The sequence below is a fragment of the Ursus americanus genome, chromosome 4 (genome assembly GCF_024610735.1).
Source record: "Ursus americanus isolate L20-20 chromosome 4, mUrsAme1.1.p, whole genome shotgun sequence".
NCBI lineage: Eukaryota > Metazoa > Chordata > Mammalia > Carnivora > Ursidae > Ursus > Ursus americanus.
Window position 1 is genome coordinate 85,866,037 of NC_142130.1, and position 72,089 is coordinate 85,938,125.

At 37.5% G+C, this 72,089-nt stretch overlaps 1 protein-coding gene across 1 annotated transcript; it reads left to right on the top strand.

Moving 5' to 3' along the window:
- The first annotated feature begins 28,836 nt into the window (after nt 1-28,836).
- Nucleotides 28,837-28,983, top strand: LOC148110291 (keratin-associated protein 20-2-like). The gene has a single exon (XM_087861317.1). The coding sequence runs from the start codon at nt 28,837-28,839 to the stop codon at nt 28,981-28,983; it is 147 nt and encodes a 48-aa protein (XP_087717443.1).
- The last annotated feature ends 43,106 nt before the right edge of the window (nt 28,984-72,089 follow it).

A 72,089-nucleotide genomic window follows, 5' to 3' on the forward strand; every position in this document is an offset into this window, starting at 1 on the left:
ACAAAAACAGAGAGCTCTGACTCTTTCCTCAAATGAACTAGTTTATTTAGAATAGTGTGTGGGAAATTCAAGCTTAAGGGTATGCTTGAAAACAACATGGATTTTGAGGATGAGCAATTAAGAGGAACTTTGTTGCTCTGTGACAGCAACAAGCTAAGCCATAGGCCAGCAGGTTTATCAGAGAGAACCAGGGGGAAAGACAGCTAAGAGCAGCCCTCCTGGGTGCAGGGAAAACCTTAAAGACTGGCCTCAAAATATATACATACTTTCATTGAAAATATATATATTCTCATTGCTGGGTGAAGAATTCTATATATGAAAAACTCTTTTCTCTGATTGTGTTGCTCAGATCATCTGTCCCCAGGTGATTTTCTGCATACTAGTTCTATCAGTTTCTCAGAAGGTGAGCTGAAAATACCCAAGTATAATTGTAAATTTCTCTATTTCTTTTTTCAATTCTATCACTTCGTATTCATATATTTTGAAACTCTATTGTTTGGTGTACACTTAGAATTATTATTTCTTCCTGGTGGATTAATCCTTATACCATATGTAATATGTCTCTTTGTCTTTAGCAATTTTCTTTGGTCTGAGGTCTATTTTATCTGGTGTTAAAATAGCCACCTCCTGCTTTAGTTTATTAACGATTGCATGACGTAACTTTTTCATCCTTTTACTTGTAGCCTGCCTATGTCAATGAATTTGAAGTAAGTTTCTTCTAAAAAGAATATAGAAAGGTCATGTTGGATTTTTTAATCCACTTTTCCAATCTTTGTCTTTTGGCTGATGTATTTAGATCATGCCTATTCAATGTAATTATTAATATGCTAGCATTTAAGTCTGTCATTTTATTATTTGTTTTCTATTTGTTTCTAATTCTTGTTACTCTGTTTCTTTTTCTTGCCTTTCTATGTTTTTTGAACATTTCATAGTATTGCATCTTAATTTATTTATGGCATTTTGAGTGCATATATTTGCATAGTTTTTATAATGCTTCCTCTGGGTATTACAATATGCACATGCAACTTATAACAGTGTATTGGTATCAATATTTATGGCCACAAGTGAAGTGTTGGGCATTTACTTGGATTTAGATCCCCTTATCATGTCTTGTTTTACTATTATTGCCTTGATTATAGCGTTATAATTTTTATTTCAACCACCAAACATGATTTCTAAAACTCATGAGGAAGAGATTAGTCTATTGTAGGTACTCATATTCTTGTTTTTTCCATTGTGCTTTCTTGATGTTTCAAGACCCCTTCCTTTAGCATTTCTTTTCTGTTCAGAGAAATTTTCAAGTCAATCTTTAAATGTAGGTTTGCTAATGACAAATTATTTTTTTTCCTTCTGAGGATGTTTTTATTTCCCCTTCATTCTTTTTTTTAAATTTTTTTTATTATATTATGTTAGTCACCATACAGTACATCCCTGGTTTTTGATGTAAAGTTCGATGATTCATTAGTTGCGTATAACACCCAGTGCACCAAGCAATACGTGCCCTCCTTACTACCCATCACCAGCCTATTCCATTCCCCCACCCCCTCCCCTCTGAAGCCCTCAGTTTGTTTCTCAGAGTTTATAGTCTCTCATGCTTCATTCCGCCTTCTGATTACCCCCCTTTCTTTATCCCTTTCTTCTCCTACCAATCTTCCTAGTTCTTATGTTCCATAGCTGAGAGAAACCATAGGATAATTGTCTTTCTCTGCTTGACTTATTTCACTTAGCATTATCTCCTCCAGTGCCGTCCATGTTGCAGCAAATGTTGAGAAATCATTCTTTTTGATAGCTGAATAATATTCCATTGTATATATGGACCACAACTTCTTAATCCAGTCATCTGTTGAAGGGCATCTCAGCTCCTTCCACAATTTAGCTATTGTGGACAGAGCTGCTATGAATATTGGGGTGCATATGGCCCTTCTCTTCACTACGTCTGTATCTTTGGGGTAAATACCCAGTAGTGCAATGGCTGGATCATAGGACAGCTCAATTTTTAGCTTTTTAAGGGACCTCCACACTGTTTTCCAGAGTGGCTGTACCAGCTTGCGTTCCCACCAACAATGTAGGAGGGATCCCCTTTTTCCACATCCTCTCCAACAATTGTTGTTTCTTGCCTTGTCAATTTTTGCCATTCTAACTGGAGTAAGGTGGTATCTTAGTGTGGTTTTGATTTGAAGTTCCCTGATGGCTAATGATTTTGAATATTTTTTCATGTCTCTGTTAGCCATTTGTATGTCTTCATTGGAAAAGTGTCTGTTCATATCTTCTGCCCATTTTATGATTTGTTTATTTGTTTCTCATGTATTGAGTTTGAGAAGTTCTTTGTAGATCTTGGATACCAGTCTTTTATCTGTAGTATCATTTGCAAATATATTCTCCCATTCTGTGGGCTGCCTCCTAGTTTTTTTGACTGTTTCCCCTTCATTTTTGAAAGATAGTTTTGCAAGATGTAAAATACATGGATGACATTTCTTCTCTTTCACCATTTGATAACTACTATGCCATTTTTCATTACTCCATTCAGATGACAAAGCAACTGTCATTCAAATTGCTGTTATTCTTTAGATAATGTGTTGTGTCTCTCTGGATACTTTCAAGACTTTTTTCTTTGCCATTACTTGTCAAGTATTTAATTATGATGCATTTTTGGTGTTTATTTTGTTTGATCTAAAAATACTCATTGACAGGTCCTAATGGTAACAGAATATTAATTCAAAATTATTAATCATAAGATACATGCTATTGAAATATTATATTTCAATGACAAAGAAGGCTTACTCAAGGCTTTTAGACAATCAAATAATTTACAAAGGATAAAGAATTAAGCTATTAATCAGAATTTTCAAAAGTTATACTCAAAGAAGAGAGAGCATTTAAAGACTAATAAAAGCAAGCATTAACTAAAGACTTATATCTAATGAAGCTGTCTTTCATGTAACAATGTATTAGAGTAACACCAGTGTAGAAGAAATGCAGCAAAATGTTGGAGACACATAGATATAGATATGTGTATATTTACATGTCTGTGTATAAACATATACGTATATGTGACTACATATGTGTGTGTGTGCAGTGGTATATATTTAGTGTAATATATAACCAAATCAAACACATGGATTAAATTTGAGGATTAATAATATACAAATATGTTGTGATGACAAAGTAGTAGTAATAAACCAACTAAAAGACAAGGGAATAGCAGGAGAGGGAGAGAGAAGAACAAATTAATCTGCTATTGTATACACAACAGTGGAAGTTAAGAATATGAATATAACTAGTATATCACATAATAAAATGTTGAACAAGAAAAGGAAGAACTTGGGGCACCTGGGTGGCACAGCGGTTAAGCGCCTGCCTTCGGCTCAGGGCATGATCCCGGCGTTATGGGATCGAGCCCCACATCAGGCTCTTCCGCTATGAGCCTGCTTCTTCCTCTCCCACTCCCCCTGCTTGTGTTCCCTCTCTCGCTGGCTGTCTCTATCTCTGTCGAATAAATAAATAAAAAAAAAAAAAAGAAAAAAAGAAAAGGAAGAACTTAGCACATTAAAATTGTTAACCCAAGTAACAACTAGAAAACTACAAACCATTCAAATGCCATTTTTTAAATTTATTAAAGTGTATTGAGTTTTGAAACATATCAGTCTTATCAATACATATGAATTGGCTTCATTTATTTATTAAAGAAAACATTTTAAATTTGGCTTATGAAGCAAAACATCACTATATGCTGTATATATACCTAAACAAAATGATTCAGAATAACGAAAAATGGAGGCATATACGAAGGTGTCTGGGCAAAATGTCACAAGAAAACATAGAAACCCTGATATCAACCAAATAGAATTCAGGCCCAAAATCATTAACTATGACAAAGAAGAGAGCTTTGTCATGCAAATTCTAAACAAATCACAAGAAATATTTTATTCATATGTGTCACATCTTCTTTATCCATTCATTAATCGATAGGTATTTGAGCTTTTCCATAATTTGGCTAGTGTAGATAATTCTGCTGTAAACATCTGTGTGTGTGTGTGTGTGTCCCTTCGAATCAGTATTTTTGTATCCTTTGGGCAAATACCTAGTAGTGCAATTGCTGGATCATAGGGTAGTTCTATTTTTAACTTTTTGAGGAACCTCCATACTGTTCTCTACAGTGGCTGCACCAGTTTGCATTCCCATCAACAGAGCAAGAGGGTTCCCCTTTCTCCACAGCCTCACCAACACCTGTTGTTTCCTGTGTTGTTAATTTTAGCAATCCTGATGGGTGTACGGTGGCATCTCATGGTAGTTTTCATTTGTACTTCCCTGATGATGAGTGATGTTGAGCATGTTTTCACGTGTCTGTTGGCCATCTGTATGTCGTCTTTGGAAAAATGCCTATTCATGTCTTCTGCCCATTTTTAACTGGATTATTTGTTTTCGGGGTATTGAGTTTCATAAGTTCTTTATAGATTTTGGATACTAGCCCTTTATCAAAGATGTCATTTGAAAATATTTCTCCCATTTCATAGGTAGCCTTTTAGTTTTATTGGTTGTCCTTTGCTGTACAGAAGCTTTTTTTCCTTGATGAAGTCTTAACAGTTCATTTTTGCTTTGGTTTCCCTTGTCTTTGGCAACATATCTAGTAAGAAGTTGTTACAGTCAATGTCAAAGAAGTTACTACCTGTGTTCTTCTCCAGGATTTTGATGGTTTCCTGTCTCACATTTAGGTCTTTCATCCATTTTGAATTTATTTTTGTGTGTGGTGTATGATAGTGGTCCAGTTTCATTCTTCTGCATGTTGCTGTTCAGTTTTCCCAATATCTTACGTAGAAGAGACTGTCTTTCCCATTGGATATTCTTTCCTGGTTTGTTGAAGATTAGTTGACCATATAGCTCTGGATTCATTTCTGGGTTTTCTGTTCTGTTCCCTATTACTCAGCCATAAAAAAGAATGAAATCTTGCTCTTTGCAATGACATGGATGGAACTAGAAAGTATAATGCTAAGCAAAATAAGTCAGAGAAATGCAAGTTCTCTCGTATGTGGAATTTAAGAAATAAAACAAATGAACACGGGGGAAAAAAGAGAGGCAAACCATAAAACAGACTCTTAACTATAGAGAAAAAACTGAGGGTTGCTGGAGGGGAGGTTCGGTGGAGGGATGGGTTAAGCAGGTGATGGGGATTAAGGAGGGCACTTTGTAGTGATGAGCACTGGGTGGGTGTTGTACGTAAGTGAGAAATCACTAAATTCTACACCTGAAACTAATATTGCACTATTGTGAACTAACTGGAATTTAAATAAAAACTTGGAGGGAAAAAAAAAGAAATATCTCACACTTACCAACATATATACACCAAATAATATGCACACCCTCTTTGTGAAGATATGGTTATATGAAACCAAGACATAGATAGAAGCACACTAGTAATGGGAGACTCTAAAACAGCACTTTCAGAACAAGACAAATGGAGTGGAAAAAGTAACATTATCAATATTATCAATATAACAATGTTATCAATAAAGATAGCTTTTATGGCTCTATGTTGACTTTATACCCTAAAATAATATACTCTAATAATAGAGAATAAACCTTCTTCTCAGCTCCCACAGAACATCCACGAAAACTGACCACGTATTTTGTCACACAGAAAGCATTACTAAGTTTTGTAAAGTAGAAATACTAGTAAAGAAATACTCTCTGATGTCAGACAACAAAACTAATAGTTGCTAACAAAAACAAAGAACAGAAAGCCCTTTAAAAATAAAATCAGTGAAAAAAAACAAAAACAAAAACACCCATTAACATGGAAAATAAAAAGCCTTCCATTAAAAAATTCTCAGGTGAGAAAGGGAGGTCATATGAATGAAATGACACATTTTTAAATAATTAATAATAATGAAAATGGCCCATAACAGGGTCTATAAGAAATATTTAAGGCAGTTTTTAGAGAAAAATTCATAGCATGAACACTTTCATCAGTAAAAAATGAAAGGAAATAAATTAATATTTCATAATATTATATTTTATAACACAAAGAAAATGTTAAAAAAGAAGGCACAAAGTTAGAAATAATAAATAGTAAAGCAGAAATTAATGAGGCAGATGTTCAGAAAAAAAGGTGACTTAAATAATGAACCAAATGAAAGAATTAACAGAACTTGATAACTTGAAGAAAAAAAAGAGACAGAAACCATATAAAAAATAAATAGCAAGAGGGAACATTAAAATAGAAGAAATTTTAAACATCATATGATACAACTTTTCAGAGCTCTATGTATATAAATTTGAAAACCTAGATGAAATAGATAATTTCCTGGGAAAATATGTATTACTAAAATGGGTACCATTCGATTTAGAAATCAAAAACAGTCCACTTTCCTTGGAAGTAATAAAGAAAATTATTAACAAATAATTCACCTAAAATCCAAGACGCAGAGATCTCTCAGAATTCTACCAAATTAGAGGACGAGATGGTGCTAATATTACCTACGTTGTTGAAGAGCATTGAAAATGAAGGACAACTTGATAATGCCTATGATGAAGGATGAATAATATTGAGTCTGTGGTAGGCAGATTCACTGCATGCCCCCTTGATTCCTGCCTCTTGATGCAAATGCCCTTATAGGACCCCTCCCTGTGAATATGAGGGAGACCCGTGACTTGCTTCGTAACCAATAAAATATGGCAAATGTAAATGGTTGTGTGTGATTATGTCACATAAGATCGTAGCATTCATCTTACTAGAGTCATTCTTCTTCCTTGCTGGTTCTGAGAAAACAAGCAGCCATGTTGGAAATTTACTTAGCCAGGAACTATGGGCAACATTTTGTAGCTGAGGGTGACTTCCAGCAGAGAGCCTGCAAGAGCCTCTGGCCAAAAACCAGCAAGAAAATGGGCCTTTCTTTCCTACAAGTACAATGACCTGAGATCAGCCAACAGCAGCATGAGTCTGGAAAGGAATCCACCCCCAGCTAAGCCTCGGGCATGACCACAGCCCCCATCCAACATCTTGAACTGAAATCTCATGAGACCCTGAAACTTTTCAGCCTACATCTGAAATAGAGTTATCCAAATATGATGGCTCACCATGCATGGCAAACAGCGATACCTTTAAAATGGTAGATTAAAAGAAGAGAAGGATAGGGTGCCTGGGTGGCTCAGTCAGTTAAGTGTCTGCCTTAGGCTCAGGTCATGATCCCAGGGTCTTGGGATCAAGTCCCGCATCAAGCTCTCTCTTCAGTGGGAGCCTCCTTCTCCCTCTCCCTCTACCCCCCCCCCCCACCCCGCACTCATGCGCGCTCTCTCGCGGTCTCTTTCTCTCAAATAAATAAATAAAATGTAAAAAAAAAAAAAAAAGGAAGAAGAAGAGGAAGAAGAAGAGACGGATATAGGAACAATGTTCATTTATTTTAAGGAACGTGAATATGAAAGTTGGGGAAATTAATTTTTTTCTTTATTATGTACTATATGCCAGGCAATGCTTAAGCTAACATAAGTAATACTTGATTTAGTGTTAGTCTTGAAACTGAAGTTTACAAGAAAAAAATTACTTTTCCAAGACAACTGACCTAAAAATAATAAGAGAAAAATACCTCCTAAATAAAGTAAGTGTTAGCTTTCTTGAAAACAGAAATGAACAAAAATGTTAATCCTAGGCATCGAATGACTGACATAAAACCAGGGTTGCTGTTTGGATTGGACAAGTTTATTAGGTCAACACAGAAATGAGCTCCAGCCTGAATATCATCGAGGCGGTTGCTCTGACACCATCATCCTGATGAAAACAGAACTGTGGGGGTCACAGGTGAATTTCACCATCTCCCACTTCCTGTGTAAATTCGGGGAATCTGTAGGTTAGGCTGTAGGCAACAACAGACCGTGCTAGACTTTCAGCATGCAGGCTATCATCACCCAAGGGAAAGGCTCAGAACGTGTGGGGCTCCGAACTGGTGACTCCCACGTCCAGGTGTGGAGGGTGACAGTCTCCCATGGCGACCTCAGTTAGTAGCAGCCAAAGCCAGAGCCGTAGCCGGAGCTGCATCCATAGCCACAGACGGAGCGGGAGCCATAGCCGTAGCCACAGCCAGAGCCACAGCCGTAGCCACAGCCCAGTCTGCGGAAGCCACAGCCATAGCTGGAGCCATAGCCACAGCCCAGGCCTCCGTAGCCGCAGCCTCCGTAGCCGCAGCCTCCATAGCCGCAGCCTCCATAGCCGCAGCCTCCATAGCCGCAGCCTCCATAACCATAGCCTCCATAGCCGCAGCCTCCATAACCGCAGCCTCCATAGCCGCAGCGTCCGTAGCCGCAGCGTCCGTAGCCACAGCCCCCGCAGGAGTTTCCGTAGTAGCTGCCACACATGGTATTGGTTGTTGAGGTTGGGTAGAGAAAGAGAGGAGAAGTGTCACTTCAGTGTGGACAACTGCCCCCTGCAGAGACCTTTTATATACCCTCGATGTGGGTGGGATCCACCACACAAGTCTTCTCATTGGTTACTTCGCAAGACCTCTGTGAGTAACTTGTTGACTCCTGGTTTTAGGGTAGGGCTTTGGGGGCAATGACATTTGCTATTATTTAGCCACATTGAATCATTTGTGAGTCATTAATAAGAATCAGTTGTCCCGAGGCGCCTGGGTAGCGCAGTCGTTAAAGCGTCTGCCTTCGGCTCAGGGCGTGATCCCGGCGTAGCGGGATCGAGTCCCACATCGGGCTCCTCCGCTATGAGCCTGCTTCTTCCTCTCCCACTCCCCCTGCTGTGTTCCCTCTCTCGCTGGCTGTCTCTCTGTCACATAAATAAATAAAATCTTAAAAAAAAAAAAAAAAAAGAATCAGTTGTCCCCGCTTCAAAACCCTCCTTATACGAGACCTTCAAGTTAGCAATTTGTAACTAGTGTTTATGACAAGAAATAGCATTTGTAGTAGACATCCTGACCTCCAAACAACCCGCCTTCTTTTGGCTGGCATTCAACAGGTCATTATAATCTGCCTTAAGTTGAGATTCTCCATCTCTTCTTTTCTGTTCCAAACTCATTTTTTTTTCCTTTAGGGATTTTCCTTATTTTCACATGAGAAGTGACTTACTAAGAAAAGGCAAAAAGTATCACTCAACTTCATGAGACTACTGACAAAAAGCCAGTAGTTTGAAATTCTGGAACACCAGGCCTGAGAAAACTGGGCTTTTCTTTCTCATTTACATTAATATTTCCTTTTATGACTCTACATCAATTTTCAAATTTACGTCCTGAATCTATAGCCAGAAAGTAGAAATGAGATTTTATTTCCTTTATAAAATTGCATTTTCATGAAAGAGTTCTCTTTAAAATTCAACGTATTTGTAATATTTGTGTTTTGACTCAAAGATGAATATAGGCATTTCTTTAATAATACTGGCAAAGATATCTTTCATGGCACTAATAGATTTTCCCCAACAAACAATGAAGTCTTGGTAAAATATCTTGCACTATGAGAAACATATTACTAATGGCCAGCTTTTTGTTAATGCAATAAAGCTCAGAGCTTAACTCAATGATTATGTGAACTAGCCCTCTAATCTTATGTTCTTGGTAAGATGACTTCATAGGAGTCAGTAGAACATAATAGATATGAATAAAATTTCTGAAATCAGCTCTCTGGTTTCAAATCTTATTTCTACCATTTGTAGCTTTGTGACCACTATAATGGTGTGCCTCAGTTGCTCTATCTGCAAATGGGATAGTAATAATAACGCCTACCCCACAAGACAATGTCGAAGGTCAAATTAGCTAGTGTGTGTCAAGCACGAACAACAGTGTCTGGCACCTAGTAGCAGTAGAATAATCTTTGCTATTATTATTTATTTCATCCCCTGTTTCCCTGGATATAAGCTTTAGTGGAGAGTGGATGAGTTGAACAGAACTGAGACACAGTTAAATCCTCATTTAGGGGTCCTGGGTCATTGCAGCTGAAGGAAAAAGAAACCCTACCTTATGGCTGTGCTTCTAGAAGTAGAGAAAAGCACATTCTAATTTTCCCGAGAAGGAGCAAGTCCCATGAGTGACCCAACAAACAACACATGCAGGTAGAGAATATAACAATTAGTGCCTATCCCCATGGATTTGAGTTCAGACTCATTATTTTCCCAAATGCAGTGAAAAACTCTTCTGACTGTAGAGCCACAAAGAAGTAGCACTGAATGGCAGGTAATGCACTGAGCAGAGGAGTTTTTTGGTTAATGGCCATGGGAAAAGGCAATCTGCGCTATGCAGCCCCACGAGTCAGCGCAGGACAGATGAAGGAACTCCCTTCCGATCAGGAACATCTGTCTGCACATGAGAGTCCTTCTCAGGAAAAGGAGGAGTGGTGAGACCCTTAATTCAATTCATTCTGCAGACTAGAATGTCACTGAACTCTGTTTTTACCTGGAAGGGACAGGAATAAATGTTTTGCCATGTAGTGGAAATGGTGACTCAAGATAGAATTTGGTAAAATATGAAAACAAAGCATATTTGTATACTTGTAAAGTTTTTTCTTAAAAAATGTTACCTGGGGGGCACCTGGGTGGCTCAGTTGGTTAAACGTCTGCCTTCAGCTCAGGTCACGATCTTGGGGTCCCGGGATCAAGCCCTGCGTTGGGCTCAGCGCTCAGCGGGGAGTCTGCTTCACCCTCTCCCTTTGTACCTCCCCTTGCTCATACTCTCTTTCTCTTCTCTCTCTCTGCTCTCTCTCTCAAATAAATGAAATAAGATAAAATGTTACCTGAATTATGTATTTAAAATAAAATGAATTATTTTATCTTTAAAAGAAGTATTGGGCAATATTATATATCTCATACTTTAAATAAAACTCACTCCTTAGCACTTCTATTTTTCCAAAGCTAAACAAGAGTAACTTTTTCAACTGCAATGGGCAGATGAATTTGAGGTTATTAATACACCCAAAACAATTGGAATTAATTACAGTTTGCGTAGTTTTTGTGATTTCATAGCATTTCATTATGGAATTTAAATTTGGGCACCCAGTGAGAAAAACAAGTCAAAGATTCATCATTCAACAGGCATGATCTGACTGTGAACATGTTGACACAGCAGCAGAGTAGTTGTGGCCATGAAGGCCTCACTCTGCTTAATGAAATGAGAAATCCAGGAGAGTTTCGCTGTTGGTGTTGTTCGTAGTTAATGAAAAATAATTTGTTATAAGGGCCACATTGCCTGTGACTTCCCACACCTACTACTAATGATATATAAAAGACCTTATGAAGATAGTGATATTCAAACTCAGGGAAGCATCTTCCTCTTCTGCACCATCCTCCCTCACACTATGACCTAGTACAGCAACTGCTCTGGGGGCTAAGGCTACGGTGGGCTTGCCCATGTCTACAGCTGTGGCTATGACTGTGGCTATCATGGGTATGGTAGCTACGGATATGGCTCCTGCTGCCCATCTTGCTATGGAAGATATTGGTCATATGGATTCTACTGGAAAATTCTAGAACAACAGAATCCTTGAACCATGGATCTGCTGCTGGTCTTGTTTACCCCATCCCATCTCTTCAAAAGAGCAAAAATCTCAATCTAGCCTATCGTGAAAGAAGCACAGATGTCAGCTTTCTCTGGTTCCATTGTGCAAGATCATAAAGAATCTTTTTAAAAATGCAGCAGAAATTTCTCCTTGATCTCTAAGTACTTCTTTCAATAAATTTAATCTTTTTGCAGAGATGATATGCTTTCACATTTATTTAGTTTCATTGTCATTTTTGCGTATGGATGATTGTAAGATAAAAATGTGTGTGTGGTTCCTCTCCCAAGGGAGTGACGCTACTTTCCTCCATTTGTTTTTTTGTTTGTTTGTTTTTGTTTTTGGGGTTTTTTTCTCCCTCTACATATTTCCCATACTATTTGAAGCTGAGCTTGCGTGTGACACAGCTGATTGTTTCCTCCTCAATAAATTTGGCTTCTCTTTAATTCACAGACCAAATTCAAAACACACCTGAATTCTGATAGCTGCACAGAGCTGGCTGTCTGCCCTGGTTTCGCCAGAACACAGAGGAACACACCCACATTTTAAGTGGTGCTTCTATGAGTTTTCCGGGCGTCTGCTTTCTGGTAGCTTTACAAGAAAGCTTCTCGGATGCCTGATGTCATACACATAGAATTCATCTCTGCCTGGAACTGGACGTAGGTAGTGCTGTACGAGTCCTGAGAACCTGGCTGTCTTTAGCAAATCTCTTTATGTGAGATCATTTTGGTTATGAAGTCCATTTCATATGTTTTTTCTGTTTTCCATTCATTCAATACTCACTGTGTAAAGAATGCCAAGCACACTGCTGTGTTGGGAAGAGAGCATTTTGTAAATGATTATTTTAGATTGTTTCCATTGTCATGTTACTGAGTTGCTGTTGTTTTTTTTTTAAGATTTAATTTTTTATTTGAGTGAGAGAGCACAAGCAGGGGGAGGGGCAGAAGGAGAGGGAGAAGCAGATTCCCCACTAAGCAGAGAGCCAGATGCAGGGCTTGATCCCAGGACTCCAAGACAAAGGCAGACATTTAACCGACTGAGCCACCCAGGTGCCCCACATTACTGAGTTTTATATAGATGTACCATCTGTAAGTCCCTGATATCTATGTAATATTAAAATGTGAAAATAGAACATTCTAATGTTTTTACATTTTTCTAAATGAAGAGTTGAAGAGGGTTTTGAGCCTATTTATATAAAAACAAAGCCTCTCAAAATAATTTGTAAAATCAAACTGTTCAAATTACGGAGGATATATATTTATTAGTCAAATTCCAAAAATAAATTATATAGCTAGATAATGGGATTCAGATTGATTCAAAAAATTTTAAAATATGATTTGGTGAGTATCGTAAATAATATATTTTTTCTAATAATTATAATAAACTGAATTGAGAACCAAAACTTCAAATTTCTTTCTTTTTTTTTTTTTTAAGATTTTATTTATTTATTCGACAGAGATAGAGACAGCCAGTGAGAGAGGGAACACAAGCAGGGGGAGTGGGAGAAGAAGAAGCAGGCTCATAGCGGAGGAGCCTGATGTGGGGCTCGATCCCAGAACGCCGGGATCACGCCCTGAGCCGAAGGCAGACGCTTAACCTTTGTGCCACCCCGGTGCCCCAAAACTTCAAATTTCTATATGACAAAATCTTAAAAATGTTCTAACATGTTAAAGCATAACCTACCATAATGTGAGTTCTTATTGGTATAGATAGTTTTATATGTTTTATATTCAATGATTGTTTATCAGTAATTAATGCATGAAACAAATTATAAGTAAATAGTTATATTCAAATTTTGGATGTAGGCTCCAAATATTTACTGGTCTAGCTTTCTTTCTTAAAAGTTTGAAGAACACTGCTCTAGACCAGGGCTTATCAAATTGTGGTCTGTTGACACCTGTGGGATCCAAAGACCCTTTCAAGGAGTTCATAAGCCCCAAACTATTTTCATTATATATATATTTGCCTATTCCAATCTAATGAGCCCATGAATATACACTAGAGTTTTCCAGCTAAGTGCTATGTATGACATGTGACCACAACAGACTGAATGCATAGGCAGGTATGAGAAATCCATGTTCCATGTTTCTTCTGCCACTATTTCAAGTAAACCTGCCTGGAGAAATCCAATGATGACTTTAAAGCCAATTTGAGTATATGAGAACCCAAAAGGTAAAGGAGGGAGGACACCTAGCATGAATATTTGAATTTCTAAGTAAATGCTTAATTGCATAATATAATGGTGTATCCTATAGAAAGTCATGGTTCACAAATAGATAAAAGTTTCAGGATGGAAAAAATGCAGATTTACATCACTTTAATGTAAATATAGTCAGTTCATCATCAGTAAGTAGTAGAAAATATTTGGTGTGAAGAGTCACTTGCCTGACAGAAAGGAATTATATACTTTAAAAGATATTTTATTTCAGATAATGCCTCACTTTTATCACTTCCTCACTCAAATAGATACACTCTCAGTTCCTTAACTGTATATCTAAATATGCCATAGAAATTACTATTTTAAGAAAAAAAACAAGGAAAATTGGGTCTAAGGGCTTGAATATCAACATTTCAAGGAACCTGAGTATAGACTTTAATAACAAAACCAGAGTGAGAAGATCCCTAAAATACAAGAAGAATCTAGTTAAGGACATGTGACATGATTATTAGATTCCAAGAAAAATGGTTAATAATATTTGCTATAAGGACATCTCCTTGTTTATTGACACAAGTGTTTCATGAAGCTTTATTATTAAACTTTGCCTGAAATATGAGGTCATACTGCCTCATATACCACAGAAGGTGTGTAAAATTCCATATGCAGATGTTGACATTCAAATTGAGGAAAACAGTTCCCTGCTCTACAATGGAAACCTTTCCTCCTGACACCATGCACGATCACAGCAACTACTACGGCCGCCTGCCCTGTGGCTCTGGCTCTGGCTGTGGGTAGGGTGGATGTGGGCATGGCTGAGGCTGCCATCTTGCTGGGCAGATAGTGGACTTATGGATTCAACTGAGGAACATCCAGAGCAGCTCAGTCTACTGGACTCCTTCACCTGTGATTTCCTGACTCTGCTTCTGTGGTTTTTCCCAAGAGTAATTCAATTCTATGCCCTGTACAAACTGTGACAAGCTCATCCGTGGTAACCTGGAAAACACAAGGTTCAGATCTGATGTACTTCTCAATTGATGAAAATAGCCAGGAAAGTGTCAAAAAATTACAGAGAACTTTTACCTTTGATACTATGTTACCAACATATCTTTTCTATTTTTAAAAATATTTTATTTATTTATTTGAGGGAGAGAGAGCATGAGCATGAGCGGGAGGAGGGTCAGAGACAGAGGGAGAAGTTGACTCCCCCATTGAGCAGGGACCCTGATGTGGGGCTCCATCCCAGGACCCCAGGATCATGACCTGAGCCGAAAGCAGATGCTAAACTGACTGAGCCACCCAGGTGCCCCTCTCTTTTCTATTTTTTTTTAAAGATTTTATTTGTATATTTGACAGAGAGAGAGAGAGCCAGCAAGAGAGGGAACACAAGCAGGGGGAGTGGGAGAGAAGAAGCAGGCTCATAGCGGAGGAGCCTGATGTGGGGCTTGATCCCAGAATGCCGGGATCATGCCCTGAGCCGAAGGCAGACGCTTAACCGCTGTGCCACCCAGGCGCCCCCCCCTTTTCTATTTTTGACCAATATATTTCATGCTATAAAATTTTACGTTAATTTTTTAATGAACTCGCTTTTTCATACTCAGTATTAGTGCCCTCCATGTAGATCGATTTGTAGGACTATGTGGGGAACGGCCTTTGGACCTTGACTTTGTCTTTATTCTGAGATGATCATTTTCCAAAAACTAAGGATATGGCCATCATTCCTTTATAACAACATCCTATAAAAACTTTGCTTTCATATATACCTTTAGGCACCAGTATTGTTCGTACATAAACAAGTTAAATGCCATCTCATACAGTAAAAGCACTGCTTTCTATTAACGTGTACTAGAGGTATCTGGCTTTGGCTGTTCTTCTAAAACCCCAGTTAGGTCGTATCATTCAGCTTTGTGCCTTTGGATGTGTATAAGGGCTTTATTCTGCCTCTCCGACTTCTTCCTATTCCTCTGAATTCAATAGCAAGAGTACAATACATGCCTGCGTACTTGGTGGGTCTGTTCCCATTTTAGAGATCTAGGAGTAAAAGCCATCTGGCTCCCTTCTTGGTAAACAGTGTTCTAGCAAGCTGGATCATCACCTTTCATTTGCATTAGGGATATTAACCTTGTTCTTCCAACTTCCAATTTGAAGAAAACAAAACTGCTCTTCCCAATTATTCTTGTTTTCTTCCCCAAGCAAATGAAGAAAAGGAACCTCCATAAGACATCCATGAGGAGCAATGTCTCTGAACACCCAGACAGTATTCTCAGATATCGACACATGTGGCTGAAAGCACACTAGATATTTCAAAAATGTATTATCATTTGAAGGACTTTCAGGAAATGTGCATACTTTATATTATATTACATTATATTTGAAGTTCTATTTTCTCAGCAACTGAGACAACTCAAGGAATTCTCCCCTAATTTTCCCTCTGGGATGGTGGATGTTTCTCAAAGGCCCTGTATAACTGACACATACTCAAGTAATGAATAATAAAAAAGATATTTCACACAATATCATTGATAAAGGATCGTAGCCCTGTGGTGAGAAAAGTTGCTAGCCCAAGGTATGTGCCTAATAAATATTTTTAACAAATGAATTAACGACCAAGAATGAAGTTGAAAAATGTCTTCCCGGAATTTTATATTCTACTTTAGCAGAAAATGAGAAAGTAGGGATGTAAACTATCTCCAGGGTCTTAATGTACTAATAATGTTATTTTTCCCAGAAAGTATCAATAGTCTCTTTATGTGCTCTCAGTGGAGTACTCAGAATGGAACACAGTTTTATCATAAGAAGAAAACAGACATTCTCCGTCCCTCACTCAACTATATTTTGACTAAGAGACTGGAGACAATGAGTATTACAGATCACTCGCAGTACTTAGGAAGGGTGGATCCAAACCACGTCTTAAAAATAGATTAAGATAACTGTTTAATATGTACTGAATTAAATTTATTAATTCAGCCGCATTTATCTAAACTACCTTTTGGAGAGAGATTCTATTTGACTATCATTGTATATAGCTAGATTTCAGTCAACACCACTGTGCCTTCTGCCTTTAGCTTCTTTCAAACCAACTTCTTTCGTTTCTTTCTTCTGGCCAATGTCAGTAAGAAGCACCTCAAACACTGAATTTAAATGTTCATCTTAAAGCCGAACCTGGCTCATAGCCTCTCCTAAGAGAGAATCTATCTCTTTCATGGGTAAGAAATGTGCTTTGTCTGCATCATACACACCCTTCCAGTTGCCTTCAGAATAGAGTCCAAAACTCATGCAAGTCATCATGTGTCCCCTATGTAGATACTCGGTGGCTTTGTGAGGATACTACACTCCAGACCCACCCTCCCAGCCCCCACCCAGGGCAACTATTAAGATGGATGGACCTCAGAAGGTGAATGGGTAGAGAAGTCTCCAGGTCTCTACGTGGACGGACTAAAGGAGCACTATACTGGAACAAATTTGACACACTGTAACAGAGAAAAGCAAAAAGTTCCACCATGTGTCCAGTCTCTGTAACAGTTTGACTGAGGTAGAATTGATACACACACAAAAACTGCACAGAGTATACAATGTAATGAGTTCCAGCATACTATTACAGCCATGAAACCATCACCACAGTCAAGGTAATAGACATATCGATCACCTCCAAAAGTTTTGTCCTGCTTCTTGGGGGTTTTTTGTTATTGAGGTAAGAACACTTAACATACGATCTACACTCTTGCCAAAATTTTAAGTGCACAATACAGAATGACTAGCCACAATGCTGTACAGAAATCTCTAGAACTTATTTATCTTGCATAATTGAAACTTGATACACTTTGAACAGCAACTCCCCATTTTCCCTTCCCCATAATCCTTGCCTACCACCATTCTGTTCTCTCTTTCTATGAGTTTGACTATTTTAGATGTCTCTCATAAGAAGACTCATACACTATATCCTTCTGTGACTGACTTATTTTACTTACCAAAATGTCTTCCAGCTTCATCTATGTTGTCACAAATGACAGAATTACCTTCTTTTTTAAGACTGAATAATATTCCGTTATATGTATTACCACATTTTTAATCCATTCTCCATCAATGGAACATTTATGTCGTTTCCGTGTCTTGACCATTGTGAACAATGTTCCAATGGAAGTAAGTGCAGATACCTTGTTAATATCCTGATTTCAATCATTTTGTACATATACCTGGATGTACGCCCAGAAGTGGAACTGCTGGATCATATAATAGTTCTGTTTTTAAATTTCTGAAGAATTACCACTTTTTTTCCATAGTGGCCTTACCACTTTACATTCCCACCAAGAGTTTACAAAGATTCCAATTGCCCCGCATCCTTTTAATACCAGATAGGCAAAACAAATATGTAAGTCAATGTTTCACTTTTTTTTTTCAATGCTTCATTTTATAACAAAATTATAAAATTTTCCAGAAATAATAAAAAGTAACATAATTACATATTAAAATACTGGTGCCTTTACAATGGCATTTGAATACACATTTTGTCCATCTATCCAGTACAAAGAATTGAAGAAATATTCTCCTTGGGGAGAGGAATCATAAAAAAAATACAAGCATTTTGATAGAATTTTTACTTTAGTTAGAATATCTGCCCGTGAAATTATAAACTCAAGTGAGGAATCAGCATTCTTTAGAAATCTCATAAAACCGGTCAAAGAAATGTCACTAACTAGCATCGTTTGATGCAGATTTGAAAATATAGCAATTATTTATTATTAGACTCATATGGGTTCAATTGTGAGAATTCTGACCTGAAAGAAAAAAAAAAAGTCTAGCCTATGAGAGTTTCTTTGCCTAAAAGAAAAACCATGAGCTTAAGGAATTTTTCTGTCATAAATTAGTGTGAATTATGAGTTCCACACTTTCTCTGGTTTGCCCTACCCACCACTGAAGATAAATTAAAGTGCTGGGAAGATGGTAGGCATTCCGACTGAGGATGCTGGTCTGATTATTAGCTGAACCGTTCATTCCTGCCCCCCGGTGTTACTATGGCAGCTACTCTGGTGGCCTGGGCTGTGGCTCCGGTGGGTATGGATATGGCTGCCCATCTTTCTGTAGCAGAAACTGGTCCTGCGGATTTTACTGAAAAACCTCGAGAGGTAGTACTCCAGTCCTCCTCTGTGTTTCCTGAATCCACTTTCTGCATTCTTCTCTTTATGAAATAGTGCTTCTAGCATACTTGGGAAGGAGAGAAGAGTTGCAATTCTACAACCATCAGCTTATTTGAATAAAATCATCTGGAATGTCTTGCTTTATAAAAAACTTCTTCTCTTGTTACTGCATTACAATTCATGCTCTGCATACGTTTTAGTTCAACATTCTTCCTGTGAAACCAAATTTATTTCAATTTTCAAAAAAATCTCCTGTATTGAAAATATTGCTTTTTTTAACATTATTTTTGTTACATCTGTTGCATGCACATGTGCGGGTATTTTTATGATAGAAACGTCGCCTTTCTTAATATGCTAAAAAATTAAAGCCTAAGAATAAATTATTTCTAAATGAAATTTGTTTTTGATAACACTGTCATCACGGCAACCACCTGATTATATTTAAACATTAGCCCATATGCTGAGTTTTTAATCAACAGATAAAAATCCCACAATGACACTCCTATTTCCAATCACCATACTCTACACACCAATGTCTTTGGCTATTTCCTTACACCCCACATTTGTGTTTGAACCATGCTTCCTGGTGGTTGTACTTGGATTTTCCACTTCACATCCTCTAAATGACCCTGCATACCCCACATCTAATGGTAACCCACAGAGTAGATGTGTACATCATCTTTGTCTTTAAGAATTTCTAGAAAGTGCCACCCCATTACCACATCAGCACATCAGGCCTAAGAAATTAAATAAGTGCTTTCATGGAACACTGATTTTGAATTTCATATTTCCAATTTCTGTTTTGAAGATAATCAAAATTTATTTCTATATTAAATACAACTTTTCACCAGACCCTATCGGAAGAAAAATCAGAAGAATGGAATTTCAACATCAGTGTATTGAAGGCTTATTTCAACTTAACATTTTGTGTCATTTTGACCTTCGTTTGAAACTATAAACTTTTCCCCAAAGGATTGAAAAATGCATAGCTATTTTATCAATATGAAATATCAACATGCTGTGTGTGGCAGATATTATTTCTTAAGAATAATAGAGATGGCCAAGCAACTCTTTAGGGCTTTCTAATTTATATTAATTAATTTTTAAAGCTGGATCATAAGATTAAATGACATTTATGGTTTGCTATATAGTATTAGAAGTCATTTCTCATTTTTCTCAGTAGGTAACATATTTTAATCTATGTATCCATCTCATATAATGGAATTTTCTGGGCTTTCTAAAAATACCACAGCCTATGTTTTGAGAGAAAAATCAAATAACACTAAGAAAACAATGCCACTGGTAGAAGTCACATGGTTCCAGCACCTTAGACAGTGCCTGAAAGTATTACAGATTTGAGTTTTGTTTTTGTTCCTGGGTTTTTTTTTAATGAATAAATGGAAAATAAATTAATGAATGAATAAGGCTGACAATCTTTTGTCAATGTTTTATGTGACTTTTAAAATGCTTTCAAATTAAGAGCTTACTTTAAAAATTAATAACATGTGAAAATGCATGGCTATTCAGATGTGTAAGCATTTATTCCCTCCAGAGCCTCAATGATTCTATTTTGTCCAATTGATGTTGTTCAAACTCTTCTCATGTTGAGCTCAGAGGGGAGATGAATTTCAGAGCCATGCAAATTAGAGGGTTGGTACTTCCCCATCCTTTACTATGTCCAGGAGTACCAGGAAGACAAGTGCACAATGTCAAATCCTCTGGTGATTCTGATGAAAGAGTTAGACACCTGTGTGCTTAAAATTGTCTACTAAAATGGGGCAAAATTACTTTTTTATACCTAGCTGGGAAAACATCATTAATTCTCTTATATGTTCATGTATTATACCTTTCTTGAGTGATACCGTGTGCATACATTGCTTCAGTAGTTTTCAGCCAGTTGGATACAAACCAGTTCCCTTTATGGTTCACACTTGGATCCAGCCAATGTTGGTTAAAAAAAAAAACCAAAAAACAAAAACAAAAGCAGCTCAGCTATGAAAATTAAATGTTCACTTAAAAATGAAAACCTAGGGGCGCCTGAGTAGCGCAGTCCTTAAGCGTCTGCCTTTGGCTCAGGGCGTGATCCTGGCATTCCGGGATCGAGTCCCACATCGGGCTCCTCCGCTGGGAGCCTGCTTCTTCCTATCCCACTCCCCTGCTGTGTTCCCTCTCTCGCTGGCTGTCTCTCTGTCACATAAATAAATAAAATCTTAAAAAAAAAAAAAAGAAAACCTAGAGCATGGTCTCCTACAGACAAGGGATTTTTCTCTATATGCACCATGAACTATACCGAGTTGATTCCCAAGCAAAACCGCATCTGTGCTATAATACATATGACCCCTGCCACTCTTCAGCTAACCTGTGTGTGCAGCTCTCTGAAGCTTCCCACCAAAATATAATAAACAAAAGAAACCCTGAGGATCTAGCAGGGGTAAAGAAGAAACACAAAATAGAACACAGCTCCACCAGAAGCAGTGAACTAAGCCTCTTCATGTCTCATATCTTCATCAGTGGTACGTGACCACACCATGACAGATGAATGCATAAAATGCCATCAGTTTCCAATAATAGATAACAGACTCTCTGACTGTGGAGCCATCACGCATTAATGGAAAGGAATATAAGACAAATGCTAAGCTGTGTAGGTAAATGGTCAACTTCACAAGTATACTCAAACACAAATATTAAAAATTAATGTAAGTATCAATGAAAGAAGAGGTGTCTTTATAATAGGATAGAAATGTACTTGAGTTAGTCAATTACTCATTGTCATTAATCAGTGAGAAACACTATCGAGGGATGAAAAATCTTTTGCTATAGTAAAAATAATTCATAAAATTTATAGACATGTGTCTCCAAGTAACTTTCTTCTTCTAATCACCCACCTCGTATATGATTATGCAGTGGACATTAATATTCTTCAAATGAAAATAGGAAAAAAAATCGTAAGGTCTTATATGCTCATGGAATTACATGGAGTCTGAACCAAGATATTAAATATATTTTTATATAGTTCTCAGAGTGGACAAACCTGTTACAATAGACTAGAACCCTACTATTCAAGGCAAAGGAATAGATTGTGAGAAACCAGACATTATAACAAAGTAGTCATGGCTTAAGGAATGCACTTCACATAAATGAAAGAAATAGAGATTCATGAGGACCTTTACTGCAAATTAGTCTGAAATATGAGGTCAACACTGCCTGTGGTTTGCCATATCTATTACTTTATATAAAAGGTCCTTTGCAGATAGTGACATTCAAACTCAGGAAACTTATTTCATGCTCCTCAATTGAACCTTGCACTACTAACACATATGTTACTGTTGTGGTGGCCACGACTACAGTTATCGTGGTCTGAGATGCAATGATAGAATTTTTAAAATCAGCATCATAGAACTTCTAGCGGTAATGGGTCTATGTAACCATCATCAAGTGCAAAAATTAATAGATAAAAATTGCTGGGGAAGATTATAACATGAACTCAACTAACAATCCCAACATTACTAAATGTGAAGCAATGGGACAACCAGACACCATATGCCTCCTAATATTATAGAAAACAAAGAATACAGAACATCTATACAGTATTTTTCTTGTCAAAAAATAAGAAGAATCACTTCAACCCTCTACATCTACCTACCAGGATAGAGACAGTATAAAGGATAGAGGCACATAGAAAAGAAAAATCAAGGAAGACATCAGCCACACCCAAAATTTAAGAATTCTACAGGACAATAATATGGTTTTGTTAAAGAATAAAATGCATGAAGAAAAGCATTGGAAAAGAACTATTATATCTTAAAAAATAGTTAAAGGACATTATGCCTAAATGTGAGGCCCAACATAAAAAAATTAACTATAAAAATATATTTGTGAATGAATTGAGAAAATCTGAGCATGGGAATGTTAAAGAACTTAAAAACAAATTCGTGTGTGTGGTAATGGTATAGTTATATATGTCTTTTCAAAGCTCCTTTTGGGGTGCCTGGGTGGCTCAGTCGTTAAACATCTACCTTTGGCTCATGACTTGATCCCAGGGTCCTGGGATCAAGCCCCACATCGGGCACCCTGCTCCACTGGGAGCCTGCTTCTTCCTCTCCAACTCCCCCTGCTTGTGTTCCCTCTCTCGCTGGCTGTCTCTCTCTCTATCAAATAAATAAACAAAATCTTTAAAAAAATAAAATAAAATCAATAAAAGCTCATTTTGTGATAGACATACACACTGAAGTACTTATAAGAAAAATGCTACTTGTCTTAGATTTGTTTTAAAATATTCAGCAAAAATAACAATAACTACAAAAAGTATACAAGGAGAGAAGGAACTGATAGTGGAATACTGACAGATATTAAATCCTGAGGGTGTGTTTATAAAGCTTCAAAATACAACTCTATATACTTTTATGCCCACATGAAATTTACTTATGAAAGTAAATAATAAACATGGAAAGCTTCCCTGACTCTACTGAATAAGCTCGATTGTTAAGAAAGTTATTTTTCACTTTATGGAAGACCCTCACATACTATATTAGAAGAAATGATAAACTTTAAAAATCAACATTTTAGAACCCTGTCAATGATTAAACTAGATAAAAATTGGTTCAAATATTTTAAGCAAAATAAGTAAAAGCTGGGTAAGGGTTTGAAAAAGAGAATAAGAAAAACACATGAAAGGCACGTGATTTGATTGTAGGGAAGCTAACTCAAAAGCCCAGTCATCCTGCTCAGCATGGCCTCACCTTGCCTAATGAAACAAAGACTCAGGAAGTGTACTGATGTAAATTAGTAGGAAATATGTGGTCAACAATTCCCGTGATGTGTCCCACCCACTGAGGGTACATATAAAAGGACCTGCACAGATGGCGATGTTCAAACTGACAGAAACTGATTCCCTGCTCCTCAGCAAAATCCTCTACTCCTGAAACCATGTCTTTCTACGGCAACTACTATGGTGGCCTAGGCTGTGGCTATGGCGGCTGTGGCTATGGCGGCTGGGGCTATGGCGGCTATGGATGTGGCTACGGTGGCCTGCGCTGTGGCTATGGTGGCTGGGGCTATGGCGGCTATGGATGTGGCCACAATGGTGTGGGCTATGTCTGTAGCGGCTATGGATATGGCTCCAACCGCCCATCTTGCTGCAGAAGATGCTGCTCCTACGGGATCTACTGAGAAGCTTCCAGAGAAATTCAACTTACTGTTCTCCTCTAGCTGCCTGAATCTGCCTCCATGATTCTTCTTCTGAATAATTTCATTTTCTATTCCAAAATGTCAACATCATTTAAGATACCTAAAATGATAAAATAAAATAGGTCAGCTTCTGCAAACCTTACTAGAGTCACTGGAATCATACGGAATGTTTCACAATTTTTTAGAAGCTTTTCCTTTGATATTGTATTGCCTTTCAAATTTCTTACCTTTTTGATCAACAATCTTATGTGGGAAAAGTTTAGAGTAATTTTAATAAACACTTATCTCATTGAAAGCACTTGTTGCATTTATATTGGTTTTTCTTCATCATTTGTGTATGTGTGGGTGTGTTAAAATAATTCAATTTAATATTGCTTTTGGGGGATTAATATTTTCAAATGGCTTTGCAACATTGCCACATCTTAATGCTGTACATGATGGGGGAAGATCATAGGAGAAGTCATAATCACAATAATAGAAGTAATATAATCCATTGCCTTAAAAGTGTCTGACACATAGAGGGCCCTCAATAAAATATTGCCTGAATGATGGAATATTGCTGGCCTAAATGATGGGACATAGCAAACCATGTAATAGTTTTCTAAATATTGATTTATTTGAGAGAGACAGAGAGAGAGAGAGAGAGAGAGAGAGCATCAGTGGGAGGAGGGGCAGAGGGAGAGAGCAAATCTCAAGTAGACTCTCCTCTGAGCATGGAGTCCAACTTGGGGCTGGATCTCACGACCCTAAGATCATGACCTGAGCTGAAACAAAGAGTTGGACATTCAATCGACGGAGCCACCCAGGTGCCCCAACCATATAATAATTTTTAATGAGTTCTATGAAGTTTTGATCGGGAAGGTGAGAGAAATTGGAGCTATGCCCATATATACACATACCCATCTCCAGGCTCTTATTGTCCAAGTAATGACATTGTGTATCATGGTACAGCCTTAGGGAAGCTGCACACAGTAGCTGAGGAGCACTGAGGCTCAACAACCCTTCTCTTTTGCCCAATCCTCTTATTGTTATGATAGACATGGTGTACATATTGATAATTTTATTTAGCCAACATACCGCCAAGCTAAACTATCTTTAAATAAAACAGATTGCAGTGTGCCTGGGTGGCTCAGCTGGTTATGCACCTGCCTTCGGATCAGGTCATGATCCCAGGGTCCTGGGATTGAGCCCCGCATTGGGCTCCTTGCTCAGCAGGGATCCTGCTTCTCCCTCTCCCTCTGCCTGCTGCTCCCCCTGCTTGTGCACTCTTTCTCTCGCTAGCTCTCTCTGTCAAATAAATAAATAAAGTATTTAAAAATAATCATAAATACATACATACATAAAATATATTGCAATTCCACCTATTGGACTCCTCCTCTCAGATCCTAACCGAACCTTCATACTCATGTCAGAAATGCCAACTTCATTCCTGACTATTGGGGAAAAAAAGTAATTTTGATTCAGCATGCCCATTTTGATCGGCCAAAACCAATGGGATGGCTTATAATTTACATAAATTTATTTACAATTTATGCTGTTTAAGCATTATTCTTGTATCGTTCGTGTGAGAGATAAAGTTCATATTTAACAACAACCTGTCTCTTTAAATATTGTTGCCTTGCGTTTACCTTAATAGTTCCATCGTCTTTGCTTTATCTGTGTATGGGTGTGTGTATGCATGTGAGAGAAAAGAATAGAGGGAAAGAGAGAGGAAAAAAAATGGGAGAGAAACAGAGAAAATGAGGCAGACACAGCGATGAGAGAACACACTATCTAGGCTGTCTCTGAAGTTTTGCTGTCTCTACAAATTCAAGGATCTGAACATGTGCTCTTTGTGTCTCAGAACCAATGTCACCCAGGCTGCCATGTAATCCAGCAGCTACTACTGCATCTGCTCAGACTATCAAATTGCTGTTCTAGGCCACATTCTTAAATGGCATGTTGCCCACCAAAATAGCCCTTTTCCCTATCACTGCATTTAACAACCCCTGCCTTTGTCCATCTTTTGATGCCCTAAGTTTTAGCAGAATTGCTTAAAACTCTGCCTCAAAAAAGAGATCCTTTGCTCCTCACACCTCACAGGCTTCTACCTACGTGTGCATTCATCCACAAAATAGTTCATGAAACATTCCTTGCCTGGTGGCTGCTGGCTGCCTGGTGTTTGACGCTCAGATCCTCCAGAAGGACCTGCTCACTGCTCACCACCTCACCACAATGGTCTTCAAAGCACTGAGTTGCCACCTCCCCTTCCCACTTCATTTAGGCCCGTATTTAAAATCTCCAAAATGAACGTGCCCACTTATCCTTTTTTTTTTTTCTTTTTTTTTAAAGCAGGGTGAGGGGCAGAGGGAGAAGCAGGCTGCCCATTAAGCAGGGAGCCTGATGTGGGGCTCGATCCCAGGAGTCTGGGATCATGACCCAAGCCAAAGGCAGATGCTTAACTGACTGAGCCACCCAGGCACCCTCCTTTTTTTTTTTTTTCTTAAGAAATCTCATGACATTGCGAAATGGTAAAGAGACAACAGAGGTTAATGGAATCCATTATCAGTCAGGCAAAGATCATTTTAATTATGTGCACTTTCTACTTTATTTTCAAGAAATTGCTACATTTTGCTCAGAAAAAAAAAATGTTTGGCCATCATCCCATTTGAAAAGTGAACCCTACCAATGAAATTCAGCTTGATAACATAGGTGCCAAGTGTCATTTTGATACCTGAAAATCGACCTTCATGACGTGAAGAGATTGTGTAGTAAGTCTTCACCCAACGAAGAAAAGTAATGATTTGTTTTCCAATTTCAGAAGAAAGCAAATTTATTTTATTTATTTTTCTTTACACTACTGGAAGTTTCTCTTATGTCCTTTTGCTGCTTCCAGCATCTCATGCTGTGAATGAGAAGGTCAGTGACATGAGAAACAGAGGGACAATAACAGCTGTCACGTAACACAGTATCTTAAGAATGGCTGGCCCTCGGTCAGCAACAGATAAATAATAATTGAATGGTTGAAAGAGGCTGAAAAACCTACTTGAATTTTTCTGTGAAGTGTCATATAATCTAAATTAGAAGCCCGAGGGAAAGCAGGGTTCTTTATCCCATCTGTATACCTATCACTGCTCTCAATGTTCGAAGCAGTGCTGTGGGGTCAGAGAAAATTTCAGTTTGGCAGCCATAAGTCAGGAAACTTCTTCCCCCCCACCCCTTACAAAATCTCCCAATAGCTATATGTAGAGTGAAAATACATAATTTTTGTTCATCTATTTGTCAAAACTCATTTAGCTACACACGTAGCTTTTCAAAAGTTTACACTATGACACTTGGCTTTTACAAAAAAAAAAAAAAAAAACAACCTATATTTGCACCTGTTTTCTCTAACCAAAAAAAATCTGAAAGGGGTTTTTGCTTTTGCAAAAAAGGGCACAAAGTAAAAATAGCATTCAGAGTTGCTTTTGCAGTGAATCATTACAAATACAGCCAGCCTCCGAGCTGTGAGAATGGCTCCCCTGCCCCCAGCTCCTTTCCCCAGACCTCTGCTCAGCATCGCAGCCTCACCCCCAGAGCTCGGAACTCTGTGAGCATCCATGCCTCATCCTGATTTATTTCATGCACCTGTTAGCAAAATGTGTCCTAAAGTATCAGAAAAGCCTAAAAAAGGTTATTATTTTTTTGAGTCTGAGAATGCTCAAGAATTTTTTCATATAAATTAATGGTAATTGCTTCTTTGCTTCATGCTATTTCAATTTAGGAAAGGTTTCCTAGGAACACTGTACTTTTGGACAGTGGAAGAAACCCGTCCTCTTAACTAGACCTAGATTTGTTTCATGTAAAGTATATTTTAATTAAATTCGATTATATTTTAATTTTCATTAAAATTTTGAAATTAAAAAAAAAAGGAAAGGAAAAGCCTAGAGCATCGTCTCTGCTGTGTGCTCAATTAGTCCTTCCATGATTGGGGATTTCTATCTCCACCGACACTTCACCTATCGGCTGAAAACTGAGGGAATGAGGAAGGAATGCAGGGCTCTTTTCACCTCTCTGATAATGTCCACACATTGTTGAGGGCACATATCACTACTGCAGATCTGGGGCATCTGTAAGAACAGAAATAAGCCCTGGTAAAAGAGACGTGAGTTGAGGACAAAGCATCAGGCTTACCCTCCATATGGTTTGCAGATTCCTCTACGACAGCTTCCTATGTGATGACACAAGGATACATAAAGCACAGACAATTTCTGCCCATAAAATGGTCACATGTTTTCTGGAAAGATCAAAGTCACACATACTAAAGGAAAAGCTGATAAATAAATGCTAAGTATGTCCATATATGAAAGTACTTGCCCATATTACCAGTTACATAACCAATAACTCGTCGTATTGAGTTGGAAGGAAGTGTTTTTTTTGCAAGAGCATATGAATATATCTTATATCCATCCTTTATGTGCAAGATTTAAGAAACATGTTCTTCCAGACAAGGCTCATTTTAAAATTCTTCTTAAAGAAAAATGGAAACAAAACCAAACAACAGGATACCTATTATCATGTTTTGCATCGTGCTATGTAATCAAGTCATTTTTTTTCAACTAAATAAATATAGAGTGAGACATAGCCTTGAAAATAGAGTAAGAGTTTCATTTTAAAGGCCCATAAATAGTGGAGTCCTGACATAGGAGTAAAATCATTTCAGTTATGAGGGCCTTGTCTTGCCAATAAATCAAAATATTCATGATGTTGTCTGAAGCAAATTAGCGAGATATAGGACGCTACGCTGCCTGTGGTTTCCCCACCCACCACTGAGGGTGTATAAAAGGCCCTTGGGGGATGGTGGCATTCATATTAAAGATAACTACCTCCTGCTCCTCAACTGAACCTTCCACTCCTGAGACCATGTGTTACTATGGCAACTATTATGGTGGCCTAGGCTATGGCTATGGTGGCCTGGGCTATGGCTATGGCTGTGGTTATGGTGGCTATGGTTATGGCTGCTGCCGCCCATTATGCTATGGAAGATACTGGTCTTATGGCTTCTACTGAGGAATTTTTAGTCTATTGGCTACATCACCCTATTTTACGTGCATTTTCTCCAACTTTTCTTCACGTGAAAAATTTTTAAATGTCTTCAAAAATACTGACTTTGTATCAAACTATCTGAGATAAATAAAGGAAATTCAGCATGCCCATTTTGATTCATTATTATCGATTAGATTGTATCGCAGTTTATAGGAAAGGTTTTCCTTTGATATGGTATTATCTTTATAATGTGACATAAAATTTAGTTAAGTTGGATTATCAATTTTACTTTAAAACATATGTATTAAGGATGCCTGGTTGGCACGGTTGGTTAAGCATTGGACTCTTGGTTTCAGCTCAGGTCATGATCTCAGGGTTGTGAGACAGAGCCCCACGATGGGCTCCACGCTCAGCAGGGAGTCTGCTTGAGACCTTCTCTCCCTCTCCCTCTGACCCTCCCCCCTGCATGGCGCATTCTCTCTCTCTCAAATAAATAAATATTTAAAAAGCATTTGCATTATTAAATAAACTTTCATTGCAAATATTGCTTTGCTACATTTATACTAAATTACCTCCATCAGATTAGCTTGTACATTTGTCTATTTGGGTGTGATTATTCACATGTGTATGCAGTTGGAGGTGAGAGAATGGTGAAAGAGAGCAGGAGAGAGCCAGAGTGCTTTTTTTTTTTTTAAGATTTATTTATTTGAGAGAGAGAGCACAAGAGCAAGATGAGGGGCAGAGGGAGAAGCAGACTCCCCACTGAGCAGGGAGCCCAATGCGGGACTCAATTCCTGGACTCTGGGATCATGACCCAAGCTGAAGGCAGATGCTTAGCCAACTGAGCCACCCAGACACCCCCAGAGTGCTCTTTTGTGGTCCTTATGTGGCTGAAATTGAGGGGTAAAAATACCAATTCTTTCCAACAGTGTTCATAAGAAATCTGCTTATATATATATATATCTCTATAATGTCTTCTATCATCTCTGTTGGTTTGTCTCTTAATCTAAGCTTTAAAAATGGCCAGTTTTGGGGTGCCTGGGTGGCACAGCGGTTAAGCTTCTGCCTTCGGCTCAGGGCGTGATCCCGGCGTTGTGGGATTGAGCCCCACATCAGGCTCCTACGTTATGAGCCTGCTTCTTCCTCTCCCACTCCCCCTGCTTGTGTTCCCTCTCTCGCTGGCTGTCTCTATCTCTGTCAAATAAATAAATAAAATCTTAAAAAAAAAATGGCCAGTTTTTACAATAGTTGTATTTCACATCAGAACATTAAAACTTGTAAAAATATGAATATTAAAACTTGTGTGTATTTGTATGTTTTGTGTTTTTGCAACATCAATGGTTGGATTATATCAGCTAAAGCTCTGCTTCTGCTAAATGTTTCTCAATTTTTTTTTAATATTTTTCCCAGAGATTGAATATGGTCATTATCAAATTTACAATATCAGGTTAACAATGAGGTCCTACCTCACCAACATGATGTCTGAAAAATATTTCAAAGTATATCAATTTATTCTAAGTATTTGGAAAAGATAGATATATATAGTTTATGATTCAAAATAGATTTATGAAAACCATGAGATATTTTCTCAGTATCAAATTAATATTAGCTTATTTCATTTTTTACCTAGGGGTCTAGTCTTTATCAAATGTATATGTTATACATATTAAATTTCCCCAGAATTAAATTTATTTTCCATCCTTGAAGCAGTTGTTTTACTTGGGAAATTCAAACTAAAAACATTAAGTAAAATGAAGAGCTAATTTAAATAAATAAATAAATAAATAAATAAATAAATAAATAAATAAAGGGACCAAGATTCTAAAGATAAGACAATTGTAGAAAACCAAGTGAAATTCTGCAGTTCTTGATTCTAGGAGCAGAACAAACAAGAGATTGCTGGGGAAAAGACTAACAACCAGAGTTTGGGGTGGTTTTTTTTTTTCTTTTTTTTCAGGGCTGGAAAAACAGAGTTGGAGACACAAGATCCTGATAAAAATGAACTGGCAGAACACTGAGCTTAACAGACAGCCAGGTTTCTCCTTTAAGACATTTTCCAAATTCTGAAGTTGTAACAGTCAATTTCCTAAAATATCAAGCAGATGCATTTGAAAATCAGATTTGTTTTTCATATCAAGGTGTTGAGAAAATAATCATTAAAGTTCAGGAATTGCCAGGAAGTACCCTGAATTGGAAGATCCAAAAGAGTAAACCTATCACCTGAAAGAAAACAGGTAGACAGGGCCTTACCAAAATTACAAAATTCTAGAACCTCATTGTATGTTAGCCTTTGTTGAGATTAAAGCAATCAGAACTTTTCTAATAACCTAGGACCAAACAAAAACAAAAACAAAATCTCTGTGATGAAATACAATATCATTTTGGATCCTCTACAATGTCTATACAAAATATAGAGCTTGTGGAACCATCTGAAAGAATACAAAAGAAATAGTTGACAATATATGGAGACCAAAAGGTGAGTCATATATTGGATTTGGGAACTAGAAATTTAAACATAGTCATGATTAATTCCTACAAGAAACTTAACGAAAAAATGCAAAATAGGTGTTATAACTGGGAAAATTCACCAAAGAATCTATTTTAAATTCTAGATCTTAAAAACAAAGCAAATGAACAATGTAGTTAAGAACTCAATAGACTAGCTACAGGAAATCTGAGCTAGTAAACTTAAAGATAAATTGATAAAAGCTATTCTACTGAAGCAAAATAGAACACTTGCAATGTAAAATACTGAAGAGCACACACAGGATACATCAGACCTCATGAATTAGTAAAAAATGTAACTGGAGTTCAGCAGGAAAGGAAAGAATAAAGCAGAAGCCATTTTTGAAAAGAAAATAGCCCGTACTTTTCCAAAACTGATGAATGGTACCAAACCACATATTCAAAAACTCTGCACTGCCAAGAAAAAGAATTACAATTAAAATTACATGTAAGCCTGGTTGGCTCAGTCATTAAGCATCTGCCTTCAGCTCGGGTCATGATCCCAGGGTCCTGGAATGGAGCCCTGCATTAGGCTCCTTGCTCAGCAGGAACCCTGCTTCTCCCTCTCCCACTCCCCCTGTTTGTGTTCTGTCTCTCACTGTCTCTTTCTCTGTCAAATAAATAAATAAAATCTCTAAAATTACATATAAGCCATGGCAGCATTTTTATAGACATATCTCCTAAAGCAAAGGAAAAGAAAGCAAAAATGAACTATTGGGACTTTATCAAGATAAAAAGCTTCTGCACAGTGAAGGAAACCATCAACAAAACTAAAAGGCAACTTACAGAATGGAAGAATATATTTGCAAATGACATCTCTGATAAAGGGTTAGTATCCAAAATACATAAAAGTTATCAAACTCAACACCCAAAAAATGAACAATCCAATTAAAAAATGGGCAGATGACATGAATAGACATTTGTCCAAAGAAAACATACAGATGGCTACAGGCACATGAAAAGATGCTCAATATTACTCATCATCAGGAAAATATAAATCAAAACTACAATGAGATATCACCTTGCACCAGTCAGAATGACTAAAATTAACAACACAGGAAACAACAGATGTTGGCGAGGATGTGGAGGAAGGGGAACCCTCTTACACTGTTGGTGGGAATGCAAACTAATGCAACCATTCTGGAAAACAGTATGGAGGTTCCTCAAAAAGTTAAAAATAGAGCTACCTATGACCCAGCAATTGCACTACTAGGCATTTACCCAAAGAAAACAAAAATACTAATTCAAAGGAATTATAGCAGCATTATCCACAATAGCCAAATTACGGAAACAGCCCAAGTGTCCACTGACTGATGAGTGGATAAAGAAGATGTGGTATATACATACAATGGGATATTACTCAGCCATAAAAAAGAATGAAATCTCGCCATTTCCAACAGCACGGATGGAGATAGAGAGTATAATGCTAAGCGAAATAAGTCTCTGGAAATACAAATACCCCATGATTTCACTCATATGTGGAATTTAAGACACAAAACAAATGAACAAAGGGGAAAAAGAGAGAGAGAGGCAAACCAAGAAGCAGACTCTTAACTACAGAGAACAAACTGGTGGTTACTAGAGGGGAGGTGGGTGGGGGGTGAGGGAAATAGATGATGGGGATTAAGGAGTGCACCTGTGATGAGCACTGGCTGTTGTATGGAAGTGTAGAATCACTAAATTGTATGCCTGAAACTAATATTAAACTGTATGGTAACTAACTGGAATTTAAACATAAACAAAAGAATAAATAAAATAAAATAATTTTAAAAATAACATTAAGGGTTGAAAATTAACTGCAAAGTCAAAATCAGAGCAGTTAGAGAAAACAGACATATTACCTGCAAAGAGTAACCATAAGTAGATTCCTCAACAGAAGCAAAGGAAGCCAAAGGAAAATGTGATGACAGTTAAAGAAGAATTTAAGGGAGAATGGATTACCGATAACTATCAACCTAGAGTCTCAGACAACCAAATGTTTCTTCCAAAGATAAGAATAAAAGTTTCCAAACAAGTAAATAGTGAGACACTTTATTTTTAACAAGTATTAACTGTAAGAAACAATAGAGTTGCTTAGGCAGAAAGAAAGAGATCCTGACAGAAACACAGACATTCACAAAAGCATGAAATGAATAGAAAAATATATATGAATATTAATCATGCACAAATAGTGATAATTTCTTTGGAAGTTTATATAGAAAATGAGATATATTACACAGTATCCCATAGAAGATTGGATTATAAAAATAGCTAGCTCTAAGGTTCTAGACTTATCAAGAAAAAAGTAACATACTGCAAGAGATTGTAATAAGTCGTTGATGCTACAACAAGATGAAAATGCAGTGTCATAATAATAGAAAAACTGCAGGTAGAAGGGTAGGACTTCGGAAAACTATTTGATAGCGTCTTCTATAACTCAGCCATTCTGGTTCTAAGTATATACCTAATTGGTATGCCTATTCTGATAGACTGATCACAAGTAGGCAGACTTTTCCTGCAAATAGTAAAATATTTTAGCTTTTATAGGCCATATGGTCTGTGTCTCCACTACTCTATTCTGTCACTGTAGCATGAAAACAGCCACAGACCATACATAAATGAATGGCTGTTTTCCAGTAAAACAAATGGTGGGCAAGAGTTTATGGATCCCTCAGTTAAATTATTATTCAGCAGAGTATGTTCTTTTCCCTCTCACTTTTAGGGCAGGAGTATGCATTCCTTACCCTTTGAGTATGGCAGCCTATGTCACTTGGTCTGGCTTTACTGTGGGCACAGTGTATTTCTCTGATCATTGCCTTTGGGCTTGACCATGTTATTTGCATTGGTCAGAGGGATGTTGCCACACATGACTTGAGCATAGGTCTATGCATGCATGTCTGAGCTTTCCCCGTTGTGCTCCAGCCTTTTCACCTGGAGAAGATGCCTCCAGTAGCTACCAGTCCGAGGAAGATGAGGGACATGTGAAGAAAGTTTGAAATGATCCCACAACTTGAGCAAAACCTACATTATATTGGCCAAATCCCAGCACATGCACAAACACATGAGCAAGACATAAGTGTAAATATCATATGACACTGAGACTTGAGGGCTTTTAAAAACATTATTATAGCAATAATTAGCATGTCTTAGATACATGCGTAAGGATACCAAGAGACATGTACAAGATTGTCTGTGGCAACACTATTTGAAAAATATTGCTAAAAATTTGAAGCAATACAAATAACCATCAAGAGTATGAATAAAGAAATTATGATATATTTGTACATTGAAATTTTATACAGCAGTGAGAAAACAAAAAGTATGAATCTACCAAAAAAAAAATGCAGCTCAAAAGAAGCCAGATAAAATAATCCTCTTTGTGTGATTCCATTTGTATAAGGTTCAAAAGTTGGCAACCAAATCCATAGTTTTGGTTATCAGGAATGGTTCCACTTAAAGGCTGGTGCTGAATGGAAATGGGCATAAGGGGAGTCATCTGGGATATTTGTGATATGTGATTTTTGGATCAAAGTACTGATTAAACAGGTATGTCTACTTTGGAAATTCATCAAGTTCTACCTATATGATTTATTCATAGTCTGGTTGTTATACAATATACATGAATAAAGTTTTTTATTAAAACGCATAAAAATATGTTAAGTCACTTCGCTGAACGTATTCCATAGAAAACATGATATAGTAGACAGGACATGTTTTCATCTGAGAACAGATGGAGAAACTTGGCAGACTTTCAGCATCAAGTGATTTCCCTTTCAAGGTATCCACTCAGCCATTAAATACAATATAAAACTTTAGGCTGTATAATAGAATTATATAAATATAAACATTCCTAGAAATCCACAGTTGAGTAGAACAAATATCCAAAACAGAAAACCCACAAATTTAGAGGAATGCTGGTGGGCTTTATGTCATCCCAAGTAATTTGGTATTGTTTATCAACTGGCCAAATCCAGACGAAGAGAAGTCTGAAAAATAAACAAACACTTCTTTTTTAAGAAAGTAATAGACTGATTTCTGATCAGTTTTAGATGTACAGAAAAACTGTGCAGAAAGCACAGAAAGCTCCTGTGTACACCCTCACCCTCTTGCCATGAGTGTCTTCTGTTATTAATTTTTTGCATTAGTGTGGTATATTTGTCAGAACCGATGAGCCAATATTGGTACATTGTTATTAATTAAAGACAGTTCAGTGTATGTTGTGTTGTACATTCTATGGGTTTAGACAAGTGTGTAATAACATGTATCCACCATTACAGTATCATACAGAATAGCTCCATGGTCTTAAAAATCTCCAGGGCTTCACATTCTCATCCCTCCCTCTCTCCCTCCATGCCCCTGGCAACCTCTGATCTTTTTCTTGGCTCCATAGTTTTGCCTTTTTTAGAATGTCATATAGCTTCTGCAAATTGTCTTCTTTCACTTATCAATTCGCATTTAAGGTTGCTCCATGTTTTCTGGTGGCTTGACAGCTCATTTCATTTTTTTTTCACCAAACAATATCCATTGCATGGATGTATCATAGTTTGTTTATCCATTCACCTATTGAAGGACATCTTGGTTGCTTGCACGTTTTGGCAATTATGAACAAAACTGCTATAGACATCTGAGTGCAGATTTTTGTGCAGACATAAGTTTCTACTCACTTGGGTAAATGGCAAGGAGCACAGGTAAATGGGTAGTATGGTAAGAGATTTGTTTAGTTTGTAAGAAGCGGCCCAAGTGTCTTCTGAAGTGGCTGTATCATTTCGCATCCCCGCCCACAACAAATGAGTGTTCCTATTGCTCCACATTCTTGCCAACTTTTGGTGCTGTCAGTGTTTTGGATCTTAGTTATCCTAAAAGTTGTGTAGTGATAGCTCAGTGTTTTAATTTGCAAATCTCTAATGATGTTCAATGTTGAGCATCTTTTTGTATGCTTATTTGTCATCTATCCATCTTCTTTGGTAAAGTGTCTATTCAGATCTTTTGCCCATTCTTAATTGATTTGTTTTCTTCTGTTGAAAAAAAAAATGCCTCTTCTTAAAGCCACATGATTTGACTGTAGGAATTCTAACATTTTATCAAAGGAATCTTACTTATGAAGGCTTCATTTCACCTTATGGATCAAGAGACCCTAAACATTTTCTAATGAAACCTAGCGTGAAATATGCAGTGAACACTGCCTATGGTTTTCTCCACCCACTACTGAGGGTGTATAAGGTCCCACTTATTGTCAGTGTGCAGATGGTCACATTCAATCTGAGGCATGTTTCTCTGTTTCTCAACTGAACCATCTACTCCTTTTATAATGGTGCTTCCACAGCAATTACTATGGTGGCCTGGGTTGTGGCTCTGGCCACTTGGGCTGTGGTTATGGCTATGGCTAGGGTGAGTATGGATAGTGTTATCACCCATCTTGCTGTGGAAGATTCTGGTCCTATGGATTCTACTGAGGAACTTCTAGAGCCACTTAGATTATTGGGCTTCTCCTCCTGTGATTGACTCTGTTTTTAGAACGCTTCACATAAAACTCTATCCGCTCCTCAAACAGTGTCCAACCCAATTAGCCTACAGGAATGGTGGGAGGGAAAAGTAAGGTTCAAATTTGGCATGTTTCATCTTGGTTGATTAAAATCATTTGAAATATGTTATGACTTATAGAACATTTTCCTCTTAAATTATACTTCCATTTTACTTCAGGGCACAGTTTACTTCAACAGCTTTCATGGGCAGAAAAATGTAACTTCATTTTAAAATCAACATCCTTATTGTCAGTAGGGCTTTATTTTCATGTACCTGTTTTTGTCTCCATTTGGTTTTGGTGATCATGACCGAAGAAACTGTGCTATTTGCCTTCCCAAAGTGACGAAGTATCAGAAAGATAGGACTCTCGTTTCTTCATGGGCAACGGTAATGGAAATTTGTGTGTTCATGCATATCTACAGCCACTTACCATCATCATCACCTTGATGACATTAACACCTTACCTTCAGAAGCTAAAAGTGTAACTAATAATTATTTTAATTACTTAATAGCACTTTCTATAATAGGAACCTAATTTTCCATGATTCTATTCTGATGTCTCTGTTCTTAGGCTTTTCCTGACATGACACATTTGTATTGAAGCTTTTATTGCTGTGCTTTTGTAGAGAGTTATTATTTTGCTTTGACCAACTCTTAATAGTTTTCCACTGAGGCTACCTTTCTTATAAATCCAGCTACTAGGAACAATTTCATTTGAAGAGATTTAAGTGAAATGCATCTTTTTGTCATTAAACAGGGTTCCTTATTTTTCACTTCATTTTCATTACATTTCAAAATTTCACACAAAATTATGAATATGTTAAAATAACGTTAGTCCATTTTTGTACCAAGATGGATACTTATCTAATGGTCTTTTGCAGTTGTCGTGTTCTTGTGGTATGACCGTGGAAAGAGATTATATTAAGATACCAAAAAGTAAGGCCCATAGTTCAGCACCTAGAAAAATGGTCACCAAGTATAAGCACTGTAGAGAGTACTTTACAAACATTTATTAATGAATGAATGAAGGATGCTAACAATTATGCAAAATTTTTCATTCTGTTTTCATACTTTCATTTAAGAACATATGACAAATAAGATCTGTTTATTTACATTCATCAATCTTCAGAATCTGAATTTTTTTTAACACTATGGCATTTTTGTCAAATTATACATTTTCTGCAGAATGTGTTATCTGCAAAAACTGTGGGCTTCTCAGTAGTGGGATCCATGTTGCTGTGGCAGCTTGTCACTCATCAAGCCACCACTGAGAGGGTTATATATACAGATATAATAAGCAAAAACCAGGTTATTCGCATTGACTGTGGTATCAACAGGACCCAGTGGGAAGCTGGGTTTATATCCCCCACTTAGAGGCAATGAGGCAGTGCAATTAGGTACCCTATTTTTACCAGAAAGTGTCAGCAGACCGAGAGGGGTACTGAACTTTTACTCCACCCTCTGCAATGAGGAAGCAGTATGAGTTAGCAGTTCACTTTAGCCAGAGTGGTTTCAGTGGCCCAAGAGGAAGCTGAGCAAACACACACACCTAGCCCTTGCTACCTCACAAGAAGACGGCTTGTTTTAAAAAGAGAGAAAAAGGGGTGAAGTAGAATCCAAGTCTCATGCTATCCAACATATTCAGAACACAATTTGAAAAATTACTCATTATACTAAGAAACAGAAAATCACAATTTGAATGAGAAAAGACAACATATGCCAACATCAGGATAGATCAGATACTGGAATTATCTGATAAGGATTTTTTTATAATATAAGAATTTTAACACAACTATCATAAAATTACTTCAAGAAGCAATTAGGGATGCCTGGGTGGTGTAGTTGGTTAAGCCTCTAACCCTTGGTTTCGGCTCAGATGGTGATCTCAGGTTCCTGGGATTGAGCCCATCATGGAGTCTGCTTGGGATTCTCTCTCCCCTCACCCTCTGCCCCTCCCCAAAGCAGGCTCTCTTTCTCTCAAATAAATAAATAAATCTTAAAAAAAGAAACAATTAAAAATTCTCTTGAAATGAAAAAATAGAAAATCTCAGCAAAAAGACATTATAAATGGAACCAAATGAAAATTATAGAACTGAAAAATACAACAGCTAAAATAAAAATAAAAACTCACTGAGTTTAACAGTAAAGTGGAAATGACAAGTGATAGATTCAGAAAACCTGAGGGCAGGCCAATAGAATTTACTAAACCGAACAACAGGGAGAAAATAAACCAAACAAATGAACAGAGCTTCCTGGACTTGTGGGACAATAACAAAAAAGCTCACATTAGTATCATCAGAGTCCTAGAAGTTGAGAAAGAGAATAAGACTTAAAAAAGAATTTTGAAAAATCGTTGTTGCCCAGTGTGTTGCTTATTGGGAAAAACCAATTTAAATGACAGCAATTTTTTTGTCTGAAACCATTGAGGCTAGAAGGAAGTGACACAACATTTTCCAAATACAAAAAGAAAAAAAGAATTAACTGTGAAATTTACATGTGCCAAAAATAATCCTCTGGAATTCACAGATGAAGGAAAACTAAGAGTTTGTCCCTAGCACTTACCTTTAATAATTGGCTAAGGAAAGTTCTCTAAAACAGACGTGATAACAATAGAAGGTTTGGAGCTACAGAAATAGAAAGAGTTACTAGAGTGGGTAAAATTGGGGTAAATATTTTAAACTGTTCTTCTTCTAATGATTTTCCTAAGTCATATTTGATGGTTGAAGCAAAATATATAACACTATCTGATATGGTGTTGATAAATGTAAGGGAAATGCTTAAGACACCTGTATTTCCTAAATGGGAAAAACATTTCTACACCTCAAAGTCATAAAAGTTTGATATAAGGATACTCGGATAAGTACTATAGGTAATAGTGTGAAGCCTACAGCTGCCACTAAGAAAATGATGAAAATAGATATATTCAAAAATGGTGCAAGTAAATCAAATGGGATCAAGAAGAAATTCAAGTAATGCACAGGAAAGTAAAAAGAGAGAAAGAGAAGACCAATAAACAGAGAAAACAAATAGAAAACAAGTAATAAAATGGCAGACATGATATATATTCATATCCATATGGCTTAAATACACTAACTAAAAGAGATAAGCAGAGGAGGAAAAAAATGATCAAACCATATGCTCTCTGTAAAAAAAAAACTGTTCAAAAGTGACATAGGTAGGTTGACAGTAAAATAACGGAGAACAATATATGTTGCAAACCTTAATCACATTTTGCTCTGTCTACACTTAAAAGTGCAATCCATGGGTCATACAATTAAGTTTGGTTTTCCAAAGAGACTTTACCAGCTTATAATTCCCGTCGTAGTATATAAAAATGTACTGTATGTGTAGATGGGCACTTGAGAATTATGTTTTCTGATGTTGGTTTTGTCTTATATTTTCATCCACTGGCCAAGTTTACTATGTTGTTCAGGCCTTTAATATTCTTGCATACTTTTGCTTCTGTTTCCTTGTTCTCTCAGTTATTAAGACACATACTTTATTTTATCCCATTATGATAAGAAAGGCATTTTTGCTTAATATTGAAGCTATGTTACTTAGGTTATATTAAATAAAAGTTGTTGTGCCTTCCTGATGGATTGGTCCCTTTATGGTTATGAAATTTCCTTCTCTTGTTCTAGAAATTCTTATTGTCTTAAGGTCTGATATTAATATTGCTACATTAGTTTTCTCTTGCCTAATGTTTGCAAGGTAAAATTTTTTTCTATACTTTGACTTTCAAACATCCTATAACATGATGGTAGAGATGTGTCTAATTTCAGCAGCATATAGTTAGGTATATTTTTTCCAGGCTTACAATCTCTGTATTTTCATTGAAATAGTCTATTGACATTACCCATTTATCTGGGTTTTAACTTACCATTCTTATATTTGTTTTATATTTGTTGTACCAGATTTATGAACCGTTTTCTGTTTTCTTGCCTTCTTAGAGCTGATTAAGTATTTTACATTCTATTTTTCTTCTATTTCTTGATGATAATCTACTCTTTTACTGTTTTTGCAGTGATTCACTAGAGAATAAAACATGTACTTTTACTTATTATACTTTAATATAAATTAGCATTCTTTGTTACTTATCACATAATGTTGGAACCTCAAAACACATTAACTACAATTTTACTATCTGTCATCTTTTATATCATTGTTTTCAAGCTTATTGGTTCTGCATATGTTTTATATGCGCCCCTCTCCCCCCACTGCAGAGAAAATGACAAGAGGACAATGATGACAATTTGTGCAGATAATATTCACTTATCTTTACTTTCATACTTATTCATTCCTTGTTCCTCACTCTTTCATTTATTTGTGTGTTTCAAGCTGAAATAATTTTCTTTCCCCTTTAGTATTTCTTTCAGTGCAAGTCTGTTTGTGACAAATTCCCTTAGGGTTTGTTTCTCTGAATATATAATTATTTCTTCTTAACCTCTAAATATTTTTACCCATACTTACTTTGTAAAGAATTTAAATATACCATCCCTTTTCAAAAAAAATGTATTTACTTTGCAACACAATAAAAAATGTAGGATTAATTTGCACATACTTTTATGTATTTCATCTTATTAATAATATTACATATATATCAAGATATTGCTATATATCAATCAGGTTTTGGGGAAAAGAAAACAGAAAATGTTCTGGGTATATAAGGCAAGAAAAGATTCAATTAACAGAAGCATTAGCTTACTCAACCAATGAAAGTTCTGGGAAAAAAGAAGTCAAGAAATGTTTCTCCTACTGCTCTGATTTTCTGTTAAGTTTCAGTAAGTCAAGAAAGTGCAAAAACCACAGATGATTGTCAGGACGGTAGCCAATATTTTATGTAAAACTTCACGTATTTCAAAAGTCATATATTTTCCCACTGCTGTTCTCTAATAATGTGGTTTTCTCCTCTCTTTAACCAATCTTGATCAATCTTAAACAAAAGCCTGTCACTGGAATAGTTTAGTTTGAAGCCCTTCTAGCAAGAGACTCTGAGAAATATAGTTTCTAGTCCCTCTGATAAACGGAAGACAATAGAAAGAAGGGAATAGTATGGGGGTGTTCTCAGAAAATCTGGTACTGTACGGTTCAATTAGACATATAATGTGTTCTTCTAGTTTTCTGGAAACATCTCTTATTCCAATATGTGTGTCCTATAGAGAACCTTGATTTTTGACAGAAGTTTTGCCTCCTTGTAATACAAAAATATATAAGGACATATGTAGGCTTCACCCAAAAGGAACTTAAATTCTATTTCTAGCACATTAACTAATACATTATGAAGAAAATGAATATATAAATAAATTGTTAATTGCATGGTTGAATTGATAAACTCGCCTAGACACAAAAATGGCACAAGTCTAAATGTGAATGGACAGATCTATCAATATGGATTTATGAAACAAAATGCCTATGAATGAATGAACAGGCAGTCTACCATAAGTAATCAATACAAATGCCTAGCTACATTAGTGTTTGCACTAAAAAAATTTTTTCAAAGCAAAGATTATCCATTTTGTGATTTTATTAACTTATCCCACCCACAAATCCACACTCATACATAAGGATTTTTATAATTCTACTTTACACATTTCATAGATAAAAATACCCCCCCAAAAATGTAATAAGGAGTGTCCCATGAAAATCACAGGCTCTAAACAAAAAATAGATTGAGTTAGAGCTTTCTAAAAAGACAGGAATTGCTTACAAAAGCACCTGATTTGCTGTGAGAATCCTGACACAATTGCAAATTATTCTTATTTATGAAGGCTTCTCTTCCCAACAATAGATGCAAGAAATTTTCAATGCAAATTAGTCTGAAATATGAGACCCAAGCTTCCATTGCTTTGCCCCACATTCTACTGGAGACACATAAAAGCGCATTTGTAGGTAGTGACTTCTGAACTCAGAAAACTGATTCTTAGCTTCATAACTAAACCTACCACTCTTGGCATAATGTGCTAACATGGCAACCACTCCGGTGGCCTGGGCTCTGGCTCTGGCTGCGGCTATGGTGGGTATGCATAAGGCTGCCACCTCCCATCTTGCTGTGGTACATACCGGTCCTATGGGTTCTACTGAGAAATTTCTAGAGCCACTCACACTGTTGGTCATGTCTACCTGTGCTAACTTTTTCACTAAAGATTTTCTATTCGTACTTCTAAAGACAAATTTCATCCTATGCTATCAGAAAACAAGACAAATAAAACAGAAAAACACAAAATCTTGATTCAATGCCTTTCAACTTAATTAGCCAAACTCCCTCGGAATATCTCATAGTGTCTAGTAACTCTAATCTTTGCTACCTTATTATCGTTAGACCTCATTTGTTTACTATACCATCTTTGTCATTTTTCTAAAAATTCTGTTATCTTATTATAAATAATGCTGTTTTGCGTTTCTTCTCATTTCTGTCTTATGTATGTATGCCATATGTGTCCAATCATGAATGTGAAAGAAAGAGAAAGAAATGAGGAGAAAAAGAGAAATCATTGCACAGGTTTTTTTCCTGCAGGGATGATGTGACCAGAAGGCGAGAGCAGACCAACTGTTTCTGTACTCGTGTAAATCTATGCATTGTGCATTCGGGTGATCGAAGGTATTATAGATAGATGCCATTATATATTTTATATATATAATGCATGCATATATACATAATATATAAAATATATTTACATATAAAATATATATAGCATCCGCATTGTAGCAGGCTGAAGTCAGCCTCATACCTTGTGGGTTTTGTTTGTTTGTTTGTTTGTTTTCAGAGTAATTACCAACTTGATTCTCACGAGCACTCCCTTTTGGCTGTCTCTGGTCAGTACCAAGTGGGCAGCATCTCTGGGCTAACGCCACTGATCACTTCTACCTACAGGTTCAGCCTTTCTTTTCTGGGTCATTGGTACAAGTGTCCAGATCACATCCCGAGTGGCTCCTCCCCGTCCGGTGCAATTTAACGAGCACTTGTATCATAAGCAATGAGGCTCGCAATGTCATTGACATTCATCACCTCATCAAGTTACCAGGAGAGTAAAACTAGCCAGCGAAACATAAGATTAAATTCTGATGGAGCAGGGGTAAGAGTTTGTTCATTATTCCTCCTACACAGCTCGTTAGGAAACAGGGTTGAGCCGGTACTTCGCAAAGCGAGGTTACCTAGAAATGGTTAATACTATGTAAAAAGATGTTCGGGTGTATTAGGTAGCAGGGAAATGCAAAGTGAAATCTCTACACACCCACCAGAATAGCTAAAAGAAAAGACAGGTAGTATGACCTGCTGATGAGAATGGGGACCAACAGCCCGTGGAGTTATCAAATAACGTGAAGACTCTGGAAAACCATCTGGTACTGTATCTCCAAAAACTGAACAGATTTGTACTCTAAAAAAACTGCAATTCCAATTCTAGTTATGTCCCCAACAAATTGCGTCTGCGGCAGAATAAGTTGTTCCTCATCAAATTGTCACTCCCTCCTCCCTGACCTCCGTGAGAGGATTCTAGTCCCTTTCTCCGTTGTTTTCAGTTTAGCTGTGGAACTTGGGTAACCTCAGCGTGGACAGGGTGCGTGGACAAAAGGTGTATCCCCACTCCTTCACTTCACCACAATGGGATTAACGGGCATGTGAGCAGAGGCTGGAAATCTGCTCCCACCATTGGAGCTGGACGACTTGCAGTCCTGTTTTCTATAGTGAGAAGGAGAGGAATCCATGAGATGCTGGTTCGAGTCAAAGGATCTAACTCACTGCTCTGTGCCAAGACCAGCCTAGTTCAACCAAACCACAGGTAACAAGTAGACCTACGAGGGTAAAGTAAATGTCTACTCTCACATAAAGCTGTGTTTCCTGTTCATTTGTTATGTAGTATTATTGTGGCCATATCTGACTGAGGCATATATAAGTTTACCAACAGATGTTACCAGAATATTCATGACGCAATACTCATAACGATTAAAATTTGGAAACAAGCCGACTCTCCATCAACAGTAAATGGGTAAATAAATTGTGGTGTATAATACCCAGAGAATGTGATTCGGCAATGAAAACGAACAATTTCTACACAAACAACATGTATGACTCTCAAAATCACACTGAATAAATGAAACCAGGTAAAAATAGTACATAGGGTATGAGTCCATTTGTACAAAGTATAAAGGTGGTAGAACAGATACATGGTTTCAAAAGGTAGGATGAAAAATGCCTGGGGGAGGGGAGGGTTGAAAGCAAGAAATTTGTGAGAATCCCTTTGGGTCCTACTGTTACTCTTTCTCTTGATCTTAATGCTGATTATATTGGTACGGTTATTTTGTGAAAATTAATCTATTTCTGCACTTAATGATTTATGATCTCTTCTTTGTTTATTTTGGATTTCAATAAAAGTGAAATGGCTCTCTGTCAGCTAGTTGTAATCCTCAGAAATCATAAACCCGGAGACCCATTACCCCTAAGAAAATGGATAGGCGAATTTATCAGATACATGATGTGATGTCAGGTAATTTCTCCTTCATGAACCCACAAACTCATGATGTATGGTGTGAATTGTCAGAGTATGTCTAACTTAAAATGAAGTTTTTGTTAGCAAAAACAAACATCTGGAATATGGCATTCATGTTTTATGTTATCCTTTTTAACCTGGGCATGTTTATGTTACCAAATATAGAAATAAGAAGGTTGGTGGTTTGGGGGTTTTTTTGGAAATGCAGATTTTTATTTTAAATAAATGCATTTTAAATCTTAAAATTTTCTTTCTTCTTTTTTTAAGGGAGGACACTGGGTGTTGTATGTAAGTGATGAATCACTAAATTCCACACCTGAATCTAATGTCACCACATGTTCACCAACCAGAAGTTAAACAAAAAAACTTGAAGGAACCTTTTGAAGTGAGGAGAGAAATCACCTTTTACCAGTGCTTGATGCATTTCTGGCAATTTTGATGTAAGAGCAAAAAATCTTTTTTGCATTATGAATCAAGATGCTCCAAAATTCTTATGCAAATTAGGTCAACACAACCTGTGGTTTTCCCACTACTGAGGGGATCTGCACAGATGGTGATATTCGATCTAAGCAAACGGATTCCCTGCTCTTCGATTAAACCTGGCACTCCCAGCACCATGTGCTACTAGAGAAATTACTCTGGTGGCCTGGGCTGTGGCTGAAGTGGATAAGGGCACTGCTGTTGCCACCCGTCTTGCTGTGGCAGATACTGGTCCTATGGCTTCTACTGAGAAACCCTCAGAACCATTCAGCCCATTGGACGTATCCTCTTAAAACCTGAACTCTGCCTCCAGAAATTCTACCCTCTTTTTCTGAATTCCTAAATGTGAGGTTAGGGAAAGCAGATACAATTCTGTCTTCTTTATTGACAAAAATATAGTGTTTCTTCCAATTTATAGGAAATATCTCCTTTTAACTTTGTATTAACCCTTTTAGTTCTGTGTAAGGCTTAATTCAATCTTTCTCATGTGCAAAAAGTTTTAACTTCGTTTTTAAATGAACTGTCTTTGACAACATTGCTTTTTTCTCATTTGTTTCTTTCTGTTTGTGCACATGCAACATGCATATGTGTCCTGTTTGATGGATTTAAGTGAGGAAAATCTCATCTTTATCAAACACTTTTTAAAAAATTATCTTTCAAAAAATCGAACATAGAAAAATACCTTATACAAATATGATTTTGATTGCTATCTTCCAGACAGCACATTCAAAATTGAACATGTATGCTATTTGAAAATATCTATAATATAGATATCAATATCTATTAATTCAAAATTATGCTAAACCATGTTTTATAGTTTCCGAAATGTATTAAAAGAATTCTCTTCCATTTTCTCCAGAGATGGTTAATGGTACTCTAATGATTTTGCAAAATCTCAATGTCCTCATACAGTGAGTATGAAAAGAGATCCTATTAGGAACCAGAACTAAGTCCTGTGATTCAGCACTTACAAAACCGCCCAGCATACATTTGATACTATGTAAATATTTATTAAATGAATGAATTAATAAGGCAGGCAAAACTCATTGTATTTCCACACTATTACATTAACAAGCACATGACAAATTAAGAGTACTCAAATATTTCCATTTATCAATCTCCATTATCTTAATGTCAAACTTAAAATTGTATGGGTCAATAGTACTTTTGTGTCCTCATAAAATCTCTGGGGTAAAGGCTGTCTGATAGGAATGTGGGCTTCTCTGGAAAGGGGACTTATGCTATTGTGATAATCACTCTTGTCCACCCACCACTGCTATGCCTATAAGTTGAGAGAACAAATGACCAGAAAACTGATCATTTAAATTGAAGGTACTGCTTGGTGAGCACTTTTTGCAAATTAATAATAATAATAATAATGGACCAATTTTATTTCATATTCTTGTAAGTAAATGTTTAAAGTATAAAATCATGCAGAAAAATGCTTAAATCATAAGTAAACAACTGGATGAACTGTTACAAAATGTAATCGCTATCCCAATCCCAAGGTAATCAATATCCTTTTTTCTAACTTTATAGATTAGTTCTGCCTGATTTAGAAACTTATAAAAATAAAAGCACAGTATGTGGTCTTGCTTATTTTGTTCATTTTCATGTTTGTGGGATTCAAAGATACATGTTCAGGTAGAAGATCTTTCCTCATTTCCATGGAATGTTCCATTGTGTGACTATAACAATTTATTCAGTAACAGCCAATTGTGTGGTTTTTGGGTTTTTTGTTTGTTTTGTTTTGTTTTTTGTTTTTTAAAGATTTTATTTATTTATTTATTTGACAGAGAGAGAGACAGCCAGCGAGAGAGGGAACACAAGCAGGGGGAGTGGGAGAGGAAGAAGCAGGCTCCCAGCAGAGGAGCCTGATGTGGGGCTCAATCCCAGGACCCTGGGATCACACCCTGAGCCGAAGGCAGACGCTTAACGACTGAGCCACCCAGGCACCCCATGTTTTGTTTTGTTCTACTTTTTGATGATTACGTTTCATCTGGCAAACATCTGTGTGCATTTCTGTGGGGTGTATACCTGGAAGCGAAATTTCTGGGTAGAGGGTGTGTGCACGCTTACCTTCGCTCAGCAGCAGAAGTCAAACGGCTTTCCAAAATAGTTATTCCAATTTCCATCCCTCCTCCTAAGATGTTTCTAGTCCTTCTTCAATCTTGCTAAAGCTAGATATTTCCAGGCATTTTTATTTTAGACATTCTAGTGTCCCCTGGTTGCCATTTAGATACAGTCCTTTGATGAAGTGCTTATCCAGTTATTTGCTCACTTGTCCCTTGGATTGTGTCATGAGCACACACCACAAATATCTTCTCAAACTCAGTGGCTTGCTTTTCTCTCTTGTACTGTGATGAGTACTGCATTCCAATTCACTGCATTCCAACTTTTTCTGTCCTATTTAAGCAATTTTTGTTGTTAAAGATTACAACGTTTAATTTTTAAATTTCACATTTAGATATAACCCTCGCTGAAATTGATTTTTGGACATGATGTTAGATACAGGCAAACATTTTTAAATAATATTTTCCAGCACCGTTTATTAAAAAGATTATCTCGCCTGCTTGCACTGAAGGGTACCTTTGGTATCTCAGGTGACTGCATGTTGTTAACATTTCTGGACTCTTCATTTCCTTCAGTGATCTTTTTGCCCACCTTGACTCAATAGCACACAGTCTTAGTTACTGAACTTGACGAATAAATCTTGGTATCAGGTACAGTGAGACTTCCAACTTTGACCTTTTCAGCATTGCCTTAGTCATTCTTGCCCCTTGGATTTCTATATAGCTTGCAGTCACCTGATCAGTTGTTACCAAAAAAACAACAACAACTAAAAAAATCTGGTATTTTAGTGATATGGCATCAAGTTATAGATCAGTTTAGAAAGAATTGTCATCATAAAGTTGGAGTTTCCCTGCCCTTAAACTTGGTATATTCCTCGAGATCTTCTCTAATCTTTCTCATTAATGTTCTGTGGAATTTAGTTCATCAGTCTTAAATATATTTCACTGTACTTATTCCTAGATATTTAATGTCTTGTTATGCTATTCTAAAAGATTTATTCTTTAATTTTAATTTTATTTATTATTTGTTTCCTGTTTACATAAATAGAATTGCTTTTTATCTATTGACCTTGGGGTGCCTGGGTGGTCCATTCGGTTAAGTGACCAACTATTAATTTTGAATCAGGTCATGATCTCAGGGTGGTGAGATCGAGAACTGTGTTGGGCTCCATGATGGGTGTGGAGCCTGCTTAAGATTCTCTCTCTCTCCCTCTGCCTCTCCTGATGCACTCACTCTCTGCCTCTCTCTCTCTAAAAAAAAAAAAAAATAAAACAAACAAACAAAAAACAACAAAAAAACTCCTAACTAAATTAATTTATCAATTGACCTTGTGTACACTTACTAATTCTAATCGCTTATTTAGATATTCTTTTTTATTTTTGTCATCTTTAAATCAGAAAATGTTATTGTATTATTTGTATAAATGATATTTTTTGCTTTTTCTTGCCTAGTTGATTAGACTGTAACTGTAGGGCGGGATCATAGAGTGGCCATGCTATCAATTATCCTCATTGTATTTATCATCCCAGAAGGAACATCTCAAATATGTCACCATTAAGTATGAAGTCTGGGGTCAGCAGTTTATAGTACACTTTTTCAGAATAAGAATTTGATCTAGCTCTGGTTTGCTAAAAATTGTTATAAACTGGTCTGGAGTTTTAGTACATGCTTTCTGCACATCTATTGGAAGAGCCATGTCAACTTTCTCTTTTATCCCGTTATTTTGGTCAATCATATTGACTTCATTTACATGTTCCTTTTATTTTGGGCAGGGGGGAAGATGTAGAGGAAGGGGCAGAGAAAGAATCTCAAGCTGGCTCCGTGCCCATCACAGAGCTGGACTTGGGGGCTTGATCTCACGACCCTGAGATCATGACCTGAGGCAAAATCAAGAGTCAGTCGCTTAACCGACTGAGCCACCAAGGCGACCCATTTTCCTTTTTTGTTATAAAATAATTTTAAACTTACAGAAAAGTTGCAAAACAGCACAGAACAGTATTTTATTCCCCAAACCATTTGAAAGTGATTGCCCCATCACCTGGAATACTCTTAAGTAAGCATTCATTTCCTACAAACAAGGATATTCTCTCCCATAAGTACAAAACAACCATTAAAATCAAAGTAACAGTGAGAATTACTACCATCTAATATTCAGACCACGTTCTAGTTTCTTCCACTGTCCAGTCATGTCTTTCATATAAAAGGATTTAATTCAGGATTGTATGCTGCATTTAGTTACTATTTCTCGTTTGCGTCCTTTAATCTGGGTAATTTTTTAGTGTTTCCTACATTTTCACAATCTTGACATTTTTTAGGATTACAGATCAGCTCTTTTGAAGAATGTCCCTCAGTTTCGGTTTGTGTTTATTCACAGCTGATTTAGGTTTTGCCTTTGGGTAGGAATATCTCAGAAATGATTCTGTATTCTCCCCCATTACATAGTATCAGATCATGTGTGATTTTGATTTGTCCCATTCCTAGAAATATTAACCTTCATTATTTGATTATGGTGGTGGCTTCTAGGTTTATTTACTATAAAGATACTCTCTACTACTTTGTAATTAAGAAGTATTTTGTGTGGAATTATTTGAGGCTCTGTAAATATCCCATTTCTTGGCAAGGTTTCATGCACTAGTCTTCGTGGTTTTTGGTGTTTTTAGCTGAACTGATTATCACTATGGCAACCAAATAGTGATTTTTTTTCAAAATCTATCATCCTTTTTACAATAATCAGTTGGTATTTCACTATAAGGAAAAAATTTCTTCTTTCCCACTTATTTATACATTTCATTTATATCCATAAATACACATAAATTTATATTTTATTCAATGGTTATACGATAATCAAATCCTATTGTTATTTAATTATTGCTCAAGCCATGGTTTATTTGGCCAATAGGAAACTCTTCAAGTTAACTTCTGTGTCATTTTGACACATTCTATATGTTCTTATCATGTTTGAGCATTTCTTTTGGCACAAAAGGATGGTTCAATCTCATGTTTTGACATTTCTGCTACAACACTGGCATAAACCAATTTTCCAAAGTGCTTTGGTTCCTCTTTCTGAATAAAAGCATTTAAAAATTAAGATCTAGACAATAGATGTGCTCATTGTTACTGGGAGATGCTATTCCCAGGTCCTTTCAGTAGCCAAGCGAAGGAACATATGCATACATATGTTATATGCAGATAACACATCCACATCCATATTTATGCCATGTCTATCTATATAAATATATTGAAAACCATTCACATTGATACTTGTGATTCCATTCAAGCTCACTATGTTCATTCTGGTGTTCTGTCCACCACAGCTGTACACGGCAGCCACTGTCACTAATTACCATTACACTTAATTTATGTACTTATCTGATCACTCTTCCAATATGTAACCAATATTCACTGCTGACGAAATCCCCTACCACAGCTTGTATGAAGACACCCCCTTTACCCTACATGTGCTCCAACAACCCACAACAAACAGTTACTGGTGTCTCTGATTCACGTGGATGCCCAACTTCTGTTGGTCAGTCTCTAACACATGTGTAGGACTGGACAAACTTTCTCCTCACCCAGATTAGACTCCAGCACCCCAAACTGGGCCTGCCCTGCTGTTCTCCATCACAAGATGCTCTCCTAACCCAACTAGGGCTCCAAGGCCCTGCTCTGGATAGCTACCACTTCCACTGTTCCTCTCTCGTGCTCACTCCCCTCAATTACTGCCATCCTGCAATGGGTTGTCCCCACCCCTGCTCTTCTCCCTAAACAGCCTCCATGTTCCACTCAGGTCCTGTTCTACCTACCACACTAGGACCCATGGATGACATTGTACCCTGCTCAGGCTCCACAATCCACTCCAGGCCATCGTTACCTCCATCCAGCTTGTAAACACCCTGCTCCCACAGCTCATTTCCCCAGCCATTTATATTGAGCTATATATTTCACTTTTCCTTGGTCTTCATAACTTCCCAAATTTCCATGTTTCCATTTGGGATCCTTCTTCTGCTGGAAGAAAGCTCTTTCTTATTTCTTAATGCAGGTCTACCGGCATTAGGAAATCTTTATTTTATATTAAATTTTGAAGGATACTTTCACTAGATATAGGATTATAAGCAGCAGGATTTTTTCTCCATGATTACCAGGAAGGAGGTTGATCTTTTAAAACCAGGAAGAAGAAATTTACTTTTTGACACAATAAAATTGCATGTTGCAGTAATTCATACATATATTGGATGTTATCTTCCTGAGCGATACCTTGTATATATGCCTGCACTATCAGGTACATCTTCCAAGGTTTGCTTAAGAAAATAGAAACTCTTTTGTGTAGCTTAAGCATTTTTAGGAAAGAGTCCAGACCTTGTGTAAACGAGATATTACCTCTGTTCTAAACATCACTGACACATATATGACTGCCAGTCGGAACTAGTACTGGGCCAGTGGTGTGTGATTTTTTTTTTTTTTAAGCCCAGCATGGAGCCCAATGTGGGGCTTGAACTCACAACCCTGAGATTAAGACCTAAGCTGAGATCAAGAGTTAGACACTTAACTGGCTGAACCACCCAGGACCTCGGTTTGTGTGTTTTCTTTACTGAGGTCATACTGTTTCTGGTGGGCAACCGGCCAGGCAAGGAAGATCCTGGGTCCAGAGAGGGGAGCTTTAGAAAGATCTCATACCTGTACTTATACATGAATGAGTCTTCATCAGTACCCCAATTTTGGGTTTTGGCAACAGTGTGACATAAAAGTTCACTAAGCTGGATATCCCCCCAAAAGATTTAATTAATAGATTTAAAGGGAAAGTAATAAAAAGGTAAACAGCAAATTGCATAGTTCAATAGTAAAATCACCTAGACCAAGGTAAGAATACTGAATAATGAGACATTTCAAGGTGAAAGAAGAGGTGGCATTAAAACAACAGAGGAATATATAAGCAGCCATTTTATTGTATGTAATCACTGAAAACTCCTATCTAGGAGAAATAATTGTTTATTCCTAAAAAAAAAAACAAGTAATTTAGCAGTTTTGTGTCTTCATTAATATCTCCAACTCATGAACTCTTATACGCACATAGAGACATCAAAACTCCTAACCACGCATTTCATCGTGAGATGAAATTAAAATAACAAGAATAAGAATCATTAAGGACAGGAGAGAAATGAGCTTCCCATGCAAACGTGTCATAGACCTTAAACTAACAAAAACATGGTAAGACATTCCAAATACAACAAAGGTTACTTGTTAAAGGCATTGACTTTGATTGTGGGAATCCTGACACGACTGCAAAGGATTCTCAGTTATGAGGGCTTCTTTCTGAAAGTTTAAAATGCAAATTAATGTAGACTATGGGGCTCACTCTTGCCTGTGGTTTCCGCACCCATGAAGAAGGACAGACGTTAGCATACACACTGAGAGAATCGATAACCTGCCCCTCAAGGGAACCTTCCATTCTCGAAGCCATGTGCTATTACAGCAATTACTATGGTGGCCTGGGCTGTGGCTACCGTGGCCCGGGCTGTGGCTATGGGGGGTATGGATATGGCTGCCGCCGCCCAGCTTGCTGTGGCAGATACTGGTCCTATGGATTCTACCGAGAAACTTCTAGAGTCATTCGTTCTGCAGAACTCCTCCTGTGCTTTCCAATTATCCTTCCAGTGTTCTTCTTATAAGTAATTTATTTCTCTTCCCAACAGTAAAAATTTTATGAAGACTACTTCAACTTCAGCATACTACAAATTCAGCATGCTTCAACTTGATTGACCAAAGTCACATGTAATACCTCACAATTCATAAAAATGTGTATGTTTGATATTGTATCCTTCTTCCTTCATTTTCACTTAATAATTTTGATGTCAAAAGTTTTTAAGTTGATGTTTCAATAAGCTTTCTCATTCATTGCAGAATGCTTCGTGTTTACATTCAATTCTCTCTCCCATGCATATGTGTGCATGAGGGGGTATATTTTCATTTAAGGACACATGGGAAAAAAAACAGGGATCTTTACAGTTATTGTAGCCACGCATCTAGAGAACCTGGGTGGTAAAATAATAGTGCTGTTTAAAATGGTTTTGCTCGTCAGGTAAGAGGGAAACTCTGTTCAGCAGTGGTATAAAATGCAAGGCTCAGATCAGTTCTGTCCCTCATTCAACCTTTTGATCACTCTGGAAAGTAAGGACATGTGGTTTATATAGATTTTGTTTGGCAAAACCTCTTCAGTTAAAAATAGATTAATGAATAAAATTACTTTTTGGTACCTGCTCCAAATATTAACTGATAAGTCATCTGTATACATATATAAAACAGATTACCTGAAGGGTGCTCTGTAGCTAGACTTCACTCAATGCAACGCTCACTGTGTTCTTCATTTGTCCTCACCAACGTCTCTTGTTCCCTCTGCATGACTCCATGCTGAACAATACCGAACATGTAAGCTGTTGCATTTACCTTAAGAAAACCTTAAAGCAGGGTCTTGTCTACCTGCTGGTTTAGACTCAGTATAAGTGAAATTTTCTCTCTATTTGCACAGAGCAGCTCTGCTCTCAACTGAAAGGTGAGGACGATGAAAAGTAGTCCCGTGCCTTATGTGTGTGCTCTGCTATTGTCAGAAAATATCAGCAGTGAGCCCAGGCCAACCATAAGACAAAAGGTGACCCCAGAAAATGAGACAGAATTGTGTTTAGAGGAGCCCCAATCCTAGAAATTGAGACATCAAAGAGATACATCTTTAGTACCGCATCTGGGACAGTGGCATTTTGCGGAATTGTGATACACAGGAAAGGGAAGTCCAATAGACAAAGACAAAGAAAGGGAGAGAAAAGTAAAGGGGTGTGAATGTGTGTGTGTGAAAGAGAGAGAGAGAGAGAAGAGGGGATAGGGAGAGAGATGTAGATGCAATGAAATGTTTACAATTGAAGAATTTGAGTGAAGAGGACAGAAATTCTTGGTCTTATACTTTTTTATTTGGAATATCTCAACATAAGTTACACCAAACATTTTAAAAGAAAAGACAAAGTTCTGATCATCAGGTCTGCCTAACATGCCTTCCCATGACTCTGAGTCACTCCAGTTGTCTACATTTGATCTGGTTTACTTCTCAGCCTCATATATGAAGGCCATAAATGATGTATTACCCACAGGAACAGCACTATTCGCACATATACATCAACGCTGTTTCTTTCCTGATGCCACTGGGCTCCTGTGTGATGGCAATTTGTTTCTTCCACATCACCTTCTTCCGATTGCTCCTCTATAGTTTGAGGGAAAAGAGCTGAAAATCTACCGTGCCTCTTTGTTGTTGTTCAAAAGGCCCTGGCCACGCTCCCTGCATACCAGCTTCAACATCAAGGATCATGGCTGTCCTCCTACACAACTGATTCTAGTATTTATGGTTCCAGCTTTTCCTTTGAGGGCACAACAACCCATTTCTGCACTGATTTAGATTGGCTCCACTCCCCATGCACACAAGGAAGAGTGTGAAAATGGAAATTTCATCCGGAGAAATACCGTTCAAGTAACAGAGATGAGAAGAACCAGAAAATCTGAAAAGTCTGATACCTATGAAAGAAGATCGATCTGTATTCTAAGACATTCATGCAAAGAAAACTCCAGGCTTCACTGGTGAATCATTTAAACCACTTAAGTAAAGCAGAAATACCAATTATACTAATGCTCTTCCACAGAATAGGGAAAATGTAACACTAACAAAATCAAAACCTAATAAGGATATTGTAAGAAAAGGACTAATTCTGGTGAACCGAGCTCTAAAAATCTGAAACAATGTATCATTTCAAAACCAAATCCCATGAGCTGTATTCCAAAATTGCAAAATCCTAGATTGGTTTAATATATGAAAACTCAGTGCAATTCATCACATTAAGGAAAAGACAGAGAAAGTCATGGGAATATCTTAACAGATTTTTATAAAATACAAAATTCAGCATGCATTCATGAACCTTTTGAAATCTCAGTGACCAGGACTACAAAATAATTTCTTCAATTTGATAAATGGCATCTACCTAAAATCAATAGCTAATATATCACACTTAATGCTGAAATACAGAATAATTTCCACCTGAGGTTAGGAACAAGACAAGTATAACCACAGCCACAACTTAATGAAAGTTTATACCACTTTGGTACAACTTTATACCAGAGTTCAATGTCAGTGCAATAACTTGTAAATAAATGAGTACATACATGTAACAGAGACTGGAAAGGAAAATAGAGACCTGCCACCATCAGCAAATGACATGATTATGTATGATCATAACACATGGTTCAAGAATAAGGACAAAGGCCAATGGAAAAAAAAGAGATTCTATAAACAGACTCACACTTACAGAGTAACCTGATTTGTGCTGCTGAGACACCATAGCAGTGCAGAAGATGAAAGGATTAACTTCATAATAAATAATTTTAGATTAACTTGATGATAATACAAAAGAAATCAATCTTGATTCATACCTTGTGCCAAAATAAGATGTGAGAATATCTTGGTTAATTAGAATTAGGCAGTGATTTCTTAAACAGGATGCAAAGATCACTAGCAATGAAAAATATTAGGTCACCTGGGTAGCTCAGCCTGTTAAGCATCTGCCTTTGGCTCAGGTCATGATCCCAGGGTCCTGGGATCAAGCCCCACATCGGGCTCTCTGTGAGGCTGTTCTCCCTCTGTCCCTCTCCCCTGGTTGTGCAGTCTCTCTCTCTCTCTCTCTCTTTCTGTCTCTCAAATAAATAAATAAAATCTTTAAAAATATATTAATAAATCAGACAATCAAAATTAAAGATTTCTGTTTTTTGAGGTGGGCAGGGAGAGGGGCAAAGGGAGAGGAAGAGAGAGAATTTTAAGTGGGCTCCATGCCCAGTGAGGAGCCTGAAGTAGGGCTTGATCTCAAGACCCTGAGATCATGACCTGAGCCAAAATCCACAGTTGCATGCTTAACCGACTGAGCCACCCAGGCGCCCCAAGATACTATTTTTAAAAGTGAAAAATCCACTGACAGGGAGATAGTTACATGTCATATATCCAAAAAAGGGTTTGTGCAAAAATTAAAATACCTACAGATCATTAGACAAAAAACACAAAACACAATTTAAAATGTCCAGAAACCTGAATAAGCATTTAATAGCAGACCATAACAAAAGATGACCACCTTCATTAGAGCAAGAAAATGCAAATTATAACCACAACAAAAGAGTACTGCATACCCATCAAAATGACTAGAATTAAAGAGACTGAGAATCTCAAATAATTTTTAGAATGTGAGGCAACTGGAACTCACAGACATTCTTGGTGGGCGTGTAAACACACAAGCCTCATGCAAGCTGGCAGCATCTAAACATGCTGAACCCGCACATTCCCTCAGAACCAGCATTTCCACCCTAACAGAAATGATGACTTTGGTCCAGCTGAGTTATCTTGTCCTTTCCACATATTCACAAATCCACATATGTAAACTCTAAATCCTTACACAGCCTTTCGAGAAACTGAATTTATTTTTAGAAAATAAACCAACAGGGGCACCTGGGTGGCTCAATCAATTAAGCATCAGACTCTAGATTTCGGCTCAGGTCATGGTCTCAGGGGTGAGATCGAGCCCCTTGTCTGGCTCTGCACTAAGCAGGGAGTCTGCTTAAGATGCTCTCTCTCTCTCTCTCTCTGCCCCTCCCCCTACTCACACTCTCTCTCTAAAAAAAAAAAAAAATTAAAAAATAAGCCAACAAACAAAAACTTGGAGAAAGGAGTGTATGCTCATCACACCAAGTCACCAGAACACATCATTTCCAGTAAACAGATACAAGTAAGTATGGGCCATAAAGATGGGGGAAGGGGAATCTTTAAAAGTGTGTGATTTCATCAAGGTTATTCTGACATCAAAGAAAAACAGGCTTGGTAATGAAGGTCCTCACTTAGTCTAGTGAATCAAAAGATTCTGAAGGACCTAGAATGGCTCCTAAATCTCATTCAAATGTCTCTCATCGGTGGAATTTGATGCAGAATCTTATTTTGTAAGGCATGTTGGGAAATGTAGTCCCTGGGCTTCCAGATCTGTTACTGGAGAGTGGGGAGTGAATAATAAACTGATAATCTCTCTTAATTTTTTTAAGAGTAATTGCTTTTCAAAAGAATAAAAATGTCTTATTAAATCATACGATTTAATTACAGGACACTTGATATAATAGCAAAGCAAATCTTATGTCTGAGGAACTCTCTTTTCTTAAGTAAACTAAAGAATCAGTAAATTTTTCTAGTAAAAGTGGTTTTCCCTATGCACCACTGACTGTGTATAAAAGGCTCTGGGCAGATGATGGCATATAAACTAAGAATAATTTCCTGCTCCTCAATGGAACCTTCCACTCCTAACACCATGTGCTACTACAGCAACTATCATAGTCTACGCTCTGGCTCTGGGTGTGGCTATGGTGGCCATGGCTACGGCTGCTGCCACCCATCCTGCTGTGACAGATACTGGTCCTGTGGGTCCTACTGAGAAACTTCTAGAGCTACTCAGCCTATTGGACTCATGCTGCTGCCACTAGGGGTGACCTTAGAATTTCTATTGTACCTTTAGTGCAAAATAAACTCATCTTAGGCTACCAGGAAAAACAGTTCATAGTTTGACATGATGTCTTCATTGAACAAACTCATCTGAAATACCTTAAATTTTATATTTTAAAAAGATGCTTTTGCTTTGATATTGCATTTCCACCATACTTCCACATGAATCCTGATTTAAAGATATATATAAGAAAAAAATCTTAGTTTGTTTTTCAACAAACTATTTCACACCCCATGCAATATTTTCTAATGATTTTTACATGTTTGTGTGTGTTTAACCAACCACAGCAGTAAAAAGAAAGAGAGACAGACAGAGATGGTAGTGATCAGAAAAAGAAAAAAAAAAATACTGCCTTTGGTACTCTCTTGAGTATTAGATTTTGTCTAAAAAAAAACAAAAACAAAAAAACCAACCAAGTCTTTATCCAGGCTCTATATTAAAATTTACGGTGATCAGAGCGAGAGTCCAAATGGTGGTCCATCTATTACATATCTAAATGTATCAAGTTGCAGACTAAATATGAGCTCCATGCTTCAACCAGCAGGATATCATATTAGATATGATCTAAATATTATTCTATCTAAATACTATTCGATGATAAACTTCATAATGATTCTCAAGGCAAGGTTCTAGCTTGAGATTTTCAGACTCCTTGGAGCTTGGCAAACAAAATCTAAGAGTGTTGGTCTGCAGCTTACAATCTGCCTCCTTCTCCTTCCATGTCTGTCACGGCTGGTGGGAATGTAACATGGTGCAGCCACTTTGGAAGAAAGTTTGGGAGTTTCTTACAAAATTAAACACACTCCTAGCACGTGATACAGCAATCACACTACTTGTCATTTACAAAAGGAGTTGAAAACTTATGCTCACATAAAAACCGGCACATGGATGTTTATAGCAGCTTTATTCATAATTGCCTAAACTTGAAAGCAACTGGGATGCCCTTCAGGAGGTGAATGGGTAAATAAACTGCGGTGTACCCAGACAATGGGATATGATTCTGTGCTAAAAAGAAATAAGCTATCAAGCCAAAAAAAAGACATGGGGGAACCTTAAAGGCCTATTAGGAAGTTAACGAAGTCAACCTGAAAAGCTCCATACTACACAACAGTAACTACACAACATTATGGAAAAGGCAAAATTACAGAGACAGTAAAGAAATCCACGGTGGCTAGGGTTTGGAGGCAAGAAAAGAACAAATAAATGGAGCACAGAAAATGTTTAAGACAGTGAAACCACTCTCACTGATACCCTAATGATGGACACAGGTCATTGTGCATTTGTCCAAATTCACAGAATGTACAATACCAAGAGTGAACTATAATCAAAACTATGGACTTGGGTGATTTTGACGTGTGGATGTACATTCATCACTTATAACAAATGCACTACTTTCGTGGGGGATGTTGGTAGTGGGGGAGACTCTGTATGTATAGGGGCAGAGAATATATGAGAAATCTCTATACCTTACCCTCAATTGAGCCGTGAACCTAGAAGTGCTCTAAAAATTGTCTTAATAAAAAATTTTAAAATAAATTTTAAAAAATAAATAAGGGCTCTTTCAGCTTCTGTCTTTGGCCGCCCCCCAACACCACACAGGTGGACTCCAGCATTTACTACAGTGTCTATTGTAGACATAATTTTTTTCTTCTACATTTTCTAGGTTTCACCTTCATCAAAAGCTTCTCACCCCAAGGATATCAGATGGTCTACCATTAGTGTGGATATTTATTTGGTTCACTCTTCTGATTTTCTTGTCCAAAACTACTCTGGAAAAAGTTTCCTTCTTACTTTCTCATTCCAATGCACCAGGATTCAGCAAACTGGACCATGGTCTTCCCTCTTCTTTTGACATTGGGTAGTTTCAACTTTTTTTTTTTTCCATATATAATTTTTTTTTTAAACTGACCCTAGCTTCCCATTAACCCCAGTAAACTGGTATTCGTGCTGGTGTTAGAGAGAACTTGGGTGCAGCACCAGTAGAAAGTGGGGGCTCAATTTGTCCTTCACATGACCTTCCTGTGGCTACAAATAGAGCAACGATGCAGGAATATGCTGATCGGTCTGAGGCTCGACCAAGAGACAAACCAGAGAAGGTTGGTATACACAAATTCAAAGTGGAAAAAAAATAAAATTACTTCTTAGTACATGTTACACCTTCTTTAATTAATTCATTTTCATATTTATACGTGACAAAACCTTTGAATGACATTGCATACACACTGCCTCCTCTCTAGGTTTCTCTCCATTGAAACAGTGCTGGGCATCTCTCTGTTCATGCGACATCTCTTCCTTCCCTCACTGGTATCAGTAAAGGGCACAGCAACTTTTAGACTTGCACATTCATTTCAGTGAAAACCTTGGAGTACCTCTGGGTGAAGATTTGGTCTTTCCAAAAGGAAGAATTTCTCTCTGTGTGCATGAAGCACCTCCCATCCAAGAAGTTGATTGAGCAAGATCAAGATCTGGTCCTCGTTTACAAAGAACACTCTGTGTGGACAGGTCATGCGGCAAGGGACTGGTAGAAATCTAACTAGGGAGGGACTGGTGGTAGGAGCCCAGTAACATTTGTAAACTGGGCTTTTTGGTCTAAGTCCTCCACAGAATTTTCTCAAGGACAGTGGGGTTTTATACACTGTAACAGGAAATTCAAGCATTCCTCTGTTTTACTCCGTAAGAAATTATATTTCGGAGAAGGTAAACAAACCACCATATATAAGAAAATCATTTATATGTAAAGCCTAGATTTTATTACAGCAGCAAAGTCATCCAAATATAGTCAATGGCAAACTTCCCAATAGTTCACAATATTGAACGTGAATTGAGTGATGACTTTGTAACTCTAGGAATATATATTCAGCCTGTCAATCACAAATAATAACTAGGATTACCTTGAGGAAAAAACAACTTTATTTTCTGCTAAGAAAAGAGAACAGGGAATTTGCAGGCTTGTGGCTGGAGGTAGCATCCCCATTCTTTGCACCCACATACCCTTTTATTCCTAATTGGGTATCTGATTATGGAAATGATTATTAGCAAAATCAAACCTTTGGAAAACAGGGTTCCATGTTTTTTATCAACACATGAAATTGATCCTCTACATCAAAGTAATTAAATTTAGAGTGAGAATGATTTTTGGAAATTAGATATGAATTTTTTGTTAAAGAATGACAATATTGTGTGAATCATTACACAATTACAAAGAAATCTTTGCTATAGGGGCCTCCTTGCTTAAGAAACAAGCACTGAATAGATCTAAAGAAAGTTAACTTAAAATATGAGGTAAATAGGGGTCCCTGAGTGAGTCAGTTGGTTAAGTGTCTGACTCTTGATCTCAGTTCAGGTCTTGATCTCAGGGTCCTGAGTTCAAGCCCCACACTGGGCTCCACACTGGGCATGGAGCCTACTTAAAAAAAAAAAATGAGGATAACACACTGACTTTGGTTTTCCCAGACCCAACTGGGGGTGTATAAAAGGCCCCATGCACATAGTGACATTCCGAATGAAAGCATCAGTTCCTGCTCTTTGAATGGACCTTCTTCTCTTGGGACCATGTGCCGCTATGACAGTTACCTTTATATTGGGGCTGCAGCAATGGTGGCCCGACCTGGCTATGACTGTGGTTATCCTGACTGTAGCATGGCTATACATTAAATGTTTGTGTCTCTCCAAAATTTCTCTGTTTAAATCATAACTCCCAGTGTGATGATATTAGGAGGTGGGGCCTTGGGGAGGTGATTAGTGCCCTTATAAAAGAGACCCCAGACAGCTCCCTCACCACTTTCCAACACCTTGCTCTTGGACTTCATAGGCTTCAGAACTATGACAAATAAATGTTTGCTGTCTAAGCTCCCAGTCTATGATGCTTTGTTACAGCAGCCTGAACGGACTAAAGCAGGCGGGTGGGTGTTGGGGTCAATGTAGAGCATGAAATCAGCCATGATAGCTGGCTTGCTAAGATGGAACACAGAGGCCGCTAAGGGCAGGGGAGGTTTGGGAGAAGGGTGTAGGCCTTTGGAATGCCGAGGCCTACGTGACCACTCAGCCGTTGGAATGCTGCATGGAGTTGCCTTCCCGAAGCTTTCCTAGCCCAAACCGTCACCCTGTGATCTAAGAGATGGAGGCATTGTCCCTTAGGCTATGTATAGCAGAACTCGTAGGACACGCCCAAATTAGCATATCGGATCTTTCCCGTAAACAGATGCTCCCAGTTTCAGTAAGACCCCTTGTCACGGGACATGTGCTTGAGGAACAGTGGTAACGATTTGTGATTATCCTGAAGGACCAGTAAACGCAGGAGCAAAGAAGAGCAAAGGGTCTTCGTCTCTGAGGGTTGACCCTCTTGCCTTCTCCTCTCTTCCACGGCAAAGTTTGGAGTCATCTTTCATCCGTCGGTACAGGGATTGCTGGCCGTTCCTGGCAAGTGGGTTTATGGCTACACATCTTGCTGTGGCAGATACTGGTTCTGTGGGTTATCGCGAGGATCTTCCTGAGTAGCTCAGCCTGGATTCCTCTTCCTTGGATTCACTGATTCTGCTGCCAGGGTTCTTTGTTTTGGTAACTCCATTATGACTCAATGGCAAATATATGCTAAGATACCTGGAAAAATAATTTAGATTCAGCATGTCTCAACCTCAACTGACCAAAATCATCCAGGCTATCCTACATGTTAAAGATACTTTCCTTTATTGGGGCACTTGGGTGGCTCAGTCAGTTAAACGTCAGACCCTTGGTTTCACTTCAGGTCATGATCTCGGGGTCCTGGGATCAAGCCCCACATCCAGCTCTGCCCTCAGTGCAGAGTCTGCTTGAGGATTCTCTCTGCCCCTCCCCCCTGCTCATGCTCTCTCTCTCTCTCCCCCTCTCTCTAAAATACACGAATAAATCTTTAAAAAAGAAAAAGATAGTTTCCTTTATTATTGGTAATATTGTTATCTCTTTGTTAAAATCTTAACCAAACAGCTGTCATGTGAGAAAGTTTTTTTTTCAATAAACTTTCCCACTGGGAATACTACTTGTTGCCATTTGCATTCATTTATCGCTGTTCCTTGTGTGTTTACTTACATCGTGAGTTTGAGGGTGTATTTGAAGTCACTACATTACTTTTATTGCTCTTTTTCATACGACCATTGTACAATCTGTTCTTTTCGGGTTTCACGTACATTCACAACTTCTACTTCTCTCCACACCTCAACACTTAAAGCTTCACAGTTAGTAAAACTACAATCCCTTTTTCCCTCAAATATTCCAAAATGCCTCAGGCTGTTGGATTTTTCTGCCTCCCCTGAGCAGGGCAGTATCATTCAACTTGTGTGGCTGAATGATTCCCATGTGTATGGCTCTTCCTCTTCAGTTAACAGGAAAAACATTGGAAGCCTACCCTCATCTGGTGTCCACAGGCAGGGTGGGCTGTCTGTCCTTCATGTCTGGGAGAATCTGTAAGAACAGACTCATGGTTACCATTTTGGAAACCAGGTCTAAGCAAACCCTGGACAGCTACTGTCTCACTTTTATCAGTGACCGCTAAATTTTGTATTTCCAACTTCTCTTTCAAAGACATGACAATTACATATTTTTCTCACTAATTTTGGCTTTCTCCCTAAATCTAATACAGGAATCTGAAATGCCAATTTCCCTGGGCTGTATTTGAAACATACCTTTATAATCACATATGTGTTTTTGATTAATTTTCACAGACCATCAAAGTATATTGGGAATTGAAACACACATCCAATTAGAAAGTGACAATTTAGTGATGTCTATTAAACTAGAAAATTGCTTGCCTTGAACTATGCAAAAAAATTTTTTTTTAAACATTCTTTAACATTTCAAATAGGAAAGTTAAATCATCTACTTAATTATTCTTTTGGGATTGTAAAGACATTCAGTCCTTGTCCTTGAAGAGTCAAACGTCCTTGCAAAATTTCCACAGGCCCATGTTAAGAGACGAACTAATTCCTTGAAAGACACAAGGCACCAAAACTCACACAAAGAGAAATAGATAACTTTAACAGTCCTATATCTATTAAAGAAATTGAGTCAATAATTACTAATCTTTCACAAAAGAAAGCACTATGCCCAGATGTTTTACTGGTGAACCTTAGGGAAAAAAATTAAGAAAGAAACTACCCCAACTGTCTACAATATATTCCAAAAAAGTAAGCAAAAGAAGTACTTCCTGACTTATTTTAAAATGGCAGCATTATCTTAATGCCTAAATCAGATAAAGATATTTTACAAAAGGGAAATTAAAAAGCAATTTCTGGGGGTTCCTGGGTGGCTCAGTTGATTAAGCATCCAACACTTGATTTCAGCTCAGGTCATGATCTCAGGGTTGTGAGATCGAGCCCCAGGTCAGGCTCCACACTAAGCGTGGAGCCTGCTTAGGATTCTCTCTCCCCCTTTCCCTATGCCTTTCCCCACATGCTCACTCTCTCTCTCTAAAAAAAAAAATAAAATAAATTAAGAATAAAATAAAAAGCAATTTCTTTCATGAATATAGATGCAAAAATCTTCCCAAAAGAGTTAGCAAGTCAATTACAACAATGTGTGAAAAGGCTACATATTGTATGATTCCAATTTTATGACATTCCAGAAAAGACACAACTAGACATATGGTAAAAATATCAGTGGTTTCTAGGGGTTCAAGTAGAGGGAAAGGAAGAGAATGAGCAAATCACAGGGAGTTCTCTTAGGGAGTGAAACTATTCTGCATATTGTATTGGCAAATACATAATGCTGTTTGCCCAAATCCATACAGGTTCACAGCACAAACAGTGAATCTTAACTTATGCAATTTTTTAAAAAGTTTTTTTAGAAGAATGGAGGATTCCAGAATAGAATACAGAATATTACAAAATCACCTAACTATATTACAAATACATGAAATGTTCTCACTGAAGAGAGTAGGGAAAAATGTTGCCGACATGTCACTTTGGAAATGAGTAGAGTAAGACCAAAAGACAAAAGAAACTATACATCAACCAATTAATTCTTTCTAAGCCAGTTAACAGACTCAGAGCTCCTTGAATGAATGGAAGACAGGTCCTTGAGGAAGGTCCCCACTACATTGCCCAGAAATTATACTGTAAGTCTTCCCTTCAGCCTTCCTTGAAGGGACCCATGACAATTTATTGGTAACAGTAACAGTTGACTAATGACAAGAGACAATTTTAGTGACAGTGCACCAAGGAAGGAAAAAGTACCAGAATTTTCAGGGATTACCTGACTCTGGCTCTAAACTAACACTAACTTTTTAGGGTCTCAAAATACCATTATGGTCCAGTCAAATGATTAATGGAGCTTTGGCTTAGATCTATCTCATAATGGGCTCAGTAAATCCATGAAACGTCTTTGTGAGTATGCATTGTTAGCAAAGATATATTTATAACTGGCAGAATCTACACATTGAGTCCCTGGAGTGAGGTCTATTATGGTAAAAAAAAAAAAAAAAAAAAAAAGAACAAAACCACTAGAGCTTCCTCTTCCTACCAAAATAGTAGATCAAAAACAATAGTTTATTTCTGGAAAGATTAAGTGTATTAATGCTACCTGTAATCATTTCCCAAGGCTTATGTAACCAAGCACCATACATTCGGTAGCTTAAAGCAACAGAAATTTATACTCTCATAGTTCTGAAGCCCAAAAATTCAAAATTAAAGTGTTGGTGGGGCCATGCTCTTTCTGAAGGCTCTAGAGGAGAATCCTTTCTTGTCTCCTCCTAGCTTCTGATGGTTGCTGGCTATCCTTGGTTTTCCTTGTCTTAGCATGTCACATCACTCCAATTTCTGCCCCCATTGTTATATGACCTTACCCTGTGTGTCTCTGTGTCCTCACATGGCCTTCTTATAGGTGATTGGATTTAAGGTCTACCCTAATTCAATATGACCTCGTCTTAGCTTGATAACATCTACAAAGACTCTATTCCCTAACCAGGTCACATTCAGTTACTAGGGGTTAAGGCTTCAACATATTCATTGAGGAGACACAATTCAAGCCACAACACTGTCATTAAAGTTTGTAAAGATTCAGAGGTTGTGATTTCACATCTTTATTCAATTTGCCTCTACAAAATGTAGATGGATTTTAAGGCATGAAAATGAGTAATCATAAACTTGATCCAGTGGTGACTTCACATGTAGATTTTATTTCAGATATTGTTTCTTTGCTGAAGCAAATATACGCACCCTCTAGAATATGGTTTGCACCTTTTGTGGTCTGGCAAAGGCTTTTTACTCTATCCCTGTAAATAAAGAATAGCAGAATCCGTTTGCTTTCAGCAGGCAGGATCAGTAATGCCCTTGAACTACCCCACTTCAGGAGTTTGCTAAATCTTCAGCCCTCGGGCAAAAATTAGTCTACAGAGACTTTGACTTTGCATTCCAAAGGACATCCCTTTACTCCACTATATCGATAATATGATGGTGATTAGATCCAGGAAACAAGAACTAACAACTACTCTGAACATCTTGATAAGACCCATAAGTGACAGAGGTTGTAAATCCTGCAAAAATTTAGGGGCTTCTCACCTTACTGAAATTTCTAGAGGCCCAGTGATCTGGATGAAGAACAAGTTGTGACATCATCACTAAGCAAGAAACACAATACTTAGTGGCCTCTTTGGATTTTCATGGCAACATATTCCTCATTTGGACATGCTAGCTGTTATCCATTAGGAAAGTAATAAAATGGCTGCCCCGTTTGAGTGACTTAAGAGCAAGAGGAAATTCCAAGATGGTCATGTGCTGTTGTATCTACGGCTCTGCTACCAGGTCTTTATGAAGCAGCAGATTTGAAGGTGCTCGAAGTGTCTATGAAAGACAAGGACGGTATTTGGAGGCTTTTACAGGTCTGTATAAGTGAATCACAACACAGGATTTTAGGGTTTGGGAGCAAATTTATGCTGTCCTCTGTGGATTTATACTACCCTTTGAAGAAATAGCTTCTAGCTCATGACTGAGCTCTTGACCAAGTGACCATGTGGCTTGAACTGTGCATTATGAACTAGATATTGTCTGGCTTTCTAAGCCACAAATTTGAGTATACACAACAACTCTTCCATCATCAAAGTAGTATATATGAGATTGGACTTGAAGAAGTCCAGAAAGCACAAATAAATTATAGAGGCAAGTGGATCAGAGTCCATGGATTCTACCCTGCTGAGTTGTTGCTCTCAACATACATTTATGGATATATGCCATTTTCCCAGGAAGAAAAAAATTAGTCCTGACTTATAGATGGTTTTGTCAATAAAGTCACATCACCTAATAAAAGTGGATGGTTGCAGTACAACAGCCCAAATCAGACAGGACCCTAGAGGATAGTGGTGAAGGAAAATGCTCAATTTTTTTAAATCATAATGCCCAGATCAATCTATCTCTCAAAACGTAAGTCTATGTACAGGTGCATGATATATACAGAGCCAATAGTCCTGAGGAAAAAATTAATAGTAATGATCTCTATCAAATAAAAGATCTATTTTGTGTTCCTACAAACTTGGAGTCAAATAAGAGTGCCAAAGATTTTCCCATCTGCAAAAAAATGTGTACACTCTGGTAAAGGTATAGGATAGTAACAAGACAACTTCTTGAAGGAACAGAGAAGGGGAAACTATACAAGCAACAAAGTGGTATTATTTCTGAGAGAACATAGCAATACAAAAACCACAGAGTAAAATGTGATTGGAGTGGGTAGTAGTTTGTACAGAATATATATTATTTGCTCCTAAGATTTATATAGATAACATCCCAGCTGTGTTGATTAAATCTGCATATAAGATGAAGGGTATTATTAGCAAAATCATTGGAGGAAAAAGGCATTTGCCTTCTCCACATGATGTCATGCAGCATGGTTACAAAGGTTAAATTCAGCATCAGTGTGAGCAAGGTCATTGAATTCAGCATTTTTTTTTTTCATTTAAAGCTCATCAACTGTTTGGGAAGATCTAAACATACCAAGAAAACGACCTCAACTTTAATGCATATGTGGAGTCTTTTTTATCTAATGAAAGGTGATTAATGAGTTTTTTTTTTTTTTAATTTTAGAGAGAGGGAGAGAGAGCCTGCACTCAAGTGGGGGGAGGGGCAGAGGGTGAGAATCTCAAGCAGACTCTGCACTGAGCATGGAGCCGACACAGGGCTCAATCCCATGAGCTGAGATCATGACCTGAACTGAAATCAACAGTAAGACACTTAACCGACTGAGCCACCCAGGCATCCCATAATTGATGAAATTTTTTAAATACAAGTTTGGTCTATATGACGATGTCAGGAGTACCTGCAGTTTGCCCCACCTACCTGAGACTGCATATAAGACTGTTAGTATTTATTTAATGTTTTTACTTGCTACGACTTACTCTTCTTTTAGGCTAGAACCTTAAATACTGACAATATACTACTGCAGAAACTACAGTAGAGATCTGGGTTCTGGACATGGTTATGCCTGTGGCTTTGGTGCCTTTAGAATCTTGGGCTGCGGCTAGAGATGTGGCCGTGATAGGTGCGGATTTGGTTGCTGACACCAAATTGTTACTTGTCCCCAGGCATCAAATGAGTAATAGCTGCTGTTGAATCCATCCTCTTGTGTGACAGCAATTCTGTCCCACAGTATCTTTTATTGCACTCGTTTTACTCACTTTGAATTGTTAACAATCCAATCCAATCCTGGGCAACCAGAATAGATTATTAAATTCACAACACATCCACATCCATGTCCTAGATTAACTACATTTTTCTTTCAACTTGATGTTTTTTTCATGATTATATACCAGGTAAATTACAATTTGGTATATTTCATGAGTAGGAAACTCTAGGTTCATTTTTTTTTTTTTCATTAAGCCTACTTTGGCCTGGCCAGCTTTGTTAGTTGTTTTTTTTTTTTTAATCCACTACTTATTCACTTGTTCAATAAAATAATTAAAATAATTTTGTATCAGTTAAGTAACAGATACATAAGACTCTCTGTTAGGTCTTAGTGTTATTACAAATGTGAAAAGATGTGTTGAGTTGGAAAACAAGTACATAAACAAGCATATATACTACAACATGACAGATGATATAATGGTCAAGTGGAAATACAGAGGGGAGGTCTCATGTCTGCACCCAAAAAAAAGAGATCCAAGAGCAAAGGGAGGGAACAAATATGTTTTCATTAAAGGTTACATTTGAACTAATTCTTGATGGAGGAGAGTTACAAGAAGAAGGCAAAGTGTATGCCAAAGCAGGGCGAACAGAATATGTGCAGACATAGGAAAAGTATTGAATTGCAGAGCTATAAATTGATGTTATCCCTAGAGAGGAAAGGGGCAAAAACAAGTGGCAAAAAATTATGCCCCGGACAGTTAAGGGAAACCAGAACATCGAGGCCATATATATCTTGTTTTAAGGATACTAGATATTGTGATATTTTCCCCTAGAGACTTACATTGTATAAAAATCATTACGGCAGCTAACTGAAAGAAAGTTGGCTGAGGAGTATGACCATGGACCCCAAGACCATTCAAGAGGCTACGCAAGCAGGTCTTAACTCAAGAGGTCTTACTGTAAAGATGCAGCAACTAAGATTCTAAATATTGCCTAGACCAAATAAGCATTTAAGAAATTTTAAAGGTTTTGCTTAGGGGCACCTGGGTGGCTCAGTGGGTTAAGCATCTGCCTTCGGTTCAGGTCATGATCCCAGCAACCTGGGATCAAGCCATGCATCAGGCTCCCTACTCAGTGGAGAACCAGCTTCTCCCTCTCCCTCTGCCGCCACCCTGCTCTTGCTCTCTCTCAAATAAATAAATAAATAAAATCTTTCAAAAAAATAAATACAGGTTTTGTTTATATGTTGTAAAAGTGAAGGGTCACAAGGAGTAAAAAGTAGTGCACAAGGAGCTCCAGGTTGCAGGTTCAGCAGTTGATGGAGTGTGAAATTAACAGCAGGTGCTCATGGGGCTGGGAGCACTTGGGGGGCCATCAGGGTGGAAATCTGAAAGCTCAGTTGAGTCCAGGTATATGTTGGTGTCATCTATGGGAAGCTCAAGTGAAACTATTTAATGGCAATGTGTTGTAAAAATTTGGAACTCAAGAGACAACTGAGTGAGATTCAAAGCAGTTGGATAAAGGTGGTACTAACTTGAGAAATAAAGTATCCCAATATTCAGTAGTGAGCAGAAGAAAAGGATTGTAATACAGATAAGCAGCAGGCAAAAGGTAAAAAGTGAATCAGGAAGGAGATGTGTGGGGGAAATCAAAGATACACACACTTTCTAGGAAGGCATTGTCAGAGATCACAATTCATTCAAACATTTATTCTTTCACCAAGTATTTCTAGAGTAGTGACATAAATTTTGACACTGAGCTAGACACTGGCAATTCAACAGTCAATGAGATGGGCATAGTGTCTGTCCTCCTGGAAATTACAATCAAGAGAGGATAATATCATATTATAAAGGGAATTACAATAAAAGAGACTTTATTGACCACTTAGAGGAGAGTCTCTCCAGCCCTCCATGTCTGGGAATGGACCCCAAACTCCATCCACGTAGTTACCAAAGAAGCAGACATTTTAAATATGATCCCCATGTTCTGTTTATGGTTGATGGATCCAAATCTGGTCACTTAAACAAGCTGAACCAGAAAATTCCCAGGATTTGCAAACAGGGGCTGATTTTTTTTTTTTTCCTACTTGATGGGGCTCTAAGGACTCACACTAGGGATCTGGTGACAACTATGTTTTACTCCTTGCAGGAGTGCTCATTTACAGCTCATTATAAGCTACCTACTTAAGTAATCAGTTGACGAGTTCCTTACGTGTTCTACTCAGAGACACTTCATGGAAAATCTTGCTTAACTCTTGTACGCTGGCATCTCAGAAGCTGATCTATTGTCAAGTCTAAATAGGCTCATCATCCCAACAAAACTGTGTGAGTGAACTTGAAAACCATCATCACTCTCTAAATCTACGCATTGACCTCAAATGCTGTGCTGTGTTATTTCATTATTTGCTTATTTACCCCAGCGTTACAGAATCCCGATTTGCTCTGCTTTGCATGGAAGCGGATAAAGATGTCATTATGATTGAGACATCATGCAGCATCTATAAGCCAAAAGAGCAAATTGTAACAGGAAGCTTACAATTTTCTGGTAGTTGGAAAACCTAGCACCATCAGGCACCAGCGGGGAGATGTTTGCTCATATGGTGGGAGTGATGACAAGTCGGAAATGGTCTATAAAGGAAATCTCAGTGACATAAAACAACATGGAGCAAAATTTCTGGCCTGGTGGCTGAAGGCAGTGAAAAGTTAGGCTTTAACTAGATTGAAAGGAAATGTTAGTGATGGCCAGAACACGAAATTTTTTCTAGTCCCATTAAACAGCCTTAAAATCCTAAATACTTGGGGAAGTAAATGACATTTGGTTCCTGAGCAGAGAGATTTTATTCCAGTTCCCCATATGGGCCAAAATGCGCTGCAAAGAGATCAGCAGTTCTGTAGCTCCAAAAAGAACAGCTGAAAACTTAGTTAAAATATTAAGTATTTACCTATATG

What these genes read in the sequence shown, in the direction of transcription:
- LOC148110291 (XM_087861317.1), top strand. Translation starts at nt 28,837, where the DNA reads ATGTGTTACTATGGCAACTATTATGGTGGCCTAGGCTATGGCTATGGT.